The sequence below is a fragment of the Pundamilia nyererei genome, unplaced genomic scaffold (genome assembly GCF_000239375.1).
Source record: "Pundamilia nyererei isolate P.nyererei 1_Seehausen unplaced genomic scaffold, PunNye1.0 scaffold00038, whole genome shotgun sequence".
NCBI lineage: Eukaryota > Metazoa > Chordata > Actinopteri > Cichliformes > Cichlidae > Pundamilia > Pundamilia nyererei.
This window is the reverse complement of record NW_005187439.1, coordinates 856,274-916,877: the sequence shown is the minus strand read 5'-3', so window position 1 is coordinate 916,877 and position 60,604 is coordinate 856,274. Positions and strand designations below refer to the sequence as shown.

General features: G+C 41.7%; 2 protein-coding genes across 4 annotated transcripts in view; one reads left to right on the top strand and one right to left on the bottom strand.

Moving 5' to 3' along the window:
• ppil2 (peptidylprolyl isomerase (cyclophilin)-like 2) overlaps positions 1–3,201 on the top strand; it is a 29,691-nt gene extending 26,490 nt beyond the window's left edge. Inside the window, exons 18-20 of the mRNA XM_005730530.1 lie at positions 402–464; positions 1,366–1,508; positions 2,943–3,201. Coding sequence (XP_005730587.1) covers positions 402–464; positions 1,366–1,508; positions 2,943–3,045 — 309 coding nt within the window. The 3' untranslated portion in view covers positions 3,046–3,201. The remainder of the gene's footprint in view (positions 1–401; positions 465–1,365; positions 1,509–2,942) is intronic.
• A 24,378-nt stretch (positions 3,202–27,579) lies between these two features.
• On the bottom strand, positions 27,580–58,051 carry LOC102202762 (protein yippee-like 1). Of its 3 annotated transcripts, none has more exons than XM_005730526.1 (5): positions 57,431–58,051; positions 49,269–49,553; positions 35,643–35,686; positions 33,218–33,326; positions 27,580–32,077 (listed from the first exon to the last, which is right to left on the bottom strand). In XM_005730526.1, exons 2-5 carry the CDS (start codon positions 49,383–49,385, stop codon positions 31,988–31,990), a joined length of 360 nt encoding a protein of 119 aa, XP_005730583.1. In that variant the 5' UTR covers positions 49,386–49,553; positions 57,431–58,051; the 3' UTR covers positions 27,580–31,987. The 3 variants fall into 3 exon arrangements, with proteins under 3 accessions (XP_005730583.1, XP_005730584.1, XP_005730586.1); XM_005730527.2 differs by lacking the exon at positions 57,431–58,051 and adding an exon at positions 54,336–54,643; XM_005730529.1 differs by lacking the exon at positions 57,431–58,051 and adding an exon at positions 54,087–54,312.
• Positions 58,052–60,604: the final 2,553 nt, after the last annotated feature.

Genomic DNA, 60,604 nt, shown 5'->3' with positions numbered 1-60,604 from the left:
ATGCCAAAACAGACAAACCAAAGGTATGAAGCAGTGAGGTATAAGGTTGGCTGTTGCTTGTAAATGTATGAAAAGACGTATCACTCCACAGGTTTGTTGTATGTCAGATTTTTTACATGTTAAATGGTTGAGCTGTAGTTTTAAAATGAGTTCAAGTTTCTGGATCGGACACATTAAAAGCAGCTGAGGAGAACAAGACTCCACCGTCATGCCACGGGTACACAGATCATCTGAAGGTCAGATACCAGGACTAGAAACGATGCAGGGAGAGTTGTGTTTAACGTAGGAAACAGCTGTACACAACAAAGAAATCCAGCAGCAGTTTTCCAAGTTTACCTTAAAGTTAAATCAGTGAATAAAATTTTTTGCATTTAATGCTTCAATGTTTGTTTGTTCCACAGTCGGAGATCAAGATCATAAGCACGACAGTGTTCGTGGACCCGTATGAAGAAGCTGATGCACAGGTTTGGATTTTTCTCTATGACGTGACTGTGAAACCATAAATATCTTTAAAGTAGAGGCGTTTCAGAGGGAAACAGCTTTGTGCTGTTTTCAAACTTAAGAATTTGTGTTTCTGAGAAGTCTAGAATCCCCTTATCGAGTTTTTAAATGAAAATGCCAACTGTGTAGATAAAGTAGTTCCTGTGGGAGGGGCTTAAGGTGTACAGGCGTGTACAGTGTGGCACTTGGGGGTTGGTTTGCTTGTTGCCCAATAGTGATGGTGCTAACCTCTTGAAAAGTTTGTTCTTTTGAGCAGTTTTAAAAGTTTGTAGTTTTTATTCAGAACCATCGCGCTCTGCCTCGTTTGGCTGGTAAAGATAATTCCCACCTCTGCTCGAGCTCGAGGCCTCTCACACAGTCTGCGCCAGCGCTGACCAGCGCCACAGATCACATTGGTTTCCTCTAACGTTCTCCTTCAGATGCCTCAGGATCGAGAAACTCTTGTGGTGCAGAGCTCAGTAAAAATCGATTTAAAAATGATGAGGAGCTTGCTCCTGTTCTCAACAGGCTACCTTCAAGCTTGAAAACTGTAGCCAGCTCTCATCGCCGGTGATGATCCTCGAAAGTCGAGTCAGTTTGAAAAAGAAGCGGACTGTAAACTTCAGAATGTGCAGTGCAAGTAGTCGGCATGGATTTCTAGTCAGCAGTCTAAAAATAGCAGCTGTTTGGACACGACTGAGATGTTGACCTTGAACAGGAGATCGGAGGAATGTAAAGCAGATAAGCTTTCTGATTTTTATAGGTCTGCTCACGGAGTGTCAGGTCACAGCTCTTATATTGACAAACCTGGCAGCCCTGGGTCAGAGTGATTATTCAAACTATCCTGTGAGTTTTGTGTGGATTTACATGATTTTTGCCTCTCAGATTGCCGCGGAGCGAGAAAAGGAGCTACAGAAGCAGGAGGAGGAGAAACAGCAGGCCAACATCGCCCTGAAGAAAGCCAAGGAGGAGCAGGCGCCAAAAACCTTCAAAGCAGGTGTTGGAAAATACATCAACCCTGCCACAATGTAAGGAACACACGTGAATACAGATGACTACAGTCTCCCCTGTGCTTTTAATGCAGACACGACTCATTCATATGCACCAGCGAGACTATGAAAGCTGCAAGCGCACAAACACGAGTTAAAGAGTGTTTCTTTCCACTCCGTTGACAGAATTTACATTAAAAAGTTGCAGCGTTTTCTCACCGTCTGATGTAAGAGACTAGAGAAAGTGGAAAGCAATGAATGGATGATAAAGTATGATTACATAGCAGCATAGCAAGAGAGAATGGGAATAGGCATATTGTATGAAATTGCCAATTTTCCCCACAGGGATAATTCAGGGTTATTATCCATAACATATTTTTGATATTCCTTTTGTTTTCACATGTTTTGGCATAATATTTAGAATAACTTTAACTTTTTATTGCTCAAGTTTTCTGTTCAAATTGCTCAGTCGCTGGGTTATAAAACAGATGGATCCAAACAATAGAGTTTTGTCCTCTGGCTCTATTTTATTAGTCCATAAAGGGCCTCTTATGGTGTTTTATGGGATCATTCTTTTGGGGGGTTTTAATCTATCGTGTTAAGCTTTTAACTGTGTTAACATATAATGCGCTTAGTTAAAATTTGCAGAAGCAGTCGTGAGTAGTCGTGCTGTAGCTGTGGTTTGATTTTTGATTTGGATCATAATGTGGCTGAATTTGTTTTTCTTTTTAACTTTGTTTCCACCAGCTGTTTGTTTGTTTGTTTGTTTGTTTGTTTGTTTGTTTTTTGATAGCAAAACGCAGGAGAGACAGGTAAAGGTTTAGGCTATTATATCGCTACCACAAGGTATCAGGATGCCGGTGGTCATCGGTGGTCCCACAGAAGCAGTGGGACGATCAGACTGCGGAGCAGATTCATGTCAGTGTGTGGGACTGTAGCCTGAGGTTTATGACATTAACTGTAATCGTGTCACAGTGGAAAAATAATCAAATGAGTAGTTGAATGAATTTTTCTCTCCAATTCATTCATCAGAGTGTGAATGTCGGATAGAAAGCACTTGTAGAAAAACGTCCTGGTGTGAATAAGTTATACAAAAGCAGTATATAAGAACCCGTCCATTTACCAGACAAAACGGGACATTTCCTCAGTCTCTAAGGAACCGTTAGAAGCATTAAAACATACAAATGTATTTTCACAATGTACAGGCCAATCTGTCAATGAATCGATCAACAGAAAACTCAGCAGTGCTTTTAGGCCACAAAGACTGAAGGTACGCCCCACCGCCCCTTTTTTGGGCTGACCTTTACTTTCACTAAGAAGAAATGCCTGAAAATATGAGCCCAGCATGCAGACAAGGACATGCACAACAGAATTTACAAAGAACAGAGTTACAAGAAAGATCAAAGAATTATCTGCAAGAAGCAATATGTAAATGGATCTTCGTGTGTTCATATTCTGCTTCTTTTCTCTCAGAAAACGTTCAGCTGCTGAAGATGAAAGCGGTCCGTCCACCAGCGGCACGGCAGCCAAGAAGTCCAAAGGCAAAACCAGCTTCGGAGACTTCAGCTCCTGGTAGCACTGACACATTCTCAATTTACCAGATTGTATCTTTACTGGTCAGAATGGCAACCAGCAGAATTACTTTTATTCTTTTTTTTTTGTGCAATGTTTTTCTTCTCTCAGTAGCACCGGCTTTTTGACAACTATCAATTAAAGCTCCTTTTTTCATAAAGACTGTTTTCTTCATTATTAAAGATAATCTTCTCGGTACTTGGATTAAATATCTCACTGATGTTTCGTCCTGGATGGTTTAATAAGTGTTGCTTTGCTACTACAGTTAGCTGCTTGCTAGCAACACTGGCATAATTAATTTACAGTGTCTCTAGTAAACAAAAGCTATATGTTTATGGGTTCAGCGGCTAGTTTCACATCTTTATAGAACATGCAAGGTCTCTTAAACAGATCCACCTCTCGTTTGAGTGATGCCTCATTAAACAAGGAGGACTTTACGGCGGCTACGTTCATCTTTTATGTACAGTCTATGCACACATCGTGCAGCACTGGAGTTAAAGGCTGTTTGAATCAGATATAAAATTCAGATATAAAACCTAAAATCGATGAGTCTGTGCAGACAGATCATCTCCGCTGAGGCTTCTGCATGGCACAGATGATGAAGTGTATTTAACACGTTTTCAAACCCGACAGTCAGATAGCCTCCAGTGAGCAGCACCCAGTGATAGTGGGGAGGAAGAAGTTACGTTTACCAGCCTACGAAATGTAACTAAAGCATGGTTCAGCTCAGGACTGATGGTGGATATGCAGGTGGCTCATAGAGCAGCGCTCGAGAAGCAATGTGGAAAAGTCTTTGACCTAATCTTGCAGCATCTAGAGCAGGGGTGGGGAACTCCAGGCCTCGAGGGCCGGGCTCCTGCAGGTTTTAGATGTGTCCTTGATCCATCACAGCTGATTTAAATGGTTAAATTACCTCATCAACATGCCTTGAAGTTCTCCAGAGGCCTGGTAATGAACTCATCATTGGATTCAGGTGACCCAGGGTGGGATCTAAGACCTGCAGGACACCGGCCCCTGGGGCCTGGAGTTCCCCACCCTGATCTCGAGCGATGAGCCTCAAAGCTCACTGTACTCGAAAGAAAAAAGCTTTTAAGTGTTTCTTTTCTTTCTTCATGTTTTCTGAATTTCATAGTTCATAAAGTTAATATTTTCTAACAAGAAAAAAGGATGGTCCGGTGATTTTCGAGCACTGGGAAGTGCTTCTCTTCACCTCACAAACTCAATAGTTTGATATTTTCTCATTCTGGTTGAAATCACCTCAAAATATTTTTTTCAACAGAGCTTCAGGGTTTGAATCTTTTATTTTTTATTTTACTTTGACAAAAACCTTATTATTCACTGCTCTCATTCAACAGCACCAAGAAAATGCATGAAAAAATATGTGAAAATACTTTCAGTTCTTGAGTTTTCATTGAACAACACTGAGGGAAATCAGACTGCGGTGACTGACGGGCGCAGTTACAGGTCTGATTATTGCCTCGTTTGTTCTCGTGTTTATAGTTTCGTCTGTATTGATTCATTGTTTTCATGCATTTGAAATAAATGTTCAGAGAGGGCTTCTGTCATCCCTTTTATGTGAGAGCATAATTTGAAAATTACATTTCATACATCCACACAAAGCTTCTATAGAAAACGATCAGACTAAACCAAAGAAAGATCTGAATTTACTGCCTACAAAGTGACGTTGGATGGATGTTTTCAACACATAACAAGACAACTTGTGACTCTCTATCATTTATTGTTTTGTTTTTTTAGGTCATTTTAAGTTTTTTGGACAAAGCCTGAAGAATTTTTTATTTATTTATGTGTTGTTGTTTTTTTCATGCTCTTGTGTTTCCTGACAAATACAGATTCTGCGTTTTTCTTCCATAAATCCGTCTTGTGTTTTAAAATGTTTTAATAGCAGCAAAATCAAAACTTGCAGTCTCGTGCAGATGTGGTAACATCCATGACAGATGTGCTTGAAACATCGCTCTGAGGCAATGAATAGAAAAACTGCGTTTCGGTCTCTGTAAATAAGCCTGACAGGTGGTTTTCTGCACATTTATACAAACACGCACCTTTTTACCTGCAGTTCATTTTATTCTTCTTCTTGATGCTCAGCAGTGACTCCCACACCTTATTGGACTAATCTTTGCTTGTTTGCAATCATTTAAGAAACCTTTATGGGGCTTTTGAGGATTTTCCACTTGGTGATTGTGACTGCAGTGAAAGGTTTATATGCAGGAAGCTGACGTTTTTGGCTGATCACTCCTCCGGTCGTGTAATTCCTCCAACCTCAAAACAATGTGAAATGAGCACCGTGGGCATTGAGTCATTTTTCCTATAACCCATTGGTCCTGGGAAACATCACTTCCTATACACTATAAATATTTCTGGGAATTACCAAAAGTATCAGGTGTTCTGGGCAGGAAGTGTGAAAGCTTTCACTGGATGAGTATTAAATCATTAGCTCTATATCTGAAGGCTGAAAAACAGGCGTGTAATTCCACGGAGCTGCGTGGGATCGGCCTTTTAAAGATCCTTGTTGTGCTGTTGCAGAAGACCTATTGGCAATGGCCCCCTTGTGTCACATAACACGTAATTTATTGGATGCTTGGTTATCGCCCTAATGCTGCTCCACTCAAGTCTCATCATTTAGCGTTGCTCTTGGCAGCAGTTGCTACGCTTTGGGCTTTTACCTGAATGAATACACCCTTGAGTGTCCTAAGTTTCTCCCTTGTCTGAGTGAGATTAAGCTTCGTAAACACGGGGAGGTGGAAAATGAAGCTGGTGCCCTCCAAAACTTGAACTTCTTGACCTACACCATTATCCTTTTCACACATGGAGCGCTAAAACGGCGCTGCAGCGTGACGGACACTCATTCGTTCTCACAACTGTCCCGTCAGCAGAGCAGCTGACATGAATTCCTGCAGGCTCTCAGATGCTTATGTCACTAACAGAATGAATAATTAAGGTCTGTGCTGCTTGAAAGCATTGGCTGGGCAATTTGAGACTGAGGAGTGACATGTAAACTGTGTGTTGTTTACATAATGAAGTCAAGTGGTTGAGCCAGGGGAAGGCTAAGCATGTACCGGGTTACAGTATATGAAACTTTTATACACAGTAGTTTTTCTTTATCCAAAAACATCTTTATAAAAGTTTAAAATAAACCAAATCTGATTTGAGTTTTAGAAAATAACAAATTATATTGGGAAAATTTAGAAGATGTTTAATTAAAAAATGTTGCTCGTGTTTTAATACCTGTTCTGAAGTTCAGGACAGTGCACGTTCATTTGTTAAAGCCACACAAGCAAATTGTAAAACTGATTTTTCTCTTCTTAATTTTTGAGCCTTGAAAGTAGCGATTGAGACCATAAATTAATCGGGAGCGAGCTGAGTGCCACTTTCACGGACTTCTATACGGTTGTTTTAAGAAATCCGCAACTGCTTTACTTTTCAGACTCACAACTAACATAATTATTACAGTTTGTACTGTTTGATTTACACATAATTTTAATGCTTTTTTATTAGTGCAGGTTTAATAACTGCTGTAAATCACTTTGGTTCTATTTTAGCACAAAAATGATGCAAAACTTTGAAATGCCAAAGTTTCTTCACTGAATGAACCATTAAAATATGTCCTTGAAATCACTCCCCTTTCAAACAGTTCCTCCTAACATGTCACATACTGTGGATTGGTCACAATAATTAGCTTTGGTTATCCATATTTCAGGGTGAAGGTTTGTTCAGTGGAGTTCAGTAGGACTCCTTCAGCATCTGAAATGAGACCATGGACATACCGTCTTTAACCACTGCGACCGAGGGACGGTCAGAAACTTTTGTTTGATGTGTTATACATCTTAAAAGGGTGTATTTTTGTCTCAAACCAAGGTTATACCCCCAAACCCGAACACCGAGGTCTCAGAAGAAGACCGCATAGGAGTAGAGGCAAGAATAAAAGCAAACACTTCTGACTGGTGCAGCTCGAACTCTGACAAACCACCTGAAGGCTGCTTATAAGGCTGCTGTGGTGGAATCGTGAGCTGGGCCCGCTGTTTTCTTTTTTCCCTCTGTTGGCACTTGAAAAAAGAGCCTAATATGGTCATGGAAGCCCCACCCAACTTTGCTATTTGAACTTTTTGTTTGCGAGGGACAGCCAATCAGAAGAAGTTTAGCTTAAAGGAGAGCTAAATTAGCTTGTGTCACACAGAGGATGATTGAGGGGTTGCACCAAGGCCCAGTATACATCGTGGACTGTAAATCATTGAAATTACGTTGATTTGAGGCTTTCAGATTTTGATACAGAAAAATTCCTGATTGAAGTTGAAGTTTTGCTGTTTGACAAATCTGAGAAGCCAGACTTGCTCTTCCAGCTTTCAGGATGCAGGATTATTTTTATTTCTGTATTTCAGGCTACAAATATGTGATTGGGTGATGATGTGGAGCAAAGTTAAGATGTCAGAAAGTATCTGAATTGTTGTCAAATCTAATCTGGGCGCCCAAATTCGTTCCAGTTTTATATTTTAAGAGTATTTTTATTGAGCAAAACAGTTTCACAAAGTAATGACTAAAGTTGGCACTGGATGTCCTTTAAAACATTAACCACTGAAATATTCTTGGTAAATGCACAAAGAACGGGCTCCAACAGCATCTCATTTTCTGCATAATTAAACCGTCAGTTTTGTTCCCTCCTTTTGGAAAAACAAGCAAGAAAACTTTAAAGTTTAAAATGATTTAGATAAAAAGAACAAACCCAGTGAACATAACTGTACAAATCCTAAATAAAGAATTAAAATGTATAGTAATGACATTTATATTTACTCAGTTATTCCTTAATCATATAGTATCTATAGTTCAAAAAGCCTGTTTTTACACATCATTTGAACAGTATTTCTTTAAACCATAACTGTTAATTACAAAAATGCATTATAACACTCTATTATATTGTTTATGCAGTAATGCACAAACAATAGAAATGTTCAGATTTTTATTGGAAGCTTCTATAGATAACAATAAAATAATAAATGAATAAATTATAAAGAATTGCAGCCATTAAACTCAGAAACAGGACAATTATAAGAAAAGTGTGCTTAAAGTACAAAAGTCAGTATTTGTAAAGCTTTTTTTCTTGCAGGTTATTGCTTCAAAGATGCCTCACAATCCAAAAAGTCAATAAAAAATTCAATTTCAAACTTCATGTAATGCACAAAACACCATTAAAATACAATAATCGAATTAAGACTAAAGAAAAATAATATCTGCAAAGTATACTCAATCGAAAACCAAGCTGAGCAGGCGTGTGACATGTGACATGAACAATGTTTAAGTATGTTTCACTGTTTGATCCCAGGTAGCAAATGTCAGGTGTGTCCACAGGAACATTTCAGAGCCGGGGTTGGAAGGTGATTAATGTGAGAGGAAATTTAAAAAAGAAACAAACTTAAGACTTATTGTTACTGTAACGCGTGTCGGTCCAAAGATAAATAGTTTGAGGTCAGAAACATGTGTTTCATATATGCTCTGTCACTGGTTAAACCTCCTGCAGACCCTGTCTCAGCACCCTGATTTCAAAGAGTAGAAATATTTTTAAATGTAGGTTTATATTGCTTTACTTAACTAAACGTCGGTGTGAACACATTTTTTATGAATATTAATATAAAAATTCAAACAATATTGTGTAATTACAAAAAACTAAAAGCTGGATACTGTTGAGTCCATCTCCTCCCGGGTTGAGTCTGACCTGCTGCTGACTGTGCAAACCAAGCTGTCACTACGATGGGTGATGAAGTATTTTGATGAAGACTCACTTCTCTGAATCCTCTGCTTTGAACATTCTGTTGCTCCTGATTGCAGTACCTGCTGGAACCACCCCAGTGTTTAACCTTTAGACCTCTGTTTTAGTTGTTTATGTCTTTGATCTTGTCACCACACTCTTGGCTTCAGACCTTTTGATGTCGTTTTTTCTGTGTTTAGTACCCTCCCGTTAATCATTCCCATCCTTTTGTGTACCAGCATTAATGCCATGCCTTTTCAGTGGCTCGGGGTCGGCTTACCTTCCCAGATCCCCTCTCTGGGGTGGTAAAAGCCCAACTGGAATACACAACAAACACACCACCACACCAAACTCTGAGGAACAGGACTTGGAGACATTTCTTCACCAGTCTCTCCATACTCCCAAAGCACTGACCCCGTAAGATGCAGTCAAATGCCTTCTCTTATGCTTGATTTCGACTTGAATCTGCAATGAAAATCAAGCAAGTATGCAAAAGACATGTAGACTGGTGGGGCAAACCCCTCCACATCTTCGCGTGCCCTCAAGAGGATACAGAGCCGGTCCAGTGTGGCACGACCGTGGTGAAAACTGCATTGCTGCTCCTGGAAGTTTGACTAACAGACTCCACACTGCTCATTAGTTCAACCAGAATAGTTTGTCACTGTCAGCCAAGTTGTGTCTCAGAATCACGTCTCTCCTCTATGCAGATGATGTGGTTGTTTCGGCGTCACTAGGTAGTGACCTCCAGCACGCTCTAGGGTGGTTTGCAGCTGAGTGTGAAGTGGCTGGATAGGTAGCGTTACTCACATGCACATCACCAGAGGTGGCTAGGATCCCACTAAGGTGGACCTCCACCTCACTTGAAAGGAAAACCTACAACTCCTAGTTTTACACAACCTAATCAAAATTTAGAGGTTTAAAAATGGGATACAGCATTCTTAGAGGTAAACATTACCAGGGATTCAAGAAAAAAAAACCCTCCTTTTACTACATACCTGTGATGGCTACTGCCATCTGCAACCAGAGTAACAGGTGGCCGAGAGAGTGAACATGGAGCTTTGTATTCATGCTCTCCTGAGGAGTTTGAGGAGGAGTCAGAGGCCGTGTTCATCAGCACCACTCACCAACGGCCCATCAGTCAGTTATCTGGCATTTCCTTATCCAGCTTTAATACTGATATCAAATTAAATAGGCAGTAACAGCTGTGTCAGGCAATTGCAGTAACTGGATGTCTCACATGCTGTTGTTATAGAGATCCAGTTTCAGTGCCTTTAAAAGGCCAAGCAGAGGACATAGTCTTTATAAAGTTATCACCCCACCGCCTCAGTGCTATAATAAAAACTGACCAGAAATCTCGTAGGGTACGTGAATAAATTTCTAATGTGTGTCTGCGCACATCACCATCATCACCATCATCATCCCTCTCCCTTCTCAGTCTCACTTTTCATTCCCAGGCCTCCTTTTTGAAGTAGACCGTTGAGAGCAGACATGAGCAGAGATACTGCAGGGGGAGAAAGTGGGTGAATGTTGCGCACAGTTATGCAGCAGTCAGATTCTCGTCTTGGTTTAGCATCCCCTTTCAGATTTTTAGATTTTCTAGGAATATCACTTGCTTGTTTAAAATCTTAGTAATGGTTATGTCCTCATTCCCTGTCTATTTTTTCTTATGTAACACTGGCTCTGATGCACCAGTGCGTTTTAGGGCTGTAGCTGTTGGTTGGTCCAGACCACAGACTGCATGTAAAGAAGTGTCAACACTTCCTCTCACCTTACAAAGCTCAGGCCACACTAGTGTTATGTCATTTGCAGGACTTCACTGTGTCGACCAGGTCTGCACCTTTACCTCCTCCTGCTCAGTTATTATGTTGTCTCTCAGTGTAACTGACTAAATTCACTCTTTTGATGATTGTGGTTCTAATGTCATCATTAAGTGGATTTTATAGCTCAAATATAGGTTTGTGTTTCCTGTTTCTGCTGTTTACTTCTGGCTCTGCAGAGGGATGAAGAAATGACTTGAAGGCAAGTGTCAAAAGCTGCAGTTCCTCTGGTGGCCACATGAGGCTGACTTCAAAGTCAGTGAGTCTTTAGACTCTCACATTGAAATTCCCAACTTCACAGTGTTAAAGCTTGTGTTTACACCCTGACAGTTTGGCCTCTATGAGTCGTTTTGACCTTCATCAAAAGTTTGATGAAGTGCTGGCAAGTTAGAGGTGGGTCCAGTTTGATTGATTACAAACCATCCAAGAAGTTTGTGCTTCAGTGTTGGTAATTGAAATTCTAGCATTTTATCCGATTGTTTCTTAGCACTAATTTACAAGCATGTGTATCTGTGTGGTCCACCCATACAGCTTTTGGTAACCAAGTTTTCTCCTCAGTGATGGTCATCTGTCTGTTTGGGTTTTCAGTCATCCTGGTCATGGTAGTTTTAAACACTTGGGCTGAAGGCAACTGGATTTCGTTTTGGTTTCTTTCACCTCTTGCATGAAAATCTTCCTCTTCTGAGGGTTAAGGTTGTCACTTAATGACAGCTAACCCTGCAGAGGGTTTAGCTTCGATGTATTTTCTCTCGTGATCTCTCCGCTTTTCACATCTGAAGTTCAAGAGAAACCAAAGAAGGCTTTCAGATGAGAAGTGAAATGGCTTCAAGAGCCTAAAAAAAGGAAGTCCAGTTGCCTTCAGCTTTCAAGTGCTCAAGACAAAAAGGCAATGTTGGGTGCTTTAAAGTGGGATCGGGAAGGTGGTCAGTAAACGACTGATGACATCCCACTACGCTGGAATTTATACATACAGGTGTGATCGGAGGGTTACTTCATCTAGCCCAGAGATCGAAGTTTCCATCAGTGACAACTTTAACCCCTGACCTCAGACATAACTCATCATGAGTGGCAACATTACCCACCACCCTAACTCTATATTTTAGAATAAAGGAAATAATAGAAAAACATTTTGGGGGTAAACAAAAAATATCAAAAAATATTTTTTCAGATATGTTTTCTATTTAATTTATGTCTCTCTCTCTTGTTCTGTTAATTAATCCATCAAATTTTGATCAGTTTAGATGGATTAAGATGAAAAGTATTATTTAATGTTGTTTTGCTCCCTGAGAAATGATGTCATTGTTTGTTATGTTGTAATAAGTTAGCTTAATAAAAGAAAACCCTAATGATCTAAAGAGTAAATCAGTGTTAACATTTATTATTTGGGTTATTCAGATGGCAGTCCTCAACCATAGTTAAGGGCATTAAAACAGTGCATTGAATACAGCTCCAGACAGCCGTTGGATACACAGAGTGTAAATTGTTTGGCTTGTGTTTCCAGCATTAAACAGTGGCTTTAACTGAAAATAGAATCATTTGGATCAGCTGTGTGTTTGGATAAAAAGTCCTGGTTTGTGTAAAGATTCCAGAACCACGACAAACATCCAAACTTCAGCCTCTCCGACTCCCGAGGCTGTCAGCACCAAGTCTGGGTCTTTCTATATCTGCCTTTTTCTAAATTACAACCATCAGCTGTCTGTCTTTTTTCTTTTCACAGGTCAGCCCTCCATTTTACATGCTGCATCCATTTCACTGAAACTGTGCCAGAGATCACTTGTTACTTTATAAGACGGGGAAATGATTCACCCATCCTGGAGCAGGGAGGTGATCTGTGACTCCCTTCCTCCCTGCACCGCAGCGAGGGAACGGGTTTGTCAGAGCTGCGTCTGAGCTGCAGCGTTTTATTCTGAAACATTTATGAGGTTACATAGTCCAGAGAGAGGAGGCACAAAAAACCCCACTACCAGGAAAGCTTCTACATATACACTGCTTTATATGAGCTAAAACATCAGTGTATGTGACCCATTTATTAAAGGTTTATACACTGCTAAGTAAACCAGGTGAAGTTAAAAAGGAAGACTCTAGATGAGCTGGTGGGGAGAGGGAGGTCGGGGCAAACCGATAAGTGATCGAAGATCGACGAACACAAGAAGTTGTCACTGCCTCGTCATAACAAGCTGTTGTTAACGTCTTAAAAAGTGCTCCTCATATCTGTCTCACTCCCAGGCTGCAGCTTTTCCATGATTTTTAAATGAGGTGAAAACAAAGAAATGATGGTGTTCAGTGCCCCAGACGTGGAACAGGACAAGAATTTATCCATCGTTTTCAGATCAATACCTGCAAGGCAGGTTTAAAAGATCTCAACCCTAATTAAGACAAATACTACAGAATCTAATTATAGTTATATTTAAACTACAAGTATGAGTTTAGTTACTTTTAACGTGAAAGCACAGCTGACATTTACCAGCCTGATTATTGGCTTGGTTCGATGTTTGGGTTACTTCACTATTTAACCTGACCGTGTGCTCATGGTAGCATGAGAAACAGTTCCTGGAGGCATTAACAGATATCACAGATGGACGTGGACACCGTTAGGTTTAAATATAAGAGCTTCCTCTGTGTTTTTGGATGAAAACACCTTTTAAAGGTCCATTTTCTCTTCTTGTGAAGGTGCGCGCTTCTCCTGCAATAATCACGATCATTTCGTTTGATCTTGTGTCTGATGTGTTGAGAGGTCTGTTCAATTATGTTAGAAGCTCTCAGAGGTAATTCTGATAATTCGCCCTTTCACAAAGAAAAGTAAAGTATAAAAAGTGTTGTGGAGACGCGGTGTTGTTTATTTCCAGTCCTTTCATGTTGTCCTTTGAAAGCCGTCAAATTTCCTGGATCGCTGTGTTCACACACTGAGCCGACAGCAGGCTTACAGCAAAACAGAAAGCGCCGAGCTTCTGTTCACCATTTTGTTTTTCTGGATAAAGAAACATTCCCTGAAACAAATGGCTCTACAGCTACAGAAAAACAACGAACAGAGCTTGTGTGTGAGCTTTTATTACAACCTGAAAGGTATAGAAGTGAAAAGTTATCCAGCCCCAGCTTACAGAGTAAACACAAAGCTCTTCAGGCAACACAAAGTAAGGAACTTGGGAAGGTGAACAGACAACAGAGAAAAAGCAAAGCACAGGTGAAAACAATCAGGTGAATAAGTGCCTGTAAAATGTGAGCTGGTGTCATCGTTAGGTTGAACTACACAATTTAATTTTTTAGCAGTGGAAAGAGGTGCAAGGTCCCCAAAACGATGAATTCTGCTGTTCTTTCAGATAATGCTGCGGATGATGGACACGACAAAGGGAGGTGACATGTTGTATTTATAAAGTACCAAATTTCAACAACAGCAGCCTCAAGGTGCTTTTATTGTAAGTAATAATACAGAGAAAACACTTGGTGACAGTGGGAAGGAAAAACTGCCTTTTAACAGGAAGAAACCTCAGACAGAACCAGGCTCAGGGAGGGGCGGGGCCATCTGCTGCGACTGCTTAGGTGGGGGTGAGGAAGACGGGACAAAGACATGCTGTGAAAGAGAGCCAGAGCTCTAGTGGCAGAGAGTCATGTTGGGTTGCAGCGTGTGAGCTGTGTGTGTTTGGTGACTGATCCTCTTTTACATACTTTTCAGTTTACTGACCAACACCTGAGTTTTGTTGTTTTCTTTCTTTGAATGGTGACGATGTGATGGCAGCTCGTCCGTCTCTTTTAGTTTAGTTATCAGTAGAAACGTTAATAAAACCTGTTAATTTAACCAGTCTCCTTTTTTCAACCTGGACACTTTTTGTTACTTTCCCTCATCCCCTGGACCTTTTTAGGGGAATGTAACAGGTGTACAAACACATAGTGAGTGAAGCCTATTAAGCCTATTGCAGCATAACTAAGGGAGGATTCAAGGTCACCTGATCCAGCCCTAACTGTATGCTTTAGCAAAAAGGAAAGTTTGAAGCCTAATCTTTTTTTTCCCTCTTTATTTATAAAGTTTTGCACATGTAATTTGACATATCAGGCCCAATACAGCAAGTACCAACCGATATAAAGACATATATCAAAACAAATTAGGCCATTAAAATTTGGATGATAACAATAAAACAGAAAAAAGAAAGAAAGCAGTGAAGTGAAAGCAATAATGTCCAGTTGCTTACGACTAAGGTTCAGGGTGGCGTCCTCAGAAACACCAAAAATGGCAACTAGTGGACATGGTTTGAGAGTAACGCTCAAAACACGAGAGAGCACTTCAGAGTAAAAAGTCCAGTATAATTGAAGTGACGGGCAGGCAAAAAACATATGAGTTAAATCACAGGGGGAGGTGTTGCATCTGTTGCACAGGTCAGGTATGCTGGGGTATATTTTAGATAGTCTTGAAGCCTAATCTTGAAAGTAGAGATAGTGTCTGTCTCCTGAATCCAAACTGGAAGCTGGTTCCACAGAAGAGGGGCCTGAAAACTGAAGGCTCTGCCTCCCATTCTACTTGTAAATACTCTGGAACAACAAGTAGGCCTGCAGAGCGAGAGCGAAGTGCTCTAATAGGGTGATATGGTACTACAAGGTCATTAAGATAAGATGGGGCCTGATTATTTAAGACCTTGTATGTGAGAAGTTTGAACTCAATTCTGGATTAAACAGGGAGACAATGAAGGGAAGCCAATATAAGAGAAATCTGCTCTCTAGTCTCCTTCAGGACTCCTGCTGCACCATTTTGGATCAACTGAAGGCTTTTCTCATCTCTGGTCATTAATTGGTGGCGTTTCTCAAGTCAGCTGCTGCGACTCATTTATGCATAGGTGTCTGAAGGAGCCTGTACCATGGAGCACTGGTTGATCTCATTAGTGTGATGGGTATGTCACTCTAAACTTCCTATTTGTCAGTGAATGGGTTATTGAGGTAAAGATTCCTGCTTTAAACCAGCTCATTAACTTTCCCCAAAGCTAGCCTTCGTCTAACCAATGAGAGAAAAGAAATAAAGTGCAAAGCAGAAAGCTTCCCACAGTGTCCCGGCAGGCAAACGTTCAACTTGTTTATGTTTTTGGTTTAAAAAGTGGAACCATTATCTGTTAAAGGCCACGGCATGAGGGAGGGGACATCAAAGGACACCTCAGTGTGATGGGGAGTCACAGAAGGAGACTGCAATCACATATTATGCTTGGAAAGTTCACACTTCATGTCTGATTTGGGGTTTTTACACTTTATTTGGCTTTTTTTTCACTCACTTTTCCTTTTGCTTCCTTAAAAACAACGTTAAGTTTAAGAAAGGCTCCAGATTTAGAAAATTTACCTCCTCAGAAACAAGGACACAGGAAGATGCAGAAGTCAGAAAGATGATCTGTAATGGGAGGAGTGGAAATAAGAAGAAAATGTTCGTGCTGTTTATGTTTATGAGAAATGTTATTGATTACTCTAATGACACTAAATACACAGATTTATGCTTCACATCAAAGTGACTCTAAAATCAATTCAAAATACAGCTTATCGTGTATTTCGATATTGTTCTTTAGTTCCCACAATATTTCTTTAAAGTGTTTCCCCCACTTGTGTTTATAGTTCTGCCAGCATCTTTACTGTTACTCTTCAGGATCCTCTGAGTGCTCTGTCTCCTGTTTATATCTCTCTGGTATAGTGTAGAGTTTGTTTCTGGGTGTAATAGATCTTTAGGTCCGTGGAAAAGCTTTGATATTTTGAACCACTTACCCGCAGTATGCCAAACCCCACCCAGAAATACCCGACATCGTGAACAGCGCAGGTTTAATTGGCTATATGAGTGCTAAAGAGCGGCTGGACTGAGCTGTAAATGATCTCAGACCCTGGCATCCACCCTCACCTGTTTCCTTCAAAGAGATAATGTGATGGCCTGTCGTGTTAAGTTGGTGCGTCAGCAGAAGATCTGACAATCTGTGTTTGGATATGCATCTCTGCCTCAAATCCATCTTTTCAATGACATCACTCACCACCCCTCCCATTGGACAAAGTGACCGTCAGTCCGAGGCACTGACCAATGACTGCCCAGCGGTGCATCTGAGGGAGGTGTGGCAGGTGCAGTGCTGTAGCCATGGCGACAGTGGATGCTGAGCACTGCCACGACTTTGTGTAGGCAGAGTCTGAATGGGGATGACATCACTCAGGGAGACGGGAGAAAAACAACATCGCCTTCAGTTCCTGTGTCTGTTTTTCTGCCCGTGACGATAACACCAAATGTTATTTGGAGGAAGATGCAAAACTAACGACGGTCGTTTTGTTAGAAATCAACTTTGAATCCCAAAGCAAAGGCAGAAACTGGCCTCTCTCTTTTGCTGTACGCAAAAAGATGACTGCAGAAGAAAACCAGTACTGATACAATCTTCTCCATTACAGCTCAAATGTTTTGGAAACTGTTTGAAAAATGAGTTTTGGCTGAATTTTATATTTAGGAAACCTTTGTACATATGTGTGATTAAAGAAATATGACACTTTATTAAAAGCTGAGGGGAAAAAACAAAATAGAAATCATTAAAAGTTATAAAAAATATATTTTTTAACTGCAAAAATAAAAGATCAAATTCATTAATGCTGATTAAATCACCATGAAGTACAGAATCTCTAGAAATAAAATTCAACAGAAAAATATTCTTAAAATACTTAAAATTCAAAAAATGTGTTCATTTTAAAATACAACAGTCACAATAAACAGAAGAATGTGACAACGCTGCGTTTACTGACTGTTTTATTTAGCTGCATCAGCCCAGTTACACCAGTTTGTGCACTGGTTTTTCCACCATGAAGGTTTTAATGTCTCATGTGACAAGATGGGAACAAACAGCATACCCCTGATGTTTAGATGCTCCTCCTCACTGAATCTCTCTCTCTCTCTTTCTCCTTCTCTGGTTGTGACTCACGCTCTGGGCATGAGGGCCGGCCCCTCCTTCAGATGACATCAGAGGGCTTGAAATAGCTGCAGCAGCAGCAGCAGCAGCATTAGAGCTTCCAGATCCTGCTGTGAGGTCTGCAACCCAGGCAGCTACTTCCAGCTGAGGAGGGGAGTGAGACTGGGAGGGGTGGGCCATAAAAACAAAGAGACGGGGGAGATAATGAAGTGACAGGAGCAACAAGTCAGAGGGGTGATCGGCTCAACATCCTTTCAGAGCTACTCTCACTCAGAAGGGGTCCAAAATATGAGAGCGGCAATTGTGTTTGGTCAAACTGAACACGTGTACCTGGATATTTTTCATTTTCACTGGTTTAATCTGTCGTCTTTGTTTCTTACTTTGCAATAAACCAGTAACATGAACTAATTCATGGTACATAATATAGCTGCAAATATGTCAACCATATATGTGGTTATAACAGTAGTTGCCCATAATAAACATGGCAACGTTTCAAAGAATGGATGCCAACGTATGTAGAAATAAGCTCACACAGACTGATCTCCACACTCAGAATCCGACTGTTTTTTCCAATCCTGGCTCTGTATGATGTCACTGAGAGCTAATGCCTCATAACAAAATATGAATAGCTCAGGTTTATGGACTCGAATTGTGACATTTGATCAGGACAGTAAAAATGTGTTTGTAATGTATTTCTCTGCAACACCTACTTTTTACAAATAAAAACTGGGGATGTGTCACCGTGGCAACCAAGAAAACAGCTTTAAAGGAAGTGCCAACGATTGTGTCTTAACCCAGACTGTGTCCTGTTTCATTCCTAACTCTAACCAATGGTTTTTAATACTAAATTTAAAGCACATATTTAAACGTTAAAAAAATTAATAATACTTGTGAAGTGATTTACTCGAGCTCCACCATCAGCTCCTCCTGTGCCCGCAGCCTTCTCCAGCCTCCAACCATGAACTGTTTCACCGTTTGAAAGTGGAAAATCCTGATTTCATGAACATGGATTGTACATATGAGACCGGACGGATTTAAAGTCAGGGTCAGACTGTCTTCCCGTCTCGGGCACACAGCTCTGGTTGCGAGCAGTGGCATCCACCCACCTGCTGCTTGGGCCTCCTGTTTGAGAGGGGCGGCCAATCAGAAGAACGTTGGTTTAAACTGTGAGGACATAAACAGCTCACATGAGAAAGAAGATGAACTGAGATTCCACGTCAAGTATTTCTGTTTATGCATGAACGGCATGCATATTTGCATTAAATCCTCTAGCAGAAAGCAGAGAAATAGTATGGAAAGATTTCATTACCCTCATGTTCTCAGTTTACCTCTCACTCCTCATGCTTCCCTCACACCCAAACACTTCTCTTTATCCCTCCCTCCGCTCTCACATCACAACCTGTCTGTGGATGAAATGACAGAGTGTGAACAAAAGAAAACAGCCTTCCACCGAGACCGAGAGAGAGACCCTCCTGTGCAAGAGAAGTAGGACAGGAAACGTGAGGACAGTGAACATGTGAGTAACACGCGCAGACATAAACAGTCAGGGTGTGCTGCTGTTAGCTATCTGCAGCCATCACAACACCAACAGCACACCCATCCATATTCCCCCTGCCTGCCGCTCTATCTGCACACAGGAAATGGACCTTACAAAGTAAAGGTTAGATTCTCACTCTGGGCTGCCTGGTCTGTGTCTCATAACTGCACTCAGTCATCAGTAAACAAAAAGAATGATTTTAAAAAACCCAAAACATCTTTTTTTCTCTAAAGTTCGTCTAAACGTTTGAAAAAATTCATAAATTACAGTACAACCTCAATTACTAGTGAGATGCTGTGTGAAGTGTAAATGAAAACAGAATGCAATGATCCGGAAATCAAATAAAATCACATTTTATTTACCATAGAACAAAACAAAAGGTTAGCTCTTTTGGAGTTTTAAGGCAGCAACACATCCTAAAAGAGGTTGAGTGCTGTGTGGATCCCCTCTTCTCTGAACAGCAGTCTGTAAACATCTGGGCACTGAGGACACTCAGCTGGACTCTCAGGAGATGATAGATGATTCTAGCTGGTCTGCTTTCTTGCAACTGTATATATAACTTTGGATTATACAGATTATACAGTATGAGTATGTCAAAAATGTAGACTCTCAGGAAAAAGTAACATTTTTACACTTAACATCACATAATCTCTATTTATTACACGTGCAGTGAAATATTTCAAGCAGTTTTTATTTCGATCTGGATGGTTTGCATACAAATGTAGAATCCAGTGTCTTATTTGAATAGTTTGTTTTGAGTTTTAGTATATTGTGTATCTCTTGGACTGTTTCAATAAACACCACCAGAGTAATGGGTTGCGGTTGATGATCATGAACTTTGTTTGTTTTAGCTGCTTTCCACCCGATGGAAAAGGACCTCCCTCTTCCTTCTCCTTTCCCCTTATTACACATTATCAAACGAAAGATAAGAAACACCCAAAAATACAGGTGAGTTATCAAAGCAACCTGGGCTGTGAGTAACACCCCAGCAGCTACAAGCTGAGCACCTCTGTGCCAAACCACACTGATGCAGTAATTCATGGTGAAGGAGCCACAAATAAGTATTGAGTGTGTAAATGAAAATACTTTTTAGAAGTTATAGATATATTTATATCGAATAAAAACATGTCAAAAGTATGGCCTGGGGACAAAGTGATCTGCCAAGAGTTCCACAACCCGACCTGCGGGTGGCTTTGCTAAAGGGCAGTAAATCAGCTTAGATGACAGTTTAGTTTTCTGTGAATTATACAGGAAATCATGGAGCAGACTGCCAGTACTTTTTCTATCATTTTACAGATCTGTTTCGTAGACTATAAACTCGTGGAGACATGCTGATGTGTCTCTATTATGGTCGTTTGTCTATTGTCACTTATCTGCACAATCTCGTACACGCGCACACCTTCATACACGTTACTTTTTGCATAATGCTCAGTATTTTGCACCTTTCTATTCTCGTGTCTGTGTCGTTCTGTTCTGTCTGCTGTTGCACAGTGTTTGTTTTGGGGGTTTTGCAATTTTTGCACTTTGCACTTTATGTAGTCCTGTGTTGATTGTCTGTTACATGTCACATGTAGCACCGCGGTCTTGGAGGAACGTTGTCTCGTTTCACTGTGCACTGCATCATTACACATGGTTAAAATGACAATAAAGCCACTTGACTTGAGTTGTATTTATTATCAGGTGTTTCTCTGCTTGGTGTGGATCAAGGTTTTATTTTTTGCTTTGACTCTACCATCTTGAGTCTTGTTGCGTTTAAGATTCCTTTATGTGTAATTTGGTTTGTCCCCTTTGTCACAGTACTGGGTCTTGTCCAGCTGCCACAAGGCAAAAGACAGGGTACACATCTTTAATTGATGTGAATGTTCTCAGAATGTATTTCTTTATACTAACAGAGGATTCATTCTGAGGTATTTGTTTTTACAGGTCATTGGTAATATTAGTTCTCTGGCCCCTCTAAATTGGGCTGTTTGCGCCCCACAAACTACAATAAGTTTACCAGCCTCTGATATAAAAAGTCTAAAACAGTTTCAAATCAATATTGAAAACTATAACTTGGAAATCTATATTAATATTATGCATTTATAGTCCTGCAGCTTAAGAGAAAAGCAGAATGTGGGATAAATTAGAGGCTGACAGGCTGCTTTGTGCTTGAAAACAAGCCAGCCACCTCAAGGACATGAAAATACGAGGCTGTGTGGGCATCAGCATCACAAGCTAGACAGATAGAAAGCACCGTGGAGAGAATATTTATCTAAGTATGTACTGTCACAGGAGCTCCCGTCATTACAACAAATGAACTGGCTGTACTTTACCAAATGATTCATGCTTAATAAGCTGTGCAGCTGCAGGTCAGATAATCTTTCTGCAAAATAAAAGCTCCAGAGCTCAGTGACACCTTTTAAATGGTCAGTACACTCAAATCAGCATAAATACACACGGTGTGACTCACCCATAGTGGGTTTGAAGCATCGCACAAAGTTCTCCCAGGTTTTGGGGTATTTTCTGCCACAGCCTCATTTGTGCTGCTCACTGCAGAGCAGACTCAACACTTCACAGAGCCCGACAGACGCTTCTTCTGGACTGAAACGCACAGCTTTGTTAAATAAGATTTTGTGGCATTATGCGGCACGCCGAAGTTTTATCTGGCTTCTGCTTTCAGTTTACTTTGATACACGATACACACTTGACAAAGTTTTCAGCCAGTAAACATTTGTGAGTGTTTGGGCAATTTACAGGACAATAAATAAATGTATTAGTTGATTAATGATTCAATTATACAAGATAAGGTGCTTTGATGCAGCTACAGTTATAAATTGATTAAAACTGAGCCTTTAAAACCTGAACCATGAAATAAGTGCCAGAAATCTTTCATTTTTTGATGATGGAGTGTTTGTTGAACCTTTAGACAAACTATATAAAAATATATATCAAATTTAAATCTGCATATATGAGTTTTAATTTGAATCACATTTGCTACATAAGCAATATTTTTGCAATGTAGTTATTAAAAATGTGTCATGCAATTCATATCATTTTGTGGGGGTAAAAAAAAGTCATGCTGATCATGTAGAAGTCTCAGAAACTCACAAAACACATGGATCAAATATGATACACTTGGATTTGAAGGGTTAAACTGTTTACCAGTGAGTAGCACAGAGACCTCCAGCTAAAGCAGGTTTGGGTGACCTGTACTGCAACTGGTTGAAGGCAAAGAGAAGAAAGAAAAGGACAAAACAGAAATTAGAGGAGAGAGAAGACATGGGATCCAACAAGTAATGAAATATTATTGTCACATAATTGCTGCGATGTCTGTCTATGAAATTATCTTACTAAAATCCCGATTAAATTATTTTAGCTCCATTTTTGGTCTCCACCAGCTAAAAAAACTATCAGGCTTCTCATTTATTACTTCTGCAGTTTCCTCTTTGCTGGTTGGTCTGTCTGCCACACGCTAAAGTTCTTATTTATCTATTAATTAATGCTTCTAAAAACCATTATAAGAAAGTGTCTTTTGGTGGAAAAGACAGCCAGTCTTTCTCTTGTTTCACTGACATGCCACAAACTGAAAAAAGTGTATTTTTTAAAGAAATTACAGCTTCCTGAGATCAAAGCATTGATATTTCATTGTGTGGCAGCCTTTTTTGTGGAATAAGTTTACATTTCTGTGTCTTCTGATGACTTTAGGCTGGAGTAGTGGGTGTAACTGTAAAGAAATAAAGAGACCAAGGATGGAATAATACAGAAGCTTGAAGAAATGAAGGTAAACAAGAAGGTTTTTGAACTCATCTGAAAACATAACAGAATGACTTTATGGTTAAATGTATGTCTTCTGTTTGGAAAGTTATGTGATGAATATGGGCTTAAACTGCAGAGTCTTAGCTTTCATTTGAAATTATGACATTTTTAAAGATGCACTGTTATTTTAAGCAGGTGTTCAGTCTAGAGATGATTCTGTATGTGGCATTTTGTTTACTGTGAACCTACAACATGTGAGCTTACGATGCAAATGAAATTGTTCATCCTTACTGGGTCTGAGCAGAGACATGGCAATTAGAGACCAGAGAATCAGAGACATTTGGCGACTTGGAAACAAGAGCTGGTGATGTGAAGTGGGTGGGTGGGTTCATTTCAACAGCTATCACTTCAAGTCCTTGAATTTCATCAGCTTTCTGTGATCTGGTTGCCATGTCGCTGCTTGTTATTTACTGTGTGGAAGCCTCGAGACAAAATCAACAGTTTAGTATATTCTGGGGGAAAAAGAAAGAACAACACACTTCTTATAATACTTTTCTTAAAATAAAAGGCCTGGATAATAGAAAACAACAGCGGTGGATGATCGCAGGAAAAGCAAGTCTCACTAAAGACAGCGACAGGCCTGGGAAAGCATCTAAAAGAAGCAGACGGACTATTTTGCAGTTTTCTTGTTTTTAGACGGCTGTCATTGTTTCTTTCATTGTTAAAAACATTTAACAGTATATTAAAATTATTGTACTTCCTTAACTGTTTATGCAATATCTTTGTTTTTTGCACTTTAATATCAAATAACTTATATGTATATTATTATACATAATATATTTTGATATTTAAAATATGACATTGACACAACATGTTTGTTATTTGTACTACAGTTTCTGTTGAGTCATTCTGAGTCATTGTGTGTGCGTGATGCATGTAAAGTCCTGAGGTTTATTCCACAGACCTTACATATATAATGCACAGTTATTCTCATAATACAGACATTCAAATTCAAATAACTCCTTTACTTTGAGCTATTGCAGGTTAAACAATTGTGAGTGAGAACAGACTGAGCGGCTGCTGGGAGAGCGGTAGTGAGATTCATTCGTCACCTCGGGCCTTCACACTCATCAAATATGATTAAAAAAAATACTTTTATGAGAGAGGAGGAAAATGTTCCAGTCTTCTTTTATCCATCATATTAAATTTAAATACCAATCCCCCCACTGCACTGTCTTTATCTTCATACCATTGCAGGCTATAGTCATTTTAAATAATCTGTTTAAAGTTGTTTGCAAGGAATTCACATTTTTTATACTTTAGCAGAATTCTTGCCTTTGTTGTTGTGAGATACCGTCACATGTATGACCATGATATGGATATGATGATACTGAGGGAAGTAAAGATCAGTTATAAAACAGCAACCTTTCTGTTTGAGGTACTCGCTGTGTCAGTCTAACTCACCCAAACAGAGAATGATTAACCTGTGAGATAAAAGCAAAACTGTTGTGAGAACAGAAGAACCAATATAAATCTCAGCTGAAACTGAAACTCTTGGGACTGCATTCAAAAGTGAACATTGTAACATTGTACTTCACTCGAGCAAACCAGAAAACAGGAGGAACAAAACTTAACAAAATATAGTAAAAGAAAATTTATAGGGCAGAACTTTTATTTTTCCTTCTTTGTGACCCATTAAACATCTTACGACCCCTCATATTTTAGGGCATCTGTACACAGTGACATCGGCTTCTAAATCAAACAATCAATTTGAAGTGCAGAATTTTGGGTTTATTTCAAGGGGTTTAAAAACAATTTTGCATCAACTGTTTAGGAATTGCCATCATTTTTATTCATATTTGAAATACTTTGCAATTAAAGACCTGCTTTATTTGAGGGTCTTTCTGCCTTCAGTTTTGTCTTCAGTCTCTCATATATATATCTCATAATATCTCATTTCTTTGCCCTGAGAAACTCTTGGACTGCTTTTGCATTTTGCTTTGGTTTATTTATCCATGTCCTCTCTGAAGCACGGTCCAGTCAGTTTTGTCTGACTCTGAGCAGAGAGTACAGCCCTGTACACGTCACAATTCATCCTACGACTATCTGCCGTCACATTAATAAACACTAGTGAGCTGTTTCTACATGCACGCTCATACATAACAATCCCCCACCATGTTTGCCAGATGATGTGGTGGTATGATCTCTCTGTTAGGTTTCATTTGGTTTGAACTGTTGAAGTCCTCCTTCATTTCCATTGTTGGACATCACGTTGTAACTTCCAGTGAACAGCTCCCAAAATCCAAGTTCAAGTCTTGGAATCTTTTCTCTGCTAAATGTTTCATGGAATAATGAGGGAAAGGCCTCACTTGACCATGAAACTGAGAACAGTTGAGTGTCATAGAAGTGAAGATAGTCACAGTGTAACTGCAAAACAAAACAAAACAGCTCCGAAGCTCAGAAAATATAGTCAAGAAATCTGAGGAAGCTGTGCAGACTAAATTTATTCATCAATAAACTGTCAATTCCCAATCCCACAGTATAGTCTTGTTTAATTTATATAAAGCTTCCCCCCTGAAGAATTCACTGTTTGTCACTTGGAGACCTGCTAAAAATAATTAGAATTATTTATATATATATTTATGACCCTATGCCCTTTGGCACTGAGCCAACAGTCAAACCGGGTAAAAGGAAGTGCGGCTGCAGTCGATGAAACACACAACTGCTGACGTCCGACTCTTCAGCTGCACAAACTGAAAACAAAAAGCACTGTCACCTGCAGTTCTTTGTGTTTTGAAGAAATGACCTGACAACCCTCCACACTTGCACATCAGAAAGGAGACTCGTGAATTTCATGCCTCAGTAATTGTTTTACATTTAAAGCCCATATTTCCTGCAAGGCCTGTAATATTCAATGAAGAAGTTTCGCCTCTGTGGTAAACTGTCAAAGTTCATTTCATCACCTTTCACAGACATGACATCCACCACAGACCAGTTCCTCTTTCAGCTGCATCCCTGTTTTAAATGCTCCAGGCCAGTGCTCTGGTCTAATTTACATTATCACTTTCAGGGCTTTTTATGGTGCTCAAATAAGCACATAACCATTGTCTAATTTTTGCATTCTTGTTGTTTATCCGTGCTCACAAAAAATGTATAAGGGAATAACCATTTAAACTAACTCACCTTAACAGTTTAGTGCACAAAGACAGAAAAAGTATATATATTACAGTCAACAGTTACAGACTTTGAATCTACGTATCAGGACATGATAAGCAGTTGTCTGGTCCTTCGCAGGTTTTCAAATGAGGCAATCACAGCTTTAGAAGAACAACAACACACGACATATTACACTTTTTTTATTTTATTTGGTAAACTGTAAGCCGAATAGCAGAAGCAGTGTGTGAGAAATGAAGAACATCCCATGATTCGCTTTTAGAGCAGCAATCATTTTACTGAGTGTCAGTGTAGCTCACTGGGCTGAGCAGGTGACCCATATGCTGCAAGGCTATTTGCAGAAAGCTGAGTTTGATGCTGTCCCAGGCAGATTTACTGTGCGTCCCCCCTGAAAGCATTTCTATCAGGTTGAGGTCTGGACTTTGATAGTGCCAACGCATCAGCTTGAGGTTTTTTCTTTTTCACTTATTCTGTTGCCATGCTTGGCATCATTGTCCTGTTGCATGACTCAGATCAGCCAAACTTTAGCTGTCAGACAGATGAGCTCACATTGATTCTAGGATACTTTGGTACACAGAGGAGTTCATGGTCGACTGCGAAACAAGCCTAAATCATCACCCCTCCACCACCGTGCTGACAGTTTGTGAGGTGTTTGTCCTGATATGCTGATTTGGTTTTCTCCCAAAGTGGTGCTGTGCCTTATGTTAACCTCCTAAGACCCGAACTCTTCCACGGCATGCATTTTTCCTTTCTCTTTGATATTTGGGCTGATTGGGACCTAAAGAATGTAAAAACAAAGAATTACCAGATTTTTTTTTACCTTATTTTTGTTTTTAAGAAAAAAAAAGTGCCACATATGAGGATATTCGTTTAAAATTTTGATAGAACAGTAGCCGTATAACGTCCTCGTAAGTGGATATCAGGCCCTTGTAGAGAAAAATTGAGTATTTTGGTCTAAATAACCCAAAATGTGATGTCCACATATGTGGATGCCAGGTCCTAGGAGGTTAAACATCACCACTTTGGACTCGTCTGTCCCAAAGGCCATTGTTCCAGAAGTCTTTCTTCAGAACTTTTCAAACCTAAGCTATGGTACTATGTCCTTTTTGGAGAAAAGAGGCCTTCCAAACAATCCATAAGAGTTCAAGTTTCTTCTAATTGTAATTTTCACGAGCTTTAACATTTAACAAGCTAACCAAGGCCTGCAGACTCTGAGAGGTGGATTTTTTTTGTATGGTCTGACCTTGGGGTGAATTTGTGGGAACATCGACTCCGGGGGAGATTGTTCTGAAAAACTGTAGAATGATGGACTTCAGTTCCTCGAAAGTGGCAACAGTTGCTTCTCTCATGGCTGATGTTTATGACGTTTATGGAGGGTCATTCTGATTAATGATTAATTAATCAAGTGATTTCATTAGTAGCACTTGGTTGCTTACTCTTTACATTTCAAAATATAAATAATAAAAGTTGCATAATCTTTAGATTGTATATGTTTAAAAATGTAATATACAAAAAGCTGTCTTACTTGCACACATTCAGAAAAAGTTAATGTGCTACGGAAAATGGCATATGAAATTTAAAATGTAAAAATAATGACACCTTCTGACAAACAGACTTAATGCCATTGAAAATTTTATTGTGATATCTGATAGTTTACATTAGAGTGAAAACAGACATGTGACATGGCTTTAATAAGACAGAATGCAAAGCAATGTAGTCAAATAAAAAGCAGAATATTTGCTTTTAAATTTAGGAAGAAAGAAAAACAAAAAACAGGCACGACATCATAAATACAACATGCTTTTAGACCTCAAACTGTAGTTTAACAGTCCTAAGAAAAGAACTTGTACAGTCTTTTCCCCGTATACCCATCTAGCCTTTGATCAACATCCTGTTTAGACAGTAACAGAGCGCAAAAAGTAGGTAGCCAGTGCCACGATAACAACAGAACAACAATAAAAAGTAAACAGTTTTCAGCAGCAAATATCTACATTTTTCATCCAGGCTGCTTTGACGCTGTATTTCAGAGAATCAAAACATTCTACAGAAAGACAATGTCATAGGTGACAGGTTTTCTACTCTTTGATTTTGGTATCGCAGTCGAATCTCCAGGGGCCCATCGACCGTGGCCCCTGGCTTCGTTCCTGCCCGCTGACACATGACACTGATGCATTCGATAGAGCCTGGGTCTTTATTTGGTACGCACTGGCGGTGACACTGGCAGCTGCTTTTTGTTGGTTCAATTTTGACTGACTTATCGAAGGGAAGAGTACAGAGGCTCTGCAGTCGGGTCGCTCCCAGAAACTGCTGCTGCTGCCATGTGGAGGTCCTCAAGAGAAACTGGCTGTGTGCATGTAGCAGAGGGAAATCGTACAACTGTGTGTGTGCATTCAGTAATGATTCAGGTAGACACAAACAGTCCTGTTAGGTAGATTTCTTTCCAAATTTTGCTACCGGTGCTGGTCTTGTGAGACTGAGTGTGTGGAAAGTTCACAGAGGTAAACCAACCTAAAGGCAGGGGCTGTGGCATTGTTATGTTAATGCAATCAGACTTTGCTGTTTTAATAAAAGCTCATCATAGTTCAGGAGCTGCAACCTTCGAGCATCTAACGATCTAATGTTTGTAGCTTTAAACTGACCAAATCTCACGACATGTGGAAGAAGACATGGCTTTAATGCAATGACTGTTTGATCCGATGGCCTTCCAGTCTGTAGTTTTCCAGCTTGTTACCAGGAAATGGAAAGACAAGCTAGTTCTGGCTGAAGGACCTCAAATCTTTCACATCATCTTTCAATACTTTAGAATTTGGACTCAAAAACAGGCCATTAAAAGTTTGATACGACATCTGCAAAGAAGTTTGTTGCACCTCTGAGCACACGCCCAAACGATGCTACGGGGTTAACTCTTGCAGCTGCGCTCAACACTCTATGCATTAAGTTGTTGGACAGACCTGCAAATTCTTGCCTGCGTTTGACAGGCCCTGCGTGTCCTGCAAAACATCGAAAGGATGCAGCACCAGAACTGAGATGTGACTAAAACAGGCTATTATCATCAAAACAAGCCATTCGATCAAATAGATAAGGGGAGTAACAGTTCACTTTTACACAAAAAAAGAAAAACACCACGAGAATGAATACGTTCAAAAAATACAATCAGATATTCACAGTCAGTGTTGCCGCAAACTAACGACCTCCGACATAGCTGCCACAGGGTGCATTTCTACACCTGAAAGCCCTCAGCACAGGAGACACTGACTGTGGTGGCCAAAGGGTCTTGGTAAAGGCTCTCCCTGCGACATGGTGGGAGATTCCAGCTCGCCCTCAACGTCTACATGGCTCAGCAGAGACCTAAACACCGGCCCTCTAACGGGCTCTTACCACACCAGCTAAATAAACAAGCTAACAGAAAAAAAAAGCAAACAAACCAAACGGGGGATAAATCACTTCCAAACAAACTAACCTGGCTGTCAACCTCGCAGATCAGCGGGCGAGACAGCGAAACCAAACAGCTGTGAAAGGGAAGAAAAAAAACACACCAGGAAAACTCAAAAAGGAAAGAGGGGAAAACTGAGGAAGAGAAGGTAAACATTCGCTTTGGTGTGCAGGCATGCATGTGGATTAACACACATGCATGTATGCGCACACGCCAGACACCACACAGCCAGAGGTACGGTGAACAAAAGTGCTTCAAGTAGGGGAAGTAAAAGAACTAACCCAGTAGAAATACGTATAAAACCTTAAATATGTTACTTTATGTACAAAAACTGTAACACGGGCCAATATCTTAGCTGTTTATGTATTTATATTTCAAGTAGGTATCACTGCTAACTATCAAGGGTTTGCATTGTCATAGTTTTAGGTTAAAAGGTCGTGTGATCTGACTGACCTTGCCGGCAAAGTAATCAATCACTGCTGATTTTTTTTTAATTTTTTAATTTTTTTTAAATCTCTCCCATCGTGTCCCACCCTGCCCACACCATCACCTGCTGCCATCTTTTTTATCCCTCTGATTAAAAAGTCCAACAAGTCCCGGGCAACCTCTTCCTCCTCTTTGCTTTACTCTGAGAAATAATATACTGAATATCCATCTGTTTTTGCACCTTTAAATCTGAACGTAGAAAATATATGTGTGTATATATACCAAGTCTCTGTTATCCATAGAGCTCTGAGGATTTTGGTGAAAAATGTTATTTCGAGGGCTACTTCTTTGAACCAGGAAGGGGGCGAAGGGAAGGGGAAGACACATCGGTTCACATGAAAGTTTTCAGAGTTATGCACTGCACAACAGAAGGAAAAAGAAAAGAAAACAAGTAGAGGGAGGCCGTTCGTGTTTTGAAGAGGCACAAGATTCATACGGCTTGGAGGCAAATCACAGATGCTGTCCACAAAGAGACGATTCATACGCTCCGAGAGAGAGAGAAGGACGTAAAGTGCAAAAGATCTAGAAGAACGGGGCGAAGCGGCGGGATTTCCAGGATAGCAGCAAAAAATTGGAAACTACTTTGTGGTGTGGAAGAAGTGAGAGGAAACCCGGAATTTAAACAAAATGACACCAAATTTCCTCAAAGTATCTAACAGGCAGCTGCTAAGCATACCAGAGTCGACAAAGCCCTGCTGCTCCAGCTTCCTTTCCATCTCCAACAATCTGTCGTTCATCTGTGAGAAGGCCATTGGGAAACGAGAGCGAACAAACATTTTGCCTCCAAACCGCGATGGACCAAACGCCTCTGCAAAGTGCAAACGAAGTCGTTCAAGTATGCCACTGTATAATGCATGACCACACACACAAAATGCATATATACACACAGTAATATGCATATATACATATGTGCGTGACAGCAAATATATATATATAGAAACCATGTTCCAATATCGACGTACTACGAACATTTTCATAGTATTTATGGTTATGTAATCATAGTATGTGTATTTATATTCATATGTAAGTGTGTCTCTTATTGTTTCATTACCAGACAATGGGATAATACACTCTGTCATCGTGTTTTATGATGTGTGGGCACTGATGGAAGGATCCCCAGTCTAATAACCATTTCTGCTCCTTTTTCGTCTTTCACTCGTGGTACTGCTGCAAACTGGGACCAGCCACAATCGCAATTAGCCAAACACTACAAATATGTATCTATAGATCTATGTATACGTATATATATACCCATTTATGTCAAACGAATACTAGGTGCTGCTTTCAATGCTTTTGGGTGCTGAAAAGTACCAGAAAGAGGGAAAAAGAAAGTCGAAAAAAAGGGTAAAAACAGAAAAATATCAGGTATAAAATTCCACAATACTGCAAACTCATTCTTTGCCTCTTTAAAAAAGAAAAAAAGAAAGAAAGCAAGATGCTGCTACATATTTGCAACTACGATAAACTCCCTTTCCCCCTCTGCTCCTCACCCATCCCTGATTACTCATTTGGACATTAGCAAAGAAAAGCATGCTCAGCTAGAGGCAGAGATACACCAAGCCGACAAAATGAATAAACACAGACTTGACAGGGAAATAAAATATAATGCTAACCAGTAACATCCATCGGCTGCCAAACCAAATCTTTACCAAACCCGACGTTAAAACTGAAGCAAATAACATTAAAATAACCATCAAGAAAAGAAAGAAACGTCCTCTCGGTGAAGTCTCTCTCTTCCTTCGCATAGTGGTCGACACGTCACCACAATCACTTGTAAGCGTGTTTCGGTGGGGCGGCGGCGGGTTGAGAGTGGGCGGGGTCGATCCCAAAAGCTCTGGGGAAGTAACGGCGGGACTCACATGACGTCATTTTTCAACGAGTCGCTCCACTCGGCGGTCGCCGTTTGTTCATTTTCACAATGAGCAGGTGGGTGCGTGTGCACGTGGAGAAGGCGGGAAGGTGGAGGTGTTTGATTTTTTTAACTGTTAGGAAAGTGTGGGGGCTGGTGGAGGGAGGGCCGGACGAGCGCCCTCCCCCTGTAGTTCGATAAAGAGCATTCCCAGGTCAGAAAAACAACAACAAAAACAAGAAAAACAAACGGAGAGGCGGAGCGTCACTCCCACCCGTTGTCCTTGATCATGTGAGCCAGCTCGATGATGAACTTTCCCTCTTTGTACTTTTGACTGCTTTCAAACGCGTGCTCCTGTTAAAAGAGGAAAAACATCAGAGAATCAGGAAAAAGAAAAACACATTATCAAACAAAACGAGTGACAGTGGGAATACAAGTGGAAAAAGAGCAATAAACAGCTGCGCTTCATATCTCAGTGGCTCATCTGTGCTCACTTTACTTTTCTCCTATATCGGTGCATCTTTGTAACCATCACCGGTGCATCATATAGACTAACGTGCTCTGCAGGGACTGCTGATGTAAATTAGCAGCTTTGCTAAAATCTGGCACGCTTACATCTTCCGTTTTTTTTTTTTTTTAATTGTTTTTAAAACCCCCCAAAAGGACAGAAAGACTGGCGACTTTGTCCCAGCCCTTTTTTATATGGAGAACATGGGAAGCGTAGAGGCAGCATTCAAGCATCCAAGATGAACACATTGATGTAGCACTATCACCATCTATCACATCACCGTCAGAGAACAGCAGGGCTTTGAGAGACGCAGAGAGAAATATGAGAAATATTTCCTCCGGTGTCCAAATCGCTTCGTTCAAAGGTCTAAACTTCCAGACCGGCAGTGCATCTCGGTAAGTGCTGTATGATTTCCGGCATATGTCCCGGCCCTGCTGAGCTCCGGGAGACTCGTGCGAGTCTGCTTCTGTGAATATTTGCTCAGCCTGGTTTGCCTTGTAAACCAGCCCTGCTCTGCTTTGCTTGCAGGGCTTTTCGGAGAATCTCTAATTGTTTTTGTCACTGAAGCAGCAGCTTTAAGTGAGTCCCTGTCTTTATACCGTGTTCAGTTATTTTACACCCTTCTATACTCTTTTCACACAATTACCAGGACAAGCCTCTTCAAAACGGCCTGACATTTAATCACTGTAGACTCTCAGAGGTACCAGCCTGGCTGTCTGCAGCCAACCTTTCGGCACTGTAATTATCTTGCACACTTGGATACCACAGAGTGTTCAATCTCTGAGCCCAAACAAAAACCTGAGTATTTAAAAAAAGAAAAAGTGTCACAGTTTCTTTAATGAGAGCAACCTCGTTCTTCTGACCTGTAACAGCATAATGTGTTCTCTCAGAAACTAGAAAAACCACACAGATGCAAAACAACAAAGCAGCAGCCTTAAGTGATCCATCAAGACAGACGGGGAAAGTTGAAATAGCAAATTACTTACATATTTCCAGCCAAGGGTGGTTTTACAGTTTTCACAGTAGATATCAGCCACAGCATGTAAACCTGTGAGGAGAACCCGCTCCTCTGCTGGCCCGCAGCCGACATTCACCCTGTAAGGAAGGCAGGGAGATCAGGAAAGGTCACAAGGGTCAAGGAAATTAAAGCAGAGCATAAATAGAGGCCCTGTGATTAAATATGGTAAATGGCCTGTATTTGTACAGCGCTTTACACTACATTCAGTCATCCACCCATTCACACACTGGTGATGGCAAGCCACAGCTGCCCTGGGGCGCCACCGGGCCCTCTGACCACCACCAGTAGGCAACGGGTGAAGTGTCTTGCCCAAGGACACAACGACCGAGACTGTCCGAGCCGGGGCTCGAACCGGCAACCTTCCAGTTACAAGACGAACTGCCAACTCTTGAGCCACGATCGCGCCTAAATCTACCTAAACCATTTTGTATAGACCGAATCTTATTTTCTTGCAGAAAGTTTCAGGAGTGAAAGCAAAGCAAAGATAAACGTGTTAAGAATGACTCGACGCTGACACTTTGCTCTTAGTTTGCCCCCAAAATCTTTGTTGTGTTGTTAAATCCTCTGCTTTAAATTTACCAGGTAGGGACACATCAGCTCTACAGACGTCAGCCTTTCCTTGAAAATACCACGAACCTTGGCGTCTTACTTAATTTGCTGACGAACTGGTATTGCCGCGCAGAGGTGCAGCAACCTGTGACGGTGTGAGAATATGTAAACATTCACGTCTACCTCGGCTGACCCGTACTGTCAGCGAGCTGCACGCTTGGATTTGTTGGCAGATGTAGACACAAGAAAGAAAATTCTGCACGAAAGCGCCTGATGCTCAGCCTCATGAGGAGAAAGGCAGACACGTCTGATAACTCACAGCAAAACAATCCAGGCAGACTGACTGGACTGCTTTTTGTGGTGAACTGGCCCTTTAAAAACGCTGCGCTGCAGAGAAGTTTGAGTGGCGTTTTAATTAAACGAACACGTCATGAGAAACACACTCCTTTTGAAATTATTATATGTAACCAAGCAACCGGTAGATGTCTGCAAACCTTTAGTTTTTTCCCTCCACCACAAATGTTTCTGTTTTTCAGCCTAAATGTCTTTTTACCTGCAGCGCACCATAAGCTTTGTCTCAGGGGTTCGGTTGCTTTCACATTGTTCGGAATCATTTATTCAGACGCCCGTAGACTGCTTCTCTCATTCGATTCATTGTGACAGGTGAAACAATGTAATTCAGAGTCGGGTGGCACGAAGCTGCTGAAAAGCAACACTGTCTCAAAATGTCTCGGGGCTCTGGGGGGCAGAGAGGGGGGCGGCTTCTGCGCGGTTCATTAAGACTGAGAGCAGAGTCCCAAAAACCAACCAACCAAGAAATAGACCGGTAAAACTTGCTCTCAGGTTCAAAGAGATGAATGCTAACCAGCTTTTTCTGCAGCACGGACTGAAACTCTGAAAGAATGGAAGTTCGTCCTGTGTTCACCGGTAAGAAATGATTTGTTTGTTTCCAGGTCAAATGATAAATTAATGACTGGACTCATTAAAACATGATTAGAAATAGTGCAAAAGCTGAACTGGTCATGTGTGTGATCTAAACTGAAAACTACAATTATTTTGACATCGTTTGACCTGAAAAACACCAAATAAATCAGCGCTTGCTGGGCTTGGCTGCTGCAAACTGGAACCAGACTGTTTCTGAGTCACTATGGTGCCAGAAATCTGCAGTTCCTTTGAGTGTTTGTAGTTAAATTTTCTGGCATGCAATATCATTTTATGAACCCACAGAGGCCACCTAAAGGAGGTGTTTGTAAGCCAACTGTGGTGCAGTCTGCATGCATGACAGATCCATGCTCCGAGAGCATGAAAATTTATGTGCATCTCATGCTAACAGCTCTGGCTGCAGCAGTGCACTGATAAGATGCAGGTGTACAAAGAAGCATCCCGGCACAACATTTCCTCCTATGAACCCTCATCACTGGAATGTGTGCATCTATGAGGACATGGGGGTGGGAACTATTAATTAAAGGATGGGTTGCTTTAAGTGTGCTTTTCCTGAACAGTGATTATGTGCGTGCATAAAGCATGTGCTGAGTAGAACTTATCAAAATAACTGTAAATGGCTACTCCGACAAATTCTGCAGAAGTGAACGGGGTTAGTGGAGGTGATCGTTCCTCTTTCACTTCTAAATTTTGGCCTGTGCAGTTAAGAAGAAAGTGCTTTCAACATTTGATCAGCTAACATGGTGTTTCAACTGATGAAAGTGGCAAATGTTGAAAGCAAAGTGGAGTGAAAGAAGAATTCAGATAACTGAACTGTGTTTTAAAGCCAAACTAAGCTATAGGTCAGACTGCTTATATGAGAAACAAGGAAGGTGAGCTGGAGGTGTGAGAGTCATACTTACACTGAATTAAACAGATAGGCTCTTCCTTGACTGCCTTGAAATGACTGAAACCAGAGAGAGAGAGAAAAAGACATCATGTAAGTTGACATTAAAGAGCTGCGCCGCACCGCTGAGTTCAAGAATGTCAGCATCTGACGCCCCGGGGTGCTTCTCCCCCCTCGACTGCTGTGCATTCTTGTTCTTCCACCTTATCAACAGTCCTGCACAAGTTTGGCTGCAGGTAAGGAATAAAATGAGGCTCAAAAATGCAGAAGCCTGAGCAGATAAACAACACAGACAGGTCTATGAATAATGTGGACGTGAGAGCAGTAAAAACATTAGACCACATAAACAACAACTCAGTATTCACAAACTTCAGTTTCTGCTAAGTACTGCATGGACAGTCATGTAAGAAGAGGTCAATACTCTACTCAAAAGTAGAGTATTAAAGTACAAGTAGGGCTATGAGGAAACAGATGAAAGTTTGTTTTGAATATATGGATCATATAAAATCAAGGTAAAAATCTAATGAGTCACATTTTTACAGTTTTTCCATCTGCAATCTCAACATTTCGAGCTCCACTGTTGACATGCAGCTCCAGGTATCCAGTGCATCTGCTGAACAACAAAGCAGCTTTCACAGCAGCTGATAGAAGACCGATGTCTGAGGAATGCTGCAGTTTAACAGGGATTCACACACCCGCACACACACGCACACACACAGCTAATAATAACTACTTTAATCATCGTCATCACCCCCAAAATGAGCTGAAAACCCTGCATCAGTTTTATTAAACGCACCCCGTGGAGTTTTCTCGTTAGACAGGAACTGTTATGTTTACATCCCTGAAAATAGCATAAGCAGGGATTCCTTGAGGCAAATCAAACACAGCCTTCCTTATGAGGCTGGAATTAAAAATGTCTCTGCAGAGAAGGATGATGTGAGTAACCGGGGGTCCTATGTGTTCATGGTAAATGGTAAATGGCCTGTATTTGTATAGCGCTTTACATGCTGCTGCAAACAAAAGAAACTTTGAGTCAAGTACTCAAATAACATTTTTGGGGTGTTTCAGTCTTCATTTACAGAAATGATGAGAACAAACCAATGACAGCGGCAGGTTTTGTCTGAGAGTAGCACAGATGAGCCAGCTGAGCTGCTTACAGGGAGAAAGTGAAGCAAACAAGAAAGTGCCTTAAACTTGCAGTCATTCAAATGTCCAGCAGGGTTGATTCCTATTGTTGCAAAGATGTCTGGTTGTATAGTAATCTATGGGAAAACGGGCCTGTTTCTCACTTCCTCCATGAGCTCAGTAAATACTTTCCAGATTACTTTATCGGCTCAATCACTAGTTCCATGTTGCATTTAATATAACATCGTGTTCATTTAGTAAATCATGGTTCCCATTATTGTCGAGGCAGATAAAGCTTGCTATGCCTTACCTGTGGGAAGTGGGACTATCACAGACAGAACTACCCAGGTTCATATTATATCGGCATGACACGTTTAGCCGCTAGCAGATGTGAGTCTGCTAGCATCTGCCAAAAATAAACCAAAGACACAATTAAAGAGAATTTTACATTGATAATTCAAAATTAATACTTTACAGTAGTATGCTACAGATCAGGAGTTGGTTTAAAATAGAGACACAATCTTAAAAAGAATAAAAAGCAAACCCACAATGTTTAAAGTTAACGCACATAGTGCACATGTTACTGCATTTCCACACAGAGCCACTAGAGGTCGCTTAAACTTAAAATCTGACTATAGGTCCTAAGAAGACGCTTGCACAAACAACTTATGGTAGTGTCGCTCCAGCAGGTCACTGAGGGACAGCCGACGCCTGCTGCTGACCGGGAGGGAGTTCTTTCTCCCCACAGTCACCAAGTTTGTTTACAGGGGAGTGGCCAATTGTTGGGGCTGTTTCAGTAATACTGGAGGGTACACTCACTCACATATGTAGTCCTGATCGCTGTTGGAGGTAATAAAAAGAAAACTGGCTTTTTTTACGATCCTGCTATTTGCCTGCCATTAAACATACACACGACTGTTCTGTAAAATGTCAACAGAGCGCAGTAAAGCCGTCACAGTGAGCGACAACAGAGCCTGCCAGGCTTCCATCCTCTGGTCCCGTCATCCCAGGCTGGGCGACAGGCCTCGATCGGCTTTGCTTTTTCCATTGCAAATGAGTGTGGCAGATACATTTGTTGTTGCGGTTGAGGGCGCTGAGCTAATACCGCCTAATAGGAGCACCAGCTGCCTCCTTCACTGACCACAGCCACAACCAGCACTGAGGCCCGGGGGACATCTTTAACTGCCCAGCATCTGTCCAAACCGGCAAAGTTTCATTTCAGACGTCAGCAGTTCGTCCCAGCAACAAATTTGAGGTGCAAAAAAAGGAAACCCTTCTCTCTGCAGAACTCTTACTGTCACATCCTTAACTTTGGTGTTTGTGTTTGAAGGGAAATCTATGCACACATGCAGTCCAGCGCCACAAGACATGCGACCTTTAGCTGCGAGAGGGAACTGGGTCGGTCCCCGTGGAGTTAACAACAAGTCCTCGGCAGCGTTTAGGCCAGAGAGGGTGGCGGGTTACTCTGTCATATCTGTGCTGCTCTGTGGCTCGCCATCAGCTGAACAACTGGCAAAAGGCTCCATCTCTTGCTGCCCTTATCTGTTTCCCACAGTCTATTTTTACTTTGCTTGTGTTTTTTTCTCGAGCTGCTGCAACATTCACTAAAACATTAGCAACAGAAAATCCTACAAGATTAAAAAGAAAAAAGAGAGAAAGAAATTCGGATAGTAGCTTTGGGAGACAGGCGGCAACCCGAGCGTCCTCCAGCCTACCAGCAGTCCAGCTAGACATCCCAGGGACTGCTCTGTTGACTGTTTAACCATGCAGCAAGAATCAGATACCAGCTGGAAATATTCACACAGCTTGTTTTTTTGCTGCTTAATAAAACATGACAAAAACTGGAGTGTGGTTACCAAGCTCATTTCTTTAAGCTGCTGCAATCACACTTGTTTTAAAACGCTTGTTCCCAAGAAATAAATTCTACAAAGCAAATCTCAAAATCCCTGAATATCCTGTTGACCACATGGGACTAAAGGGAACAAGACCTCGCACACAGAAATCTTCTCCTTCAGCCAAACACACGATACACAAATCCACCGTGAGAGCAGTGAGTGTGCCGTGTCACCGGCGTGTCTTCTTAAAATGACGCCATAAAAATGAAAGAGAAGCTGTGAAACAAACACTTGTGTTTAAAAAAAAGGAAAGAAAAGAGATTAACTCAGAGCTCTTATAACAAACACGCTGAGGTCAACTTTTACCATCTGTTTTAACAGATGTTGGCTGTTGCAGGTGAAGCTCAGCTCCAACTTAATCTTCTTAAATCCCAAGGCTCTGTATAAATTCAGTTAGAGGACAGCGTTTGTAAGGAAAGTAGATCTGGTGTTTGTAGAGTTTGTGTTGGCTTCTGTTTTATTATAAGTCCTGTAGCGTTCACTCACAGATATGCTCCGACGGGACATATCAGAGCTTATGTGAAACTTCAACATGAACTAATGAGACGCAGTTTGAACTTGATTATAGAAGAAATTGTCCTTTTCATGTCATCCCTCCAAACCTCAGTTTTCTTATTTGAAACTGCAGTTTTTGGTTTACTTGCTGCTTTGAGTCTCTGTGTTGTTGCATTACCCAAACCCGCCTGTGAACCTTGCTAAACTTTTGCATTCATTGGTTCAAAAGCAGCGCTGAACCACGATGATTCCTCCGCCGTGCTGCAGAGTCGGGACGAGGCTTTAAAACCTTTATCTCATCTTTCCTGAAATGTTGTGGCTCATCCAAATATTTGAGACACACTCCAGTGTTCCCACTCAACGTTTTCCTGCGAGTGGACGCATTTAAAGTTTTAGTCCTTTTTCCATGTTGCACTCTTGGCGTGATCATTACAGGATATCTGGTCATCTAAAGGTTTGTGATCCTCTTAGAGGCATCCAGTTTTGTTTGCCTCTCTTAATATGGCGTTCTTTCTTCCCACTGTCACCAAGTGTTTGCAGTTTGCAGGTATGGGATTGTTGAATCATTGGGGCTTTCTCTCTCCATGAGATCGTTTTTGTTGTGAAGTGATGCCATTAAAATAAAACTGAAATGGTCTGTAACCCACAGGTGCGATGGATGTACTGTAGGTGAGGACTTTTGTCTATAACTGAGACAATCACCGCTAAACATCACCGCTGATGTTGCTGCGAAAAGGTTCAACAAAACCTTCCTGGTCAAATGGAGTTTTTTTTTTTTTAACGAAGAGAGAAAGAAGAGCAATATTAAACTGACTTCTCTGTCACAGGCAAACTTCCAGTTAGAGATGGTTTAAAAAAGAAAGACGAAAAAAGGAGCTGCGTCTGTTAATGGTGAGAAATGAAAAGTGCGATCAATCCATTAGAGGGACTTCCATCAGCCCGATGGGTGGGACGAGGCCAAGGTGCTGAATGAGACACTCAGCCTCCTCGTCAGTATTCGGGCGGCATCCTCCCGCTCCAGGACCACGTTCACACTGCAGGCCTTCACGCTCTGCTCTTAACCGCTGCTCTGATTTCAGGATGCCGTATCGCTATCTGTAACCCGCATCTGATAAAAATATGAAGCGACAGCGATGCTGAAAAGAAGCTGCGTGCTCAGGATGACAACAACAACACGTGTCCGATCAGATTTTGTGCCTGCGCGTCTTGTGTTCAGCGTGTTTGGGTTGAAGGTGTTGACTGAAATTAAACCGTGTCATTGATTGTCTAGCTGCCCTTCATGTTAACAAATCAGTGACAAAAACAGACCATAGAATCAGAGCTTAGGAACTGTAACAAGTCAGGCCTGGATATCGGCACAGTTTTAGCCTCAACTCAATCAGAACAGTGAGAAATATATTTAAAAAGTGGTCTGCTGTAATATAAATATAAAATAGATATATATCCTACAGCAACAATCTAGCATCATTTCCAGAGGAACGTGTTTGCTGGCAAACTTAAAATCCAGCTTAAATATGTTTATTTACTTTGCATGCTTTGCTGCAGCAGTTTGCAGGTATCAGCCCAGGAAGTAAACAGACATAAAATATTATAAATATTGCATTTGTTTCATTAATTCCTCTTTTAATTGATAAACAGCCGTACAAGTGATTTAAATGCATCATCAGTGTTCTATGAAACATATAATCTGCACATTAACTGATGCTGATGCTGCCTCAAACATTTTCATCAGGTTTCCACCATAAAAAACATAAATCACCATCTCCACTCAGCGCTGGGGTAATAAACATATTTCGTTTAGTGGCTGAAGCGGGAGGGGGAGGCCACTGTGCCTGCCATACTTCCTTCTGGTCCATGTGCTCAGGTTAATCCTCTCTTTCAGGCTGCTCCATCTGCATCTTCCCTCGCTGCCTGGCATGCCTCGAAGACTCTGTGCACAAGCTCTGTAACGAAACATTTTTCCCCCACTCTTCTTTTTTATACCTGACTCAGGGGATTTCCAGCACTCAGGCTGCAGCGATGGAGAGAAATCTGTCAGAACCTGCAGATCTCCTCCAACACTTCCCTTTGTGTTTTTGTTTTTAAACAGGGCTCAGGAACTACTTTCTCCTCTGCTTAGACCACGTACAATGAAAAAACCCCACATAACGCACTACCGGTGCGAGATACTTTCACATGAGATGAAAATCAAACATGGACAAGGCGAGCGGTCCTTGGCACCATGCAGTGGAAAACACCAGACTACGGTGTCATCTTCTCCTGAGTAACATAATCGGCTTAGAAGGCTCGATGCTGAGGTCCAGCGATGCCGCCTTGGACTGAACACACACATGGCAGCGAGGTGTGGCGCAGAATGAGGAGTTTATTAATAGATCAGTGTGAGGTACGGTCAACAATCAATATCAAGATATTAAGAATGATTTCCAGATGGATGTTTTCACGGTACGATGCATTTGTGTGAAATCAGACATTAAAATGCACGTTCATGTTTTTTATCCATCTACAAAGATCACAACCGGGTCAAAGACTAAACCGTAAACAACGACGCTTCCACATAAAGCGGAGCGAGAAACACCAATCAGAGTGCTGCGATGAGAACATTCGGAGGGGTCCTGATGTGATCTAACGACACTTGAAATGAATTTTTGGAAACGTATTAAACGGTCACATCCGTCAGCGCTCTGCTCCCTGACGTCACCGTCGTAAGCTGGGCCTGAGAACGGGAGGCCTGCGGGTCGAGTCACTCCCAGGTTTCAAAGCTTTTTCGTTATTTTGAATCACATGAGAATATTTAAAAAACTGCTGAATACAAACTTTATTTAACTCAAAAGTCAAACAAGGGGTTCAGGTGATGTTGAGCATGGGCAGAACTTTTATTTTGTAACTACGGTGGTTATTTTATTTTGAAATGATTGCTAGGAAATTTAAATCAGCATTCATGTTATTGATAATTATCCTCAAAATTAGCCTCTCTACAGTTACATGGATTATACTTTAGGTGGCCTACTGGTGGTCAAAGACATAATCGTATGTTGTTCTATTTTGAGAGACATCTCTACTTTAAAAATAAAATCATTCAATTGCAATTTCTCAAACAATAGAAAAAGACTGAAAACGCATTCCTGCGCTTGTATGAAGGAGGTAAAGCGTCTGTTACTGTGGCTGTGAGTCCACGTGGCAGCATTATGCAACAAAATACATTTACTGCTGCGCTGCGTCGCAGGTTTTCCTGACATTTGCAGTTTTTCTGGCCGTGTTCTGATTGCTTTCTGTATTAATTATGCGGCGCTTGAACTGCAGGAGCTACGATTGTGAAATTATCTCCTGCGAGGCTGCAGGAGGAAGCACATGCACGGCGGCCTTGAGAAACCCTTTTGACACTTACCCCGATGAAAGCCTGCTAATTGAACTTCAGCTGAAATATCTGCATCCAAATGAAGTGCACGCAGCCTTTTGTAGCATCTGATCTCTCTGGACGCCTTTTACCTTCTTTAATTAAAACTAACAATGAAGTGAGTTGGGGGAAAAAATAAAAATATTACGTGCACTTCAGGTCAGGATTTACAGAAAAAAAAACATGCTACATAGATATTAGTGTTATGAAGGCAGAATTGGAGCAAAGAGCCTCATTTTAAGCATTGAAACCTGCCGGAGAAGAACAGCCTGTCCGAGGAAGCGCTCTTAATGAAATCCAATTATTATAGACGTGGATTGTTTGGCTTAAAGAGGTCGTCCGTCATCAGTCGCATTAGTCCAGTAAACACAGCAACACAACCCAGTGACTTCACTCTTTACTCCAGTGATGTACTGGGAACTGTTTAGCACTGCCAACTCATCGCGTTCCTAAGAAACAGATGGAGAATAGAGATTTTTATGGCCGTATAAAACTATTTAACATCATAAACCACCAACCAGCTCGGTTATTGTTCGGGGAGTTTCGTGAATGTTGCCTTGGTGTTCCTGACCAGTTAAACAAATGTAATTATTCACCAGTTTGCTGGTCGGCTAATTGTTACTTGAATCCCTTGCACTTGTCACAACAGCGTGGGGCATTTTAAAGCGCGTTAGCGTTTCTGACTACAGTCTGACGCAAACATCGCCTCTCAGCTTTAACCACAGCAACACCATCTCTGGTTATATGTTAGTAAACACAGCAGCAGGATGTCTGTGGTTTGATTCCTCAATAATTCATGAGAAAACAAGACAGGTTTAATTTATTCCCATGGAAATAAAGCCCACAAACCAAACAAAGGCCGGCACGGACGTGGCTAATGTGAAGTCATAAATCAGCTCCCAGACAGAAGTGCTCTGGTGCTGCTGGTTTTCCAGCATTCCTGCTCCAGTGTCATCTCTGAGGAACACTGAGAAACAATGAGGCGTGACTTTAATAAAGCCAGCAGACAGGCTCAACAACCTTCAACACCTTAGCTCCTCCCGCTCTGACCGTCATTCTTGTGTTGCTTCCATCTAATCGTTTGTCACACGGGAGGCAACATCAAGAAGAATGACTGCAGCACAGGAAACGTGGGTTTGATGCTCATAATAACACATGACCGCGGTGAGACATTTGCCACACCGGCCATTCGAGCCGTGCGGTGCTGCTGTAACTGCAGATTAAATATTTCAAAAGGCAAACAGGCGGCTTCTTTTGGCTGACATTTCAATGCAACATTACGCCTGATCAGATTCAGCAGCACCTTAACCACACAGGCCTGTACTCAGTAACACACAGTATTGCATATTTTCTTTAAAAAGAGCTCTCTGGGAACTTTGCTCTGGAAAACAGCAGCTGACCTCTAGTTTTGGCACCGTTTGAATCGTAGACGGCCCATCGCAGCCGAGAGTGTGTAAAAGCATTTGTTCCGTTCCCTGCTACATGCTCGTCTTCTCCAAGCCACACAGAGAAAGTCAAACTGACCTCAAAGCATGTGGACCGGCCCTGATCCAGTAAGTCACCGATCGGCCGTCATCAGCCGCTGTGTCAACTGAGCGAGAGGTTATGGAGGAGATTACAACAAGCTGCTACTTGATGGTAAACAAGGAGCCGCTGATAAGAGAATGACTGAGCAACAGGGCAGTTATTATTGTTTCAGCTTCACTTTCATCCATCGTAATGAAAACTAAACGTTTTTTAATCCAGCTTTGACCGTTGAGGATGAGCCGTGTCATAAAAGTTACGTTTAATAGCTTTTTCTTCCACGATCGACTTCCTATTTGCAAAAGCGCGAAAGAAATGTATTAATTACAAGAGCAAGCAATGGTGCCTCGATTTAAATAACATCCCATGAATGAATCATGTTTCCCTCTACATTTTTCTTCTGCTGATAAACTGAAGGTTATTTGCATGAGCCACATCGGCTAAACTTCTCTTCATTTATTGCTTTATCCCCCCCCTCCCACCACCCACAGCCACCCGGTTTCAGTTCAACTTTGCTGGAGCAACAATTTAATTTCCCCGCGCAGGATCCAATAAACCTTCACTGCATAAAACCTCCTTTCTCCCCTGTCACAGTCTTTGCTGCGCGTGGAGATAAATCCACATATCTGACATGGCTCACGACAGGTTAAGTGAGGCGCAGATAAATGAGGACACCCCCCCCTCTCAGGCCAAAGGCACATCGCATTCATGATTTATGACACTCGTTAAAAATTAAAACCCGGTGAAATTGTCGTTGTGCAGACTTTGCAACTCCAAACTTACCACCTCGAGGCCTCCGAACCTTCTGAGAGGCTGCTGGTAAAGCTTTTCACTGAGCGTGCTGTTGTGCAACAAACAGAGTTATCAGCATTTGCTTCAGGAGAGAATTAGCACATATATGTAGAATTTTTAAACACTGGATTTTTGACATAGGGGCCAGTGGTAATGTTATAGCTGTTCCAGTAGTACCTATGTATCAGGGTCATAAATCACATTGTTATTACCCAAAATGTGCTCTAAACCCCCAAACTGCTCCTTTTATACCCGACTTTTAGGACCTCCAAGCCTGTAGTTATGTTCATTATCAGTTAGAGCCCCTCCTCATTCTTTCCTTCTTCTTCTTTGGTGCAATCCTATAAATACAGTGTACCCCTTTTGCCTCTCCCCTTTTCTACAATTCCCCTGTGGGAGAGGTGGGTGTCATTTCTTTCCAACACTTTAAAACACACATATAATGCATATTTAGCCACCTGGATGTTTCTGATTGCGATGTTAATTCAGTTATTGTCATTATTAAGCCTGTTTTTGTTAGATGTTATAAGTGTGTAGTATGTGTGTATCATAAATGTGTTTTAGGCGCCATAAATGCTGGCATGAATATATACTCCTTGCTAGCTTGGGAGCAGTGGTGGGTGGAGCTAACCCTCTTCCCCACTGTTTGTATTTGGTCGTCGGAGCTGGAGTGGGCAAATTATTTACTTGGAGGTCTTTCTTTCTTTTACTTAATCAGGTATGTCGGATTTCATGTTGTTGTTTTTGTTTGATCTTATGTCAAATATGTTACGTGTAAATGCATACTTTATGTTTAATGTAAAAATAAATGCCAGCCCTTACTCGACTGTACTTGGTTTCAGTTTTTTCCAAGTGAGTACCACATGACGTACGTGAGGTCATTACAGCAGCGCAGCCTCCACACAGTCGATCCAAGCTCCGATTGATCAACTTTTCCATTTAAATAATCAGCTTAGCGCTCGGGAAGGCCTTAACGCAGAGGAGCACGCCGTCGTAACACGTAAAGGTCACCACTTCTGCTCCGCTTCATCTCACAGTTCTGAAACTTTCCCCTCCAGCTGCCGATTCACAGCCGGCGTTAAAGCGACGCTTTCACACCTTTGCACGTTTGTGCCCCCAAATGCCAGCGTGGACTTCGATACAGAAATCGTGTAATAAACAGACTTTAAGGGGCCACAGAGCTCTTTGTATTTGACTCAGGTTCACATTTGTCACTCTCTGTGGGCTGATGAATGACCAGCCCTGGCAGGACAATTTCATTTTGGGAAATTGGCTGAATCTTCAGCGTCCTGCTGTGCGCTCTGACTGTAAAATGAGGTTTTTTGCTTGTTTTGGTCTCTGCTAGAATGGATCATTAGTGAAGACAGGATTTATGTGCAGGCAGCAACAAAACGATCAGCAGTCATTTATGATGGGAAGTTAATACTGAGGCTTTTTTCCACAGGACTACGCAGACATTTGACTCCACAGACACATCACAGAGGAGGGTCACGAGTTGATACCAGCGACCAGTTGAAAACCAGTCCCACCACCAGGTACTGTGAAAACTGTGCTGAAATTAGTGGTCCTAATATCCGCGTTTTCAGAGATTTTCCCTGAGATTCCCGACTTTAAATCCAGACTGGCACCGTCGGACACTTTATGACGCTTATAATAATGTGTCGTCTAGATTCGCTTCAGGTCACAGACTCGCGGAGATGAATTTCTCTGACAATAGTCTGACGGCAACACTGGATTCAACGAGTGACACATCATTTCTACCAGCACCTTTACGCTGTTCGTACTCGACAGGAGTGGATGATGATGAAGGTAATTTACCTTAAAAAAAGGGTAAAGTCAGAATGAAAAGCACAGTCACGGGAATATTAGTCACACCAGCCCAGCGATGACAGGTAAGGTGAGTAGAAGAGCAGCGAGGTTTCATGCTCATCAGCCTCAAACTTTCAGTCAATGAACGTCTGAGATTGGATGGTTTTTGTGGTTTTTTAAAGTGTTGCCATCCATGCATTGACTTATTTAAAACTTTTGTTCATGGAGATTATGGAATCTGAAGACATTATCTCTGACATTTTGCAATATGCAGCTCTTTAAAGCCACACTCATCTACATCATGACAATATACGACATGAGCTAACACAAACAAAAACACGTCCCCAGGCCAGCGGCGCAGATACGAAGCTCGACTGTCTTGATTTTTCCATCTCAGATTTTCAAAGCACGTACGAGGTTACCAAAGATGCTCAGCGAACCAAAGCGGCTCTTTCAGCTTTGACGTTTTTAACTCAAAAACAGCCACAGAAGCAAAAATAGCCACAGCAGTAACACTTTAATAGAGCGACCAGCTCTTTCATGCTCGAGCAGCGTCAGTGATAATAGCAGCCCCGCCCAGCATCCCAGCCTCGGAGAATTTATGGGCGCAGACGCCCGAGCGGACAGGTACACGAGCTGTGGAGCAAGTTGAGCATCACGTAAAATTTCATCTGTGTCATTTGCCAGAACTGATATCAGATATTGCTGAGTGGGATTTCACAGTTTAGACATATTTATTCACCACAAAATATAACGAGCGTGCTGTCAAATATGACTGCCTGAGAAAGTCATCCCCATGGTTACTAAGGAAAACATGCCGTTCATTTTGATCTGCAGATAAGTCTGCATAATTATCAGAGCTCGATTTTAACCGTGAGCTGCATAAATCAGCACAAACACTTTCAGAGCTCTAACTTTACAGATTCACATGCGTGTTGCTGGTGCTTCTAATTCAGTTCCATCTAGTGAGGATCACTTATTGAAAATCTCCAGGGTTCAAGAGTCAGGGTTAGAAATGAAGTGTCAAAAAGCGAGTCAATCCCAAAAAGACTGCCAGGATTAACAGCCTAAATGCACAGCATAGAGCCTGATATTAAACAAACACGCAGCAGTTTCAGTTTCCCCTCAATGACACCCGTAAGGTTTTTATTTACACATGTCAGCTGTTTAAGTTATGCAACACTAGGAGGTGACCCACTTTGAGTAACAGGTGGATTGTGACACAGACGGGTAAAGCCACTCGCAGCCTGTGAGCCTTTAGGTAATCTGACTGAGTCACTGAACCTCCTCAGCATGTTTGTGCTGTTTGTGCCTTCAGAAGTATTTATAATGAAGTTATGTGACACATGTTATGGATAACCACGTTTTGGTTAAAGGTGGTTTCATCGCCAGCTCCAAAGAAGGAAAAATAAACATGGCGGCATCAACAATGCTAAGCTTGAGCCTTTTTTGATATACAGTCTATAAAATACTGCACAGTGAATCTCTTGTAGCACATTGTTAAGGCTTTAAAGCACACGATCCACCTTATTCCTAACATGAGGCGGCTGAGCTCTTATTTTGAAGGAACAATAGAAAAAAACAAAAGCTCCCAAAATTCACGTGAGCACGCCCGCTCGCTGAGCTGGCTGAAAGTAAATATTTGGTTGTAAAACATACATTTAATACCACAACATTAGGTTATAACAGAGTGAACTGCGCTAGTCACTATGCTAAAGAACGCTCAACCATAGACTGTATATTAAAGACGGACATAGCGATAGTGACGTCACACATTTCAGCCATCGCCATGGCAGCTTTTTGAAACCAGATGCGATCAATTAAAGGACACCTCACACTCATACGGTAACGGTTTGTCAATAACAAGGTGGACTCACCCTGCAACTGAATGTCTCGCCCCCTGCTGGCCTTCGTGAACACTGCAGGTTTATGCACTTCCACACCGGCTTCAGGCTATGAGCTCAGGAAGCGAGGCCAGTTTATGGGATTCGAGAGACCCATTTATCGACAGACTCCCGTCTCGTAGCTCTTCCAAACTCGCATTTTAGATTTTATATAACTAAAATTTTCTGTCAGCTCAGGCGAGCACGGCGGATTACGAGAAGTTCCTGCGGCATGCTGGTCACCATAGTAGTCAAACAAACACGAGTGTGCGGCGCGGAGCAGCCTGCTGGCGCTCGCTCAGATTAATTCTCTGTTCTGCTCTCACGTCATGACGTGTCTTCAAACAGACAGTATGGCTAAAAACAGTTTACTGTGCCACAGTAACCTACATTTGCTTCTTCGACTACATCACGTTATCCACGCTTATTTATAGCTTACAGAATGGGCCGACACTCGCAGCTTTTATTTATAGCTCTAAGGAGAGGGCCAACACTCGCTGCTGATCAGGGTGTTTTAAGCACGCTGCACTAATGTAATATTTCTCTCTAGTTGACCTTCGGGATGGCACCAAGGGTAGCTGCTGTGAGATTTGTGAGACAAGTGCAAAACCCTGAAGCTTTCCTTCCCCCATAAATAAAACAGAGCAGCTGAAGTCATGTGAAGTGCTGCAGGGTGGCTTTATACGAAGAGCAGGGACGAGCGAGCTCGTGTGGAGCCGTCATACCTTTGAGATGAGCTCGTCGTGGTTGGCCAGATGTGCTCGGCAGTGGATGCAGCTGTAGGTGCGGTGGCAGGACGGCAGGTAAGCCTGGAAGGTCTTAGACTTGGTCATCTTCACCATGTCAGTGGGGCAGGGCTCCTCGCTGGTGTCAGGGCTGGCACTGGAAGAGTTGCAGCTCTGCTGGACTTGCTGACAGAAGAAACACTGGAAGATGCAAGCAAAAGCCGTCGTTGTTGTGGAGTGGGTGTGTGGCACGCTCCACACAGACACCACGGGAGAAAATCAAACCTGCGGATAAGCGGGAAAAGGAAAGAGATGATGTGGTGAGCGGCACGTTCCGCACTTCCTATTTATAGCGCTCGTGAGCTTAATTGCATTTCCAATATAAACAGCTCGTTCACTGGAGCAATCATTTGATTAGAAACATCTATTAAGTGATTACAGTCGCATGTTGTCCCCGACCAACACGGCTGCGTGGTTATGTAACTTAATATGACAACGAGTCAGAAGCCACATAACACGTTTCACCTGCTCTCAAACTATTTTCTTCTTCACAGCACATGATAGAAACCAGCCTGTCTTCATTTTGTCTCTTTAGACTGAAAGATGCAATAAGAGATCAGCAGCTTGGAGATAAGTCAAAGGAATTTCTCAGGAGAAACAAAAATCGTTCAAAAGACAAAAATATACAGAATTTCGAATCTAAAACTCGGCACCAACTCTTGTGCCTGTAGAAACTTAAGGAAATGCTGCTCAGATGTCAGTTTTTCAAGTAGCTCAATAAGTTTTCCTCTCATGTCATTAATTTGCACGAACAAATGGCTCATAATCATTTTTGTTGGACACTTGACGTCAAAGTATGTTAATGCACGCCGAACGATCCAGGCAGTGTTTTCAGTGGGAGAAGTGTTGCATCACTCAGCCGGGTGATTTCTTCAGTCTGGAATGAACTTGGCTGACTGATGAAACGTTTGTTTATATGAATCAACTTTCTGGGATTTTATGTCAAAGGATACCATTAGTCACATCTCTTGGCCTTATCTTGGAACGTGGCGTTTAAAGAAGAAAGAGACACGACTGTCTGCAAAGGTTTCAGAGGTAAAAGTGAAAGCAGGCGCCTGCAGCGCCGCAGTAAAAACTGCACACCAGCACAGCTGCTGAGACAATGAAACAGAAGCCCGATAATAGGTGCGAGCTTTGAAAGGGGTTCACGAAAAACACGTCTGCAGGTCTACACAGATGCTAAACATCCACCCACGTGGAGTCTTCCTTCTCCTCCTCCTGTTTGCAAGCATGCGACTCCCAGCTGACCAATAAGAGATTAATGCTCACATAAAAATGCATATGTGGAATTTTTTTAACCTCAAAAAGAAAAAAAAGAGAGCCTGGAGTGACAGACCTGCACAGATCTGCCACAACATTAAAACCACTTGCAGGTGAAGTGAGTGACATTGATGATCTCGTTAGGATGTAATGTCCTGTGGGGACTCGTCGGCTCCTGGAACTGCACTGACATGCAGATGTTACTTTCACACTGCTACGGTTTCTCTGCTCTCCCTGTGGGACTGTGCAGGTAGGGGGAGTTGTTAGATTCATTTAAGCGCACCTGTGCAGGCTAGAAACCGAGCCTAAATAAGCTCAGTGTAATCGATCTCTCCCCCTCTGCCTCCTTTGATTTGGTTTGCTCCATCTTTTGCTTTCTGCTAACAGCACCACCACACATATCGCTTCTCCATACACAATCAGAAGTCCGTGTTGGCAGGGGTCTCCCACAGCAAACTGTGTCCCCAAATTTGTTAAAATGAATAAATATGATCACAAAAGTTTGCAAAGGTCTTTGCAAGAATGTTTTAAAAATGCATTTAATTATTAAACCAGATCCAAACAGCATGCAGACTTTTTCCCAGATTTCAAACTTCCACGGACATGCCTGAACAAGCCCCATCCCAGACACCAAGGCTGTGATCCTGGACTGAATCTAAATCAAGAAAAGACTAAAAGTAGGTGTTAAAAACATCCCACAAACAGACTTGGATAAAAGAATAAAATGAGAGGATATTTTGTGCTCGCCAAACTAAAAGCAAATAGAAAAACTGAGGAAGTGTTCTTAGTTTTAGTTTTTTCCCCCAGTGTGGTCGGGTTTGTGACACAACCAGCCTCACGAGGCTTTGGAGTGTGTGATTACTGGGATGTCCACCGGACTGTGACTCAACTTCCTTCACAAACTGTTGCGTTTTGCTATTGTGAGCATCGTATCTTGGCCCTTAGTAAAACCCGCACTTTTATAAAATTCAGAAAATAAAACTAACCTGAAGCTAAACATTGCAAACTAAACTGCAACGAGTAAACCCACGAAAAGCTAATGCAAAGCCCCACTCAGTGTCCTGACCTTTAAACTTCTCAGAATAATCATGATTAATCGTTAGGTTTGTGCATTGTAGCCAGGCCAGAAGACACATTTTTATTTACTGAGGCATTTCTCCACATTTACACAAAATAAATGAATCACTGCTGTAACTTTTAAAGGTGCAGTGGAACTCACGCAGAATTCGATTTGAACACATTCAGACCCACTCACTGTTCAGCTCTGCAGACAAACATTCACTGCTGTGCATGGTGCTAAAAATAGCATCGTATTCATTTTAAAAAATCATATTTTGTGTCATTTTCTATTTTACTGGTTGCTGCATGTGAAGAGCACACGCTGATTGAAGGTGCTAAAGGTGATGGACTGATTGATTGGCTGATTGACCGATGAAGGTACATGTATTGATTTGCAGCAGTGTATCAGCAGCCAGGAGGCGCAGAGCACCTGAACACTGGTGTCGAGTTTCTGGACACCTGTTGAATGCACGCCTGATATTTGCTGTGCTTTTAGCGCTGATTAAGTTTCCACCGACAGCTGAGAAAAGTCATCTTTGCCTGCTTGTGTTTAACTTTGTTACTGATTTACAAAGTGCATCTTTCCTCATATGGATTTTTTTTAAGCCTTTTTCTGCTGAACTACTGACTTTCAGGAAATGAGCAACACGCAGTAACTTTACCAGAGAGTCAAAGTCCTCAGCCCCTAAACATGCAGGGCTAACGGAATGCTAATCGGGTTAACTAAGGTTACTAGGTTAAGGGAGATAAAATTAACCGTGGTAAACACACCCGGCTGGATCTTGATAAATCTTGAGGACTTTAGATTAGATTTCCCAAAACTACACAGCTTTAACGTCATCTGACTAAACTGTGAATGTCAGTTGGGTTGGCATGGTTACCATAATTGGATGGATAAACACAGTTAATGGCTACATAGATGTTACAAACGGTGCCTTTATAGATCCAGGACATGCATTCCCCTTCCTGTTTGTCCCATTGCAATGTGATTGCAGTTCAGGTTGGGGTGCAGTAGGGGGCGCATCGTGGGCTCATCCTCCATAAATGGTGGTAAATTGTGCTAAATGACTGAGACAAATGCATATCAACAACACCTCCAAACGGGTATGAAATGACATTCACACACTTCTGTTTTTCTTGCAGGGAAGCCAAAATTCTCCCAAATAAAAATGGCCGAGGATGTAAAGGGACCCATGGTGCTGTGAGGTTCCTGATACCCACAGAGATGTGTTTCCCTCTCTCACCCTGGCCTATTACAATCATGTTGAAAACTGGATGAAGAATATGAAATGTTTATATTTTCGGGCTCACCAGCGCCCCCTATGAAACCAGAGCGTGAGGATTCCTGAAGTTTGCAAATTCTCTGGCTCACATTTCCCATGTTGACTGAAATATACGGTGAATCCGACTCTGTGGATCATATTTCCCCATTCAAACACCAACCAGCACATTGTACACCCAAACTCTCAGACTTTCACTTTTATCTCTCAAGAGTTGCAAAGTGAAGGGAAAATCCACCACACGCCTCTCTTAATATAATCTCTGCATAGCAAAGGTTGCCCCGTTAGACAGAAATCCCCTCAAAACAATATCCCTGCGGCCCTGCGAGGGAAAACAATGAAAAAGGCTCGAGAAGTTTCCAATTGAGCTCAATGTGCCGCAACAGGAAGAGCAGCACCGAGACAGAAGCCAGCAGCCAGACAGAAAACAAAGGAACTTCCGCAACTCAACAGGAAGCAGCATGAAGCATGGCTGCTCTGCAAACACAAACACACGAATATATACGTATGCATACACAAAAACACACACACAATCAGCCAGGTAAAAACCTGACATGCAGACACACTCTGGCCCACAGAGGCCCCACGCAGAGAGCCACGTTTACATACATACAGTATAATCTGCACAGGTGCCGAGGCCTAATCCCTGCATGAAAAGGACAAAATCCCCTCTGAACTAGCTCAGTTTAACCCCAGATGAAGGTAAACACAAACGCACGCACACACTTTATAAGCCAAGTTGCTGACTTCAGGCCATTTAAACCACATGTTCTGTTTCTTTGATGAAACTTTAACATTTCTGGAGTTTTGCCGATAAAAGTGCTGATAAAACACTTTAAACACGACGCTTTGAATCCTGCAACATTGTCTCCTCCTCCTATTGTGTCCATGCACTCCATCGCCTGCCATCTCACCTTCTGCTTCTGTTTTTTAATTAACCAAAAATATATTTGGCTTTTTAAAAATTAAAAGCAATGTGAGTGGAGAGGACAGGTAACAGCTGACATTCGCACTGAGCAAAGTGAAAACAAAGAGGCAGCACAGTGTGCGTCTCTGGTAACCACTAACAGGAAGAGTGTCCAGACAAAAGACTCGCTCCCTTCATCACTGAGTCCAACCAAAACAAGCCGATAACATGCGTTTTCGCTGAAAGTCTTACGATCCAAAGCAGTTAATCTGGCCGTTAGACGCGTTTGCAGCCCTCCCAATTCCTCCTGCTCCTCTTCTAAATTTGTTTATGCCCAACAAAGAGCACGACGCCAGCTCAGGCGCAACAGTGTTGCTGTCTGCTTTCATTGTTTGTTTTTCTGAGCCTGGCGCTGTCTCTGAATCCAGCGCACACAGAACCTCGGCTGCTGCTTTCTTTCCGTTTTTAGGCAAACGGCGCTTCAGCTGCTGCTGTACTCACCACCTGGATCAGATCTGAGCAGAGCGCAGCTCGGTGGAAAACTGCTTGCTGGAGGAAGAGACAGAGAGGTGTTGTTGTTGTTGGGGTTTTTTTTGCACTTCTTGTTGCTTTTTGGACTTAAAGAAATGATTGTCGGCGTCCCAGGCTCTGGTCCATGGGTGATGCTGCCAGATGGGAACTTATTGTTGCCTCCTTTGGGTGATGACGGTTCTCATTTTTCCCCACACGGGCTTTTGTTGTGCCTTTTGTGTGCGCAATGGACTGGCCTGGTTACTTTACGAGGACGTCACCACGTGGGAGGGAGCGTGAGCTTTGATTAACAGCCCAGCTGACCAATAGATGCCTGCGCTGCCTTCAGGCTCCCTTGGGAAAGATGGATTCCAGATTAAGAGCGCAATTCAAGGTAAAATGGTGTGTTTGCGCGATTTTAATGCCTGCCATTCTCTTTAAATCCACCCTTTGATAACGCTTATTTTATAAAAAGCACAACTCTGTTTTAAAGTTTATTTGTAAACTTTAATCTTGTAAATATTTGTCTTTGTTTACTGGTACATTTGTACTTCATTTACTTTAGATTACCAAAGTATTTTCGACTATTTTTTAAAATGTGATTTTCACTAATTAGTATTTATATCCATATTTACAAGATTTCTTTTGAAACTTTAAATGCTTTTGGATCCTTTTGGAAAGCCATACTTGGAATTTTTAGTCAACGATCCATCCTTGCTTTATTCTTATCCTGCTTATCCACTTCAGAGTCATGTGGAAGGTGGAGCTTATCCTTGCCTTCAGACAGTTTACAACCAATTTCCAATCACCATTTTAACCTAACATGCTTTTGGACCATGGGAGGAAGCCGAAATGCCTGGAATGGACACGCAAACACCACACAGAAAGGATCAGATTTGACTTTTGCTTGGACAGGGAAAGAATCACTTTCTTATTTTAGCTCAATACCAGCAGAAAGCCACCTGGCATATGGCTTCAGCTGGAATATGTGCCAAAGTGCAACAACATCTATGAGACATGACAGCTAGCAAGCTAAAGAAGCACAAATTTGGTCCCCTCCAAACATGCCAGAGGCAGTCAGAGGTTTTTGCTGGACTGTGTGAGAGGTAAAGGAGGCAGGCTGCATGCCAGTGGAGATAACTGCAGAGCCATGAAAATTGGTGCCTCAATTTTTTTCTTGTTATTTATGTTACATTGTTGAATCGTTGTTTAAATGATTAGTAGAAATTGTTTTTGTGGATGGATTTATGCTGCTTAATTTGGTTTTATAAAACAAAATGTTCCCAGAGTCTTCCACCCACATGTTCAGCCACAGTTTTTCTCTTTGTGAGTTTGAAATTGGTCATAAATGGCATTATCACGGTTTCCTTGTATCACTCTTTAGATGTCTGTGTTTCTGCTGTGACAGACTGTCATCTACTTATTTCCCAGAAAAGACAATCGCATATTTCTGCTTGGAGACCACACAAAGGAGGGAGAACCCCCCCCCACATGTTATTGTTTTTACTGTCGAGATTATTTCCCATGCGGCTTGAACGCACCACAAAGGGGAGGTGGGAGCGCGCAGACACCCGGATGTGTAAATAAATACAAGATGAGAATATGAATCTGGATTCTGTCCTCTACTTCACACACAAAGCAAAATAAAAATCAGACACACTCGTGTGTTTGCAGTTCGGTTCCCCACCTGCGGATCTTCGAGTTAAATGAAGAAGATGATGCGTTTGCGTTCCCTCCAATCACCCCGATGATTAATTATTTCAAGATCAATAATAATTAATCTGTGAGTTAACCAAATAGAACTAAGAAAATGATTGTTTTCATGTTCTTTACAACTAAACAGTCAGACTTACATCATCCGGAAACGTCATAACTGAGTAATAACGAAATAATTAACGGTCGTTTTTCTAAGAGGCAACAACATAGGCGATAAAACAAAGCCTGCCACTGTGACAAAGACCAGCAGGTTCCTTCAATGCTCTGTCACGTGATAAAGATGTTTTTATGGAATAAGAGGCACAAAAACAGCAGCCTTCCTCCTCACCCTCCTCCTCCTCCTGCAGCTGCTGCTGCGCTGTTTATGTGTCAGCGCTGCATCATCCTGTCACTGGACATCACATCTGGAACAGGACGCCACGAATGATCACACCAAACATTAACAAAGGTCTCATATTAAATAGTACAGCTTGTCCTCTTCTTACCCTTCCGCTCCTGGCGTCGTGGGCGCGCTTACCTTAAACAACATTTCATGTTTCTCCTTTTGTTTATTTTGAAAGTGTTTCATAACAATAATAATAATGAACTGTATCGTGAGGACTGTCGTGTTGTAACAAACCCTGAGGGGCGATATTGCTTCACCACGAGGGCGGCTGATGATGATGATGATGATGATGATGATGATGATGCATGTAAACACAATATTGCAGCTTCCTTCAAGAGGTGCAGGCAGAATGCGCGTGGACGTTATGAAATCCGTCCTTTCGCTGTGTTTTTGTCGCCTGTTCACGTGGCATTATAAGCCCTCCCCTCCTACCCACCCCTACACATACACACACACACACACACACACACAAATCTGACCGAGATCTGCAGCCAAAAAAGCGCACCGATGATGATGGTGGTGGTGATGAAGGCAGCGCAGATAATCAGATGAAAGCAGCGGCAAACCGTGCTTTTTTCTGCTCTTGAACACAACTTGGAGATCAAATTACAAAACGTGTCCCATTAAAGGAGAGGATGTTGTAACCTTATAATTAATGTAAGCAGATTGGTAAAGCCCCACGGTTACATAAATCCACCCGAGCTGCCATCCTGTAAGACCACGGACTTCCACAATGGGGACTAAATGATATCATCTCAGATTCTAGAGGGTGACACCTGATTTTTATTTCTTCCCCGACGCGTCAGACAGTTTAAACCAGCCCCACAGACACGCAGAGCAGGCTTTAAATACGGAAAAACTCCTTTGGTGCAACAGGAAATAGAGTGTGACAAGATCTGCACACACTCTTCTAAAAGCACCACAGCACGGGTGTATCTGACCAGTACATGCGTGTCCTCCAGCACGTCACTGCTTCTGCACTTACCCCAAAAACTCTTCACCTTCCTCCCCGTCAGAGAACCAAAACAACCCGGCCAAGAAATCGAAGCTTTTCCCTCTGAACCAGCAGTGTGGATATCAGTTTAGAAAACAAACAAAATAAATAAATAAAAATAAAATAAAATAAAATAAATGAGGATAGCTTCACCGTCCCATAAAGGCAGCAGCAGCCTCTTTAGGTCGAGCCCAGAGCCATTAAAGTCTCCAGAAACATCAGTGTCCTCGTTGGAGTTTCAATGCGTTCACAAAGCAAAAGCGTGAAGAGTGCAGCGTGGGCGAAATCCCCAAATCCCATCCGCTTGTTTGGGATCAGAGCGAGTGCATGCTGGGGTGCACCTCTGTACCTTCAGCTCTCCGACATCAGCGGCAGGACAGGCCGAGCTGTCCCGACTGCGGCCTTTTTTATACTGAAATCCTAATTAGCTCTCTGATGCGCGCACAGCCGCGTTCACGGCCGCGGATCTGTCACTTATAAGCGTCGCCTCGGTGTCTGCAGCTTCTCTTTAGCGTCAGCGCCGCACGCTTAGAAGGAAAACTTGAGCACAAAAGTGCAGAAAAGGCGCAGTTTTATCTCCATCTATCGGTGATGCGTTTAAGTGTCGCAGGAAATGGCGGGTGTCAGACACAGCCCGTGAGAAAACCACGCGGAACCCAACTTCAGCACAAGAATGAGAAATGAAAGAAACTCTCCCCCCCCACACACACACACAAATGCAAACTTCTAGAACTATCCAAGAAACAAACAGGAGCTTAAACAGTTTTCTGTCTTCCTTTTATTTCACGTTATTCGTTTTCTGGTGTTTTAATTATTTTTTTTCTTAGCTGTGTAATTTGTGGCTTAAAAGTGAGCGAGTAAAATCTACGATATGTATCCACAATTCACTCCTGCACCTCTTTGCTGGCTAACCAATCGTCCCTCTCCTTTCATTTGTGTTATGACTCTTCATATGTTACATGTCATACAACCTTTACCGGGCCAGTCAAACAGCACTGTGACAAGGAACATTTCGCTGTTACTCTTCACACAAAGGCAAATAAAGACGTGTTTTTTGTGTTTTTTCGTCCGCTGTTTGGAGAGGTACGTGAAGGCAACAGCAGCCTAGCTACAAAGCCTGCTCTACAAATAGAGTCCAATCAGCGAGGAGAAAGATCTCCATGTACCCAATCAGCTGCAGCGGAGGGCGGGGAGACGCGATGACAACCAATCAACTCGAGGGCAGGGAAGTGGCTGCGCGCCCGCGTGGCTGGTGGTTGTTTTTGGCTGCGCGCGCCACCGATACGGGTGCCATAAGAACAATACTTTAGTGCGCATGCGTGGACACATTGCAAGCACGTGGTCGAAACAAAGCTGGTAAACAAAGCCGTCAGAAATGAATCCATCTGATCGCTGCTCAGTGACGTCTTCACTGCAGTTATTTTTGGTTTGAATAATTTTGAATATATTTTTGCTTTCATACAGCAAAATCTGCTTTTACCTTCGTAAATGTCATGGGTTAAATTTACATCTCTCTGCGATGTTAATATATTAATATGTATGAACGAAGATGCTTTTTAAATTTACTACAAAATTAAAAGCAAAAGACTCGAACTTCTGACCTGCTTTGGTTTGTAGCTGAAAAAGAGTGAATGAGGTTTTGAATTTATGAATCAGTCACGGGACATGCCGCAGCACATCATATTAAACTGTACCGCAGCACCACCTACCGGACACACTGAGTACTACTAAAACGTGAATACGGTCCCGCTTTAGGTGATAAATTCTCTATGGATGACTTTTTCCTAAAGACAGTATAAAACTGCTGAAGTTGTTGTTTCCTCTAAAAAAAAAAAAGATTATGCTACTAAAAATAAATAAATCAATAAATCCTCAAATGCCATTAGGTTTTGAATCTGAGAAACATGCTTAAATCTTTGTAAATACTTTTATGCTGATGTGACCCCTCCTACTCATTTAATGAGAAGATGACACATATTTCGAGTGTTTACAAAAAAAGAAAAGAAAAGTACCAATGTATCCCAGCTGAAGTTCAAAGAAAACACAGGTAACAGTTTGGGACAGAAAACGATGAGTATACAATGATGATCATATAAGATCATGAAAATAAACAGAAGAAGCTGGGAAAACATATCTTCAAATAAAATATAGCATCTCTGTCTTATGATCAGTCATTTTTATTTACTATTAATAGTATTTGCCATCAAGTCCACAAAGACTTTAGAGCAGTCACACTTACATCACTGGTCACAAAGTGCTTTGAACACCTGGTGAGAGGTACATGGTCTCACAAAACGAGCATCTTATAGACCCCTGCAATTTGCCCACCAACCCTGTAGGTAGGTGGAAGACTCAGGACCGACTCTGCTGCATGTACTACACACTTTGTGGACTATTAATCTGCTTTTTTTATTAATATTTTAAAGAGTATTTTATGTATGTAGATGATACTGCTTTAATGCGTTCTTAAACATTGTGACAGGACAAACCTCATCCTTGACACTGTAAAGACTTCAGGCGGAAATAATCATCCAGCCTACTTTCATTAAAGGGAGCCGATCCAGCCTGTGACTGGACAGAAGCACCTTGGGGCTGTGCTTGAAATGGGTTCCTGGCACGGCAAAGAATGTAGTTTCAAAGGAAACTTTAATCCCTCAATGTGGACTCCAACATGTTCCATATGCTCTGTGCTTTTATTGAACGTTTCTGCCTCTTTGTATCATTTGTTGGTTTGAAAAGCCCTCTGAAGCACCAAAACGTCCATTAGAAAGAGTAACAACAGCCTGTAAACTGTCAGGAATGTCATTACTGAGTCTGGAATGCACTTACAGGCAGTGTGTTAGGAGCAAGGCAAACACTGCTGTGAGTGATGGGAGGTGTCAGTCACAGGTGTTATTTGGATTTGGAGGCTCTTGCTTATATTAAATCCAGTATTTAGTGATTGTGGATACGTCATTTTTATTCCATCAGATTTTTACGCCACACTTGGCATTAAAATTGTAGAATTCACCATCAGTAGGTTTAGAGATCAGGACCAGGGAGATGGGATTTGGGTAACTGGGATAGTATTTGTCAATCAGCCTGTAATCAATCATTTGTATTAAAAATATTTAACTGAAATGAAAAAGCCCCCAAATTATACAAAAAAGTAATGTCTTTGTTTAT

Excerpts from the sequence above, each read along its gene's own strand:
- LOC102202762 (XM_005730526.1), bottom strand. The coding sequence starts at position 49,385 with ATGGTGAAGATGACCAAGTCTAAGACCTTCCAGGCTTACCTGCCGTCC. Across the intron at positions 35,687-49,268 it reads ACGACGAGCTCATCTCAAAG|TCATTTCAAGGCAGTCAAGG; the intron begins GTATGACGGCTC and ends CTCTGGTTTCAG. Across the intron at positions 32,078-33,217 it reads CCACCCTTGGCTGGAAATAT|GAGCACGCGTTTGAAAGCAG; the intron begins GTAAGTAATTTG and ends CTCTTTTAACAG.